The sequence below is a fragment of the Phoenix dactylifera genome, unplaced genomic scaffold, assembly GCF_009389715.1.
Source record: "Phoenix dactylifera cultivar Barhee BC4 unplaced genomic scaffold, palm_55x_up_171113_PBpolish2nd_filt_p 000331F, whole genome shotgun sequence".
Taxonomy (NCBI): domain Eukaryota; kingdom Viridiplantae; phylum Streptophyta; class Magnoliopsida; order Arecales; family Arecaceae; genus Phoenix; species Phoenix dactylifera.
The window spans coordinates 16,071-87,869 of record NW_024067794.1 but is presented as its reverse complement, the minus strand read 5'-3'; the positions used below and the strand labels follow the sequence as shown (position 1 = coordinate 87,869).

The window sequence follows — 71,799 nt, the reverse complement described above, 5'->3', positions numbered from 1 at the left end:
TCGACCTTGGACTCTTTCCACGTCCAACATATTGCCAGATCGGAGAATCTCAGGGCCGACCGGCTATCAAAGCTGGCATCCTCTCGCATGAGCGAGCTTCCCAAAGGGGCAGTCCTGGAATATCTCCAAAAGTCCAGCACGGACGAGACCGAGCGGACCCTCTGCACCGAGCTCGAGCCAAGCTGGATGGATGGACTCATCAGCTATCTGCAAGACGAAACTCTCCCTGCCGATGTACGAGAGACTCGCCGAATCAAGCGCCTCGCCACCCGATACATACTATACGAGGGAAAGCTCTATCGAAAATCCTTCACCTCTCCCCTTCTCAGATGCCTTCGCCCAACGGAAGCTAATTATGCCCTGCGCGAAGTCCACGAAGGAATTTGTGGAAACCATCTGGGAGGACGAGCCTTGGCCCATAAAATTCTGCGCCAAGGGTATTATTGGCCGACACTCCAGAAGGATGCTATGGATTTCGTCAAGAGATGCGACCGGTGCCAAAGGAACGCCAACGTTCAGCGCCGGCCCTCGGCTCTTTTGACTTCTATCAGCTCCCCTTGGCCTTTTGCCCAGTGGGGAATTGACATCCTCGGGCCATTTCCTCTGGCCACCGGGCAAAGGAAGTTCCTGGTCGTCTCCATCGACTACTTCACTAAGTGGGTGGAAGCTGAGCCCCTCGCCCGGATAACCGAACAGAAGATGCGGGATTTCGTTTGGAAGTCCATCATTTGCAGATTCGGGCTTCCCCGCATCCTTATCTCTGACAACGGTCGCCAGTTCGACAACATCCATTTCAGAGAATTCTGCTCCGAGCTTGGCATTGACCACCGCTTCACCTCGGTCGCGCATCCTCAGACAAACGGAGAAACCGAGGTAACAAATCGTACTATTTTGCAGGGTCTCAAAACCAGGCTCGACAAATCCAAAGGACAGTGGGTCGAAGACCTATACAATGTTCTGTGGGCTTACCGGACTACGTTCCGCGTCCCCACCGGCGAGACTCCCTTCAACCTGACATATGGGACGGAGGCCGTCATTCCACTAGAGATTGGGCTCCCCTCTCCAAGAGTCGAGCACCACGATGCTAGCTCTAACTCTTCGCAGCTCAGAGGCAACCTCGACTTGATCGAGGAAACAAGGGAGGTCGCCCGAGTGCGTATGGCGAGGTACCAACAAAAGACAGCTCAGTACTACAACGCCAGGGTCAAAGTCAAATCTTTCAGACCAGGGGACCTTGTCCTAAGAAGAGCTGAAACCTCCCGACCAACTGAGCGAGGGAAGCTGGCCCCGAATTGGGAAGGACCATACCGAATCACGCGCATTCGCCGGCCCGGAGCTTATCAATTGGAGTCTCTAGATGGGACTCCCATTCCGCGGAGCTGGAGCTCTGAAAATCTCCGCGTGTACCACCAGTAGAACCCTAAGGGGTCCCTCATCATTCAACTATTAAATTTCATCTTATGAATTTCACTCTATAAATTTCATTTCACGGTAAACTGATGGATTGCGAACTTATTCCGAGCTCACCAATTTTCTTGATTATCTCATGGCATCAGGTTTATTCTTCCCTAACCGCGGTTGGGATGCCCTGATACCTCGGGACGATGGAGTACCTGCGTGGACTCCCTGAAGATGTCCATGAGTTTATGGTGCGCTCTCCATGGACGAGCTCGGCTCGTGCTCCATCGATTATTGAGTAGCGGTCCTCTCTGACCGGACGAGCTCGGCTCGTGCTCCATCGACTATTGAGTAGCGGTCCTCTGACCGGACGAGCTCGGCTCGTGCTCCATCGATTATTGAGTAGCGGTCCTCTCTGACCGGACGAGCTCGGCTCGTGCTCCATCGACTATTGAGTAGCGGTCCTCTGACCGGACGAGCTCGGCTCGTGCTCCATCGATTATTGAGTAGCGGTCCTCTCTGACCGGACGAGCTCGGCTCGTGCTCCATCGACTATTGAGTAGCGGTCCTCTGACCGGACGAGCTCGGCTCGTGCTCCATCGATTATTGAGTAGCGGTCCTCTGACCGGACGAGCTCGGCTCGTGCTCCTACCCCGACCTCGGCCGGGATGCCCCGATACGTTGGGATGTTGTCTTCATTGGCCAAGCAAGCTCGGCTCATTTTTTACCGGCTTCAGCCAACGAACTCGGCCCGCTATTCCATTTCTGGATTTCTCTGCCGACGTCCTCAAGAAGCGGAGTCCGAGCAGAGAAGCGTCTCCAGTCGCCTCGGCGCACGGACGCATTTTATTTATTGTCGGCATTATTTTATCTATCTATGGATTTCTCTGCCGACGTCCTCGAAGAATGGAGTCCGAGCAGAGAAGCGTCTTCAGTCTCCTTGGCGCCAGGACGCATACGGTATAAGGTACCATTTATTTAATGTCTTTACATTATTTTATTCTTGGACTTTTCTCTGCCGACGTCCCCAAAGAACGGAGTCCGAGCAGAGAAGCGTCTTCAGTCGCCTCGGCGCCAGGACGCATACGGTACAAGGTACCATTTATTTAATGTCTTTACATTATTTTATTCTTGGACTTTTCTCTGCCGACGTCCCCAAAGAACGGAGTCCGAGCAGAGAAGCGTCTTTAGTCGCCTCGGCGCAAGGACGCACACGGTACAAGAATGGAGTCCGAGCAGAGAAGCGTCTTCAGTCGCCTTGGCGCCAGGACGCATACGGTACAAGGTACCATTTATTTAATGTCTTTACATTATTTTATTCTTGGACTTTTCTCTGCCGACGTCCCCAAAGAACGGAGTCCGAGCAGAGAAGCGTCTTCAGTCGCCTCGGCGCCAGGACGCATACGGTACAAGGTACCATTTATTTAATGTCTTTACATTATTTTATTCTTGGACTTTTCTCTGCCGACGTCCCCAAAGAACGGAGTCCGAGCAGAGAAGCGTCTTTAGTCGCCTCGGCGCAAGGACGCACACGGTACATGAAGCGGAGTCCGAGCAGAGAAGCGTCTCCAGTCGCCTCGGCGCACGGACGCATTTTATTTATTGTCGGCATTATTTTATCTATCTATGGATTTCTCTGCCGACGTCCTCGAAGAATGGAGTCCGAGCAGAGAAGCGTCTTCAGTCGCCTCGGCGCCAGGACGCATACGGTACAAGGTACCATTTATTTAATGTCTTTACATTATTTTCGTTTTCGGATCTCTGCCGACGTCCTTGAAGAATGGACTCCGAGCAGAAAGCATTTGCAATCGCCTCGGCGAAAGAATGCTCACGACATCGGCACATTATCATGCTAAGGCTGGTGAGTCCCTGTTACGAGTTGGCAAATATTCAACCAATCTGTGGGGAGAGAATTCGGTCCGACCCCGATAATTCAAGGCTCGGACCCGAAGTTAATTAACTTCGCTAAAGCTAAGTCCTAATGACCGCCCCAGGGCTTGGTCGCATTGGACTAGGCTCGGAAAGACTTTCCGAGCCCGAACCCTTTGGGTGAATGATACTCCAAACAATGGGGCTCGACGAGCCGAACCTAAACCCAAACCCTGTGGCGGGCGAAATTAGAGGCCATAGAGCCCATGTCCTCGGAACTCAAAACGGATCCGAGCTGGAAAACCTACGCTACGTAAACGAGTTTCCAATAAGAAATGCATATTCATTTCAAAAAGGCCCGTAGGCTAAGTACAAAATTCGGGTTTGGCCCTTACAAGAATGGGAGGCCATCCCAACCTTACAAGAAAGAACAAAAATTACACTAAAGGTTCGAGTTCGACCACCTCAGCCTCGGCGGTCCCGGGAGTGGTCGGCTCAGCAGCCGAGACCTCTACAATGGCCTCGGCAATAATAGGAGCGGCCTCGGGGGCGACCTCGGTCGCTTCAGGATCGGCTACGGCCGCCTCAGCTCCCGGACTTTCTGCCTCCGCCTCCGCCCTCCCTGCTCCCGGTTTGAGCAGGTTTACATCGAAATCCGGGAGAAGATGCCGCAACTGGTTGCGGAAATCCCGGAAGCCTTGGATTAACCCGTTCACGCCCTCCTCTGCTAAGAGGTCGCGAAACTCCTCCGACTCACGGAAGAGCTTGACGGCGTCCGGGGCCTGCTCCCGGGCCTCCTTCTCCCGAGCCTCATGGTAGGCGGCCTTCCGCTCCAAAATCTTTATTTCTCTTTCGCGATCCGCGAGCAGAGATTGCACGTCAAGTAGACGGATCTCGAGATCTCGGACCTTTATTCGAGCCTCCCCCACCTCCTGCTCGCGTATAGCGAGCGACGATTCGGCCTCCGTCCGGCGGGCCTCCGTGGCGCGCACTTCGGACCTAGTCAAAGAGTGCGCGCCTTTCTCCTCTTCAAGTTCGGCGACCAGAGTCCGAACCTCGTCTTCGGCCGCCCCTAGCTTCGCTTGAAGCACTTTCTGCTCGGCCTCAGACGCGAGGAACTTTGTTTCGGCCTCCTCGCGCCCCCTTTGATGCCTTCGGGCCCGGTCCCGATAGTCCTGGATGATGTGAATCATCGTCTCGGTCTCGTGGAGGCGCTGCAAGAGGGACATGTAAGAAACAGTTTTAAGCCGAAACACCAATTTGCACAGAGATAAAAGCTGACTTACTCGGATGGAAGAGCAAATAGCGGAGTCCATGAACTCGCCGTAGTTCATGGACCGAATTTTTGCCTGGTCGGCCGGGAGCAGCGCGACCCGAAGAACTTCGCGCGCCACTTGTACATTATCGAGGGCCGAGTCGCCCTCGAAAACAGCCCATCCAGGAGCGTAAGGCACCCGCTCCTGAGGACCCGAAGGACCCGCCAGACCGGCCTCAGCTGGCCGGGGTGCGGCCGACCCCGTTGCTTCTTGGCTATTCCCCGGCTCAAAGCTGGGGAATTGGGGTCGAGTAGACGGCTGACCGGACCGCTGCGTGGTAGAGGTGGGGCGTGCGAGCGCCAGATCTGCTGAGGTCCTCCCTCCCTGGTCGGAATCTGGAGCTTCCCGCCGACCAGGGACTTGCGAGATCGGCACCGGACACAGAGGTGCCATTGTGGCTCCGCCAGAGCCCACGCCCTCTCCCCGACCAGCCTCAGGGCGCACGGGGCGAGAAGCGCGCGCCTCAACGGTTGTGGTCGTCGAGGTCTTCGCCGAGGTCTTTGCTTTCTTCCTCGGCTCGGTCGGTTCTCCTGAGAGTTCAGCCGCCCTCTTTTGGAAGCGGGCGTAAAGGACTTCGCTCTTGGTCACCATTTTTGCGATGTCTGCAAAGATGAGCAAAATTAGAACATTAGAACAATAAGGAAATAAGAAGTTGCTGTAACTATCCTTACCCTGAGGACGTGCCGAGCTCAAGCCCACGTTCACCAGGGCGTCCTCGCTAATGAGGCCGTTCAGCAAAATCCCGTCCCCAAGGTTGCGGGTGGTATCGAAGATCTCCTGCTCACGCGGAGAAAGCTGGGGGAGCCTGTTGATGGATTTAAGTTGGGCCGGCCTCCACCTGGGGTCAAACCCCCAGGCCCGTTCGGAACCCAGGAAGAAGAATTTCTCCTTCCAACCATGAATGGATGAGGGGGCACCATGAAAAAGTGGACGACCCACCCGGAGGGCGATGTAGAGCCACTCCCCGTCTTCCGGGTTCGACTTAAAAATAAAAAGTCGCCGGAAGACGTTGACAGAGGTAGGAATCCCCTGTAGTAAACACAGTGATAGGAAACCCATCACTGCCCTCCAAGCGTTTGGAGTGAGTTGCGCCGGGACCAACTGGCATACCGCCAGCAACTCATTCACAAAGCTGTGAAGAGGAAACCGGAGGCCGGCCCAGAGTGACTCCGAGTGCACTCCGATCCGGCCTACCGGAGGATCGGTTACCCGATCCCTTCGCCTGGCGGGTTCCAAATGGAACCCGTGAAGAGGGAAAAACCACTCTTCGGTCATCTCGACCTCCAGGACACTCATGGTGGATACTACTTCGCTAGGCAAAGAACCCATTACAAGAGAGGGAAATCAAAAAGAAGGGGGACCTGGGAAAGATGCCGGAGAAAAGGGACTTCGGTCTGAGGAAGGCTGGGAGAATAGGAAGCTGGAAGCAGAAGGCAATAGAAAGAGGACAGGGGGCCGGGGGAGAGTTTATATAGACCTCCCCGACGGCCCGGATCAGCGAAGAAAGCGCTGCGTCCTGGTTAGATGATAACACGTGTCGGCCTAAAAGACAGAACGACGCATTTAATTAGGGTTGGCGCTTCGAATGTCGAAGCGCCCCATCGGATCGTGCGGAAAGGCATCCGCAATCGAAGATCGTGCGGCCCCATCATGAGCCCACGACGCGAGGACGCTTCGCAAAAGGTGTCCCAATAATGAGGCTCTTCGGGAAAGAAGAGACGCCGCCTATTAAAGGCTCCTCGAAGCGTTCGATAATTCAAAACGCACAGTAAATCAAAATTTTCGGAATTCGTGATGACCCAATTAAAGCTACTTCCCGCGCTCCAGCTGATAGCCAACTGGAGCTCGGAAGTCGGGGGGTAATGTTAGGGGAAAAATCCCAAGTCATATATCCACAGAGGCGCTCGGCCGAAGAGCGCCGACCGGAAAGCTGCTCGGCCAAGAAGTGCCGACCGGAAAGCCACTCGGCCGAAGAGCGCCGATCGGAAAGCTGCTCGGCCAAGAAGTGCCGACCGGAAAGCCACTCGGCCGAAGAGCGCCGACCGGAAAGCTGCTCGGCCAAAGGATGCCGACCAGGAAGGCGCTCGACTAGAGGGCGTCGACCAGAGCGCGCGCCAAGAGGTGCCCCACCCAAAGCTGCTCGGTTAGAAAGTGCCGACCAAAGACAGCGCCGAGGCGCTCTGCTAGAAGGTGCTCGCCTAAAGGGCGCCAACCAGGAGCACTTGAAGCAACCCCGCCACAGGGCGCCCCATTGGGCGACCAGCTCGGCTCGGCACTCTTGCCGAGCCGATGCCTTAACCAAATGTTCAACCTCCGCCTAAAGTCCAAGGGACTGACAACTCCTACGGCTTGCGACCTGCCACTATCTCCAAGCCATCAAGGCATAAGATCTTCGCAGGTATTCGGCACGACCTGCCATTAATGCATGAGACTCTCTCAAGTCTCCGATGCACTCAGTCATTTAATGAACACGGCCCAAGACGATCTCCGGATCACTGAACCATCAGAGCGCATGGCTCTACCTGACCGCCGGTTCATTCGGTAATAAATGCACTTACCATCCACAGACCCCAGGCCCGCTACGGCCGACGGTTCAACCACTCCAACAGGTCCGATTGACTGTGACAACTCCCTGGTTCCGGTCTGATTCGGCCTTTTTTTTCCACCACGCCATTAATGGGCCAAATCGTGCCCAATTATCACATAACGGGACAAACCTCCTGTCACCTCCCAGGTAACCGAATCCTCCTATAAAAGGGAACCTGGGGGGAAGAGAAAATGGGGACAAAAACGGGAGGAAAAATCCGAAGCTCTCTCTGTCTTCTCCACATACTCTCTTCCCTGCTCTCTCCACATACTTGCCCCCTCTGACTTAGGCATCGGAGGGCCGGCGCCGGAGAGCCCGGCCACCGGCTTTTTTGCAGGACAGGACAGGACTGGACGCACCACTCCTCTTCGGACTTGCACACCCCCCGCGGCGGAGGACGCAGCCGGCCGGCGCACAACCGTCCGCCCCCTGCAGCAGCGGAGCTCCTCCTTCCCCGGCTTCGCGGCGGCCCCCGGGTCCAATTTCCAGCAACAATAATATTTATAACAACATAGAACTTTACTTAAAATGGCTAGTTGGAAAATATTTTTTGGATTCTTAGTTTTGAATAAATATTTAAGATTTTTTTGATAATGAATAATTGATGTAGCACTAAGCATATGTCCGCATGGATCTTCAGCTGGTATAAAGGTTGAAATTGGATCTCATGCTAGTATTTCAGGTCTGGTCATATCATATTTAAATTTTTTAAAATATTAACCTTTCTCCATAGTGCGCATATACTAGCTATAACGTGAAAAAGGGTTAGGAGCGCCTGCAAGCCTTTGTTCTCATTCTCCGTACAGTTGTCCCCATGTGGTGCGTGTCTCGGTTCTCAGCCATTTGATAAATACACGCTTCTTTTTATATGTACTCTTGTCTTTTGTTCGAGATTAATTTTCTGATTGTTTTAATTTTTATTAGTTGATATCCACCTACTTTTCTTTCTGGATTTGTCAAGCCAGCTGGCAGTTGGACCAAATAATCCCGCAGGAAACCTGTCTTTATAGACTTGAGCATTTGGTTCGCAGGAAAAAAAAAAAAAAAAAAAAAAGAGCGAGCATTTAGGAGTCATTTGGTTCCAAGAAAAAAAAAAAAAGTCAACAAAAAAATAATAAAATATTTCTTATTTGATTGGAGTTTTTAAAAAAGAAAGACAAAAAAATTATATTTTAATAAAAATATGATTGCCACGTTTTATCTAAAAGTCTTTTTCATTAGAAACATGGAAAAATTATTTTTCCATGAGTCGAAAATTACTTCATTTTTATTTTTTTTCAAAAAAGTCCTTCAGTATTAAAGAAGCATTAAAGATCCAATTTTTATTAAGAGTATAATAGTAATTACAAATAATTTTTTCAGAAAAGTGGATGGTAAATTAAATATAAGTACTTTGAAAATTTATCACTTTTCTATTGTCAACCAAACATGCCAAAAGTAGTTTTTCAGATATCCTTTTTTCAGAAATCTGCTTCTAAGAAATCTTATTTCTAAGAGAAATAATGCTTTCCGTGAACCAAACGAGCCCTTAGAGTCGGCTTGCCGTCTTTCTCTAGCTCGTTTCTCAAGTAAAAAAATAAAAACAAATTATTATTTTATTTTTATTATTATCATTGCTTTTATCACCATCATTATAATTATTATTAGTATTAGCATTGTGTCGTGGCAATGAAAGATGGATACAAGACATTAATCTTTACTACTACTATTAATTAATATTTTACTACTATTTTTTATTATTTAATATTTTTTATAATATTGTTATAAGATTTAATTTAAAATGGAAAGATATTATTTAAATTTTTAAATTTTGTATAAATATTTAGTGTGACGATTCTTTATAATTATTATATATAATAATAATATTATTAATATTATTTTGTTTTTTTGAATTGGTATAGATATAATTAGCATTAATGTTAGTAGTGTGCTGGTGCTATGTGGGAAATGATGAGGGTAGAAACGAATCGGAGGCTGTTTCTGAGAAGCAAGAGGCCAAGCCTGACGAATTCTGCTGCAGCGGCGTCGGCGGCGGCGGCGGCGGCGGCAACTGTGGCTCAGCTCCATTTGGACCGGTCTCTGATACAAATTGCAACCTCTGATCCTTGTGCGACTTGGGTGGCGGGTGGCCCTCCCGGTCCTCCGTGTTTCCTGCCCTCCCGTCACATCAAATCAAGGGCGGCGTCTCTAGAGAGAGAGAGAGAGCACCCGGTCCTTTCTTGATGTGATCTGATCTGACGGCCCGGATTCTCCTGGTCCATCCTTATCCAATACCTTCAGATCCCGCTGCCTCAGCAGCAGGAGGCAAGACACCGTTGTCGCCGATATTAATATATACATATTAATATATATTATACTTGCTCCGTAGTTGTGTATTCTAATTTTTTTTTTTTTTGGATGCTTTCGGGCCAGTTGGAGCAGGAAACCGCCAATCCCGTAGCTGTTCCCGTTTTGTGTACCCTTGGCAGTTGGTACGGCATGAGAGAGACAAAGCGAAGATCATGTGAGGAGGTTTTTGCTAATTGGTGGATTCATCCCCAATTTTCTAATTGCAAAAGGCATATCTACTACAAAATATATCCACATATTGCATATTTGTGAATGTTAAGAACTCCCTTGTTTTATCATCAGAGGTAGATCCACATCAAAATTTTTGATGAATCAATTTTTTCTTGAGTAGACCTCAAGAATTTGTTGCAGGGCTGGACAATCATGGTTATGGTTATGATTTTGAGTCATCAATTAAAGATTATTCCTTGGTTTGATTCTTAAATGTTTAGCAATCAGGGTTGCTATGTCCTAACGCATGGCAGACATTTTTAACTTTCTAATGAAATTTTGGGAATGCATCTACTGGCCAATCAAAACTAAATCTAAGAATTCAACCACTGAGGCCAATTAAGATGATTGAGACCAATTAATCCCAAAGACCTGCTGTTTTTGTTGGTCAATCAATGAGTCATGCTTGAATTAATCCCAATTAGGTTGAGAGATGGCTTAATATGATAGGAAACTAATGTCAAATTTGATTCGGCTCCCAATCACCCTACCAATAATTTGTTTGCTTGCAATGAATTTGATCCCTACTTTTATCCTACCCCTTTCTCATTTCCGGGCTTTTGTCCAATATTGTTGTTGTTGTTCGCAAGTAGTTTTTTTTTTTGGCTACAACGGATGACTCATACATTTTTAGTGCGAATATATCCAAAAAAACCAAAAAAATAACAAGTCCCGGAGCGCTTTAGGCAGCTCCCTCTTACCAACCCAAAGGGTTCTGGTTAGTCATATACGAGGCCATCCAATTTGCAGCTCTATTCGGTGCACCTCAAAAGACCCGAATATTCAGTATTGTTGTTCACAAGTAGTTCAGTATATCCAACTGATTATAACTGATCCATGAGCTAAACGAGGTGTCCACCTATTTCATTTGCTATGATGGGCCTTGGGCTGCCTTTTACCATGTGATCTGCAATCTTAAGCCTCTCTTATCTACAGTGGCCACTGGGCCAGCTGTGGCGGACTTATGAGGCCCAGGAGCCATTCACCACCCAATGATATTCTGACAAGTCGCAAAGCGGGGCTGCTCGCTCTGTAACAAAGAGACAGCTTCTGTAGAAGGCCTTAAGCAGAACTCTGCGGTTTTTGGGCTGAGAGGAAAGGCAAGGGAATAGGGAGGGGGGGGGGGGGGGGGGGGGGGGGGTGACAAGCAGGCACTGGCTTTGTCTTCTTCTGATCTCAAATAGGGCCTTGTCTTCTTGGTCCAAGGATCCAAATCTTGCAGAGGGCATTCTTGCCACTGGAAGGGTCTCCAAGTCTGGTGCCACTGTGAAATGGAGCCAGAAGAGTGTTGAACTTTTGGTGGTGAGGGTGCAGTGCAGATGCTGGCTTGTCTAGTCCTCTGAATTCTTCATGCCATGGTGATTCCCTCTGACCATGGTGAATTCAGCTCATTTTTATCATTTCCGGCTTTATATGTGGTTTGGTTTCAATCTGGTTAGATTTGGCCCCTTAGGTCAAATTATTGCATTCCTTTTACTTGCTAGTTGATAGGATTTGGACCCATTCTATATGAATTCACTGTTGATCCTATGAACTATAAACCATTATGATCGAGCACAATTTTGATTGGAACTTATGGCAAATTGTGCAGTGGTTTGTGTGTATGACTTACCGGACAGGTCCATAATGAAGGTATAGTGCTATGAGTTCTTGTATCGGATGCGTAAATTTTAGAATTCATTGCATTTGTATGTCCAATAACCGGCATACATGGAGTGTAGAAGATCATATGGTTATAACTGTAGAAGCATTCCGTTCCTAAGGGTGAGGAATGTCTCGATATTGTGGTTACGACCGTATAAGCATTCCATTTTTAAGAGGGATAGAAGAGTTCGAGAGTTATTCTGTTCCAATCCAGTAGACTTAAGTCTTATACAATTCAAGCACTTAAGGTGTAGATGCCTCGCAGACCAGGATTATGGATGGCCAGACGATGGCCATGAGGATGAACAAGGGATTAAGGACAACCTTCGGATTGCCTTCAATGACACAGTTGGTCATGTAAAGGTGCCTCATTTGAGTTATTTACATGTCTCTTGTAGGTACAAGGATGTGGGCCTTTACTTTGGAGGTTGAAGCAGCAAAATCTCATCACTGAAAGTTAATTTCCCTGCATAGATCCCAACCATTTGGCTGTTCAGAACAGCTAAATCCTGTCAAGGGTGCACGAAATTCATCGTAGCGGCTTGTGACAGCCCAATTCCTTTTTCATCTCACATGTAAAGCATTTTCTATAAGTTATCATCCTTTGGCTTTCGTCTTGGTAGGTGTATTATTCTACATTTTTCCAAAAGGACATTCATTCATTTCTTTCTTCCCCATCGACCACTACGACGGAAACGACGCGACAAATCAAGATCCGGAAAGGAGAAGGGCCAGACTCTGACGGCCATGATTAAGGAAGCGCTCGATTACAATACACAGGGGGTTCGTGTACTTTGCTTTGGGGTCACAACAACATGGAGAAAAGGTTATCATATTGTTCATGACTATAATAATTTTGAATGGAAATTAGCACCAATAATTTTCCTCTCTCACAACCTTCCAATCTTAAACCGCTGCTTTTATCCAAAATCTCTCATCCAGCTCCTTATGATTGAGTTATCCATGTGAATTCAGCTAGATTGATGGAATAGTTGCAGGTAGTGTATGTGCGTTCTTCTTCTTCTTCAGTGCCTGATATTCACATCTTTAATATATTTTGGGGTCCATGGTTGCTGACTTCAACTCCATAATCAAATAACTAGTTGTGTTTGGCAACAAGATGAGTAGCACTACACCTTTTTTGGCACATGGCAGGAGAATTGTTCATCATGCACCCATAAAGGAAGCTGCATAGTATTATCCTTTTTCCCCCTTCAACTAAAGTTGGTGACAGCGAAGCTAAAATTGTTGATAATATTCTTCTAATCAGCGCATCTCTTCGATCTCTAGGGATGAAGATGGATTTTGGGGGGGGGGGGGGGGGTTGTTGTGTCCAGGTTATATATTTTATGCAAAAGAATGGTCCACCTTCTTTCAGACATCAATAATTAGATCGCACAATAGCTAAAGAAAGCAAGAGGTTGGAGTGCTTTGGAAAGCTGTGCAAGGTGCGATCCAATGGTTGGCATCACAAAAGAAGACAAATTATTCTTTCGTGCGAAAGATAACCCAAACCCAGATCAGGCTGGTCTAGTGATTAAACCTCGATTCCAGAGGCACGGACTGGACTACGAGCCCTATTTCTTCTTTTCTGAAAGGTAAGCCCAGGTTGGTTTATTTGGGCCATCGGATCACCATGCTGCCTTGGTTAGCTTAGGCCATAGCTAGCTCCACACCATCTTTTATCTAGGTGCAATTTGATTACTCAAAGAGAAGGCAAGGAAGAAGAAGGGGAGAGAACTTGGTCTCTTTTTAAAATTTCATGGTCCACCTAATATGATGATTTTTGAAATATTCAGAATTTTCGGATCAACCCACTCCAAAGCTATTTTTTGTGATAACCGCCCCACTTCCAAGAGAAACGGAGGGGGGAGGGCAATTACACCATCGTGCAGGCGTTCGTAACGCCTGATGGTGGGCGGTTACAACCGTCCGCCTTCCCAGTGATCGAGGCTACAAGAAGCCCCGATCGGCTACCATTTCACCACCCGTTCATCCTCCTCCTCCACTGTTTGTCTCCCTCTCTCACAATCCTCTCCGATTGGCAGGACCCGGTGTTAGACCCACGCCGCCGGAGTAAAGGGCCGCGTTGCCGGAGTAGGAGGCGGACGTTCTTCTTCAAGCAGGTAACGCCCTTACTCATAGTTATTCTTTGTATATCTAGTTTAGAAATTAAATCAAATAAAAAAAAAAGAAGGGGGAAGGAAGATGGCGGCGGGCGCCGGCTGCGATGGCCGCAAGCTGCGTCGGCCGTAAGCCGCGGCGGCCGCAAGGGCGGCCGGTGCCGGGGAGCGCCGCAGGCTGCGGCTCGGGCCCTCCCCAAGCCAGATCTCCCGTCCGCGGGAGAAGAAGAAGGAAAAAAAAAAAACTTACCGGTGGTTGATCCGCAACCGCGGGCGCCGGCCTCGGCCGTGGGCCGCGGGTCGTCGGCCATGGGACGCGGGTCGCCGGCAGCAGGATGCAGACGCGGCCGCAGGCCGCCGATGCACCCCCGAGCGCGACCACGGGCACGGCCGCGGGTGTGGCCGTGGGCGCCGCAGGCCGGCTGCCGGGCGCCATCGGCCGCAGGCCGTTCCTCCCAAGCCTCCCGAGCTCGCCCTCCTCCCTCCACGGGAGAAGAAATGGGAAGAAAGGGGGAAGGAGAAATCGGGAGAAGAGAAGAGGAGGAGAAGAAAAAGAAAGAAAAAAAAAAAAAGGGAGAAGAAGGTTCGGGAAGGAAGAAGGAAGAAGGAAGAAGAAAAAAAAGAAGAAAAGAAGAAAAAAAAAGAAAAAGAAAAGAAAAGAAAAGAAAAAAAAAGAAGTGAGAGACCCTTAACGGGTCCGACCTAACGGGTCTGATCCGGGTACGGATCCGAACCTGTTAGGCCCAAATAAAAAAAAAAAAATGGTTTTAGCCAAATTTGATTAAAACCGAGCCCAGTCAAATTAGGCTAAGTCCGGACGAACCCAAACTATAAATTGGGTTAAATCCGAACCAAATTAAACCCAATTGAGTTGGATCTGAACCTAATTAAGCTGAGTTAGTCTCAGCATACCCAAATTGAATATGAATCAAGCCCAATTCAAAACCAGTTTAACTAAATTGAGACCGAATTGACTTTGGGCTGACCCTGACTCAAGCCTAGATGAGCCACATTGACCCTGGACCAAAATTAAACTTAATTGGACTTGAAATTGAGCCCAATAACATAATCAGAAGACCAAATTGACCCGATAGGGCTAGACCCAATCAGGAACCGAGCCCAATTCTTTAATTAAAGACCCAATTGACCTACGTGAACCCAATCTGGTTCTAAATCGAGGTCAAGGGCTCTAAATTAAATAAATTGGACTTGAGATCTAAGCAAGTAAATTCATGTTATGATAAATTAGAAAATTATGAAATAAATAAAGAATAATGTGACCCCTATGTGATTTATTTAGGTGATCAAGGATTTGTCACCCGGACGTAAGAAATTGGAAAGCATATTGCAGTAAGTAACCTTGGCACTGATCTTAAAGTTTTTAAATTACTGTTTATTCATCATTATGAAAATGTATTGCTTATGATATATTTTCCTCAAAATTAGGATCAAGTATATGATTGCATGTGATACATGAATTTGATTAAAGAGCATCCTTCATGAATATTTGATGATGTATGAGTTATGAAATTATGATTATGTTAAACTGTATGAAAAATGATATTTGAGGCATGTTTATGCATTTTAAATTATATAATGCCATTTATCATTTTCAAACCTATTTATGATGATTATGATTTATGAAAGAAAAAGAATATGATTTATGAACTCTCAGATAGCTATGACCACCTCTAGAAATAGAGGCCAGTCGACACCCTGGAGCTAGCATCCAAAGAATAACAGGCCCTCTGCCAATGGGTTAAAGTTGGTAACGAATAACAGAATTAGTCGACTAAGATTAACAGGCCCTGTCACGGGATTATAGTGACCATAGCAGCACATCCGTCTGAGAGTATGTTTTATAAAGTATGGATAAATGGCAATATTTTTATATGACTTGCATTATCATGATTATGAACTTTTATGGATAGAACATGCATTGCTTTATGACCTGATTTGTGTATATCATCTATAAAATATTTTATTTTAATCACTGCATTGGCATAATTGTACTTGATCCAATAAGATAGTACCTGGTTACTTACTGAGCTGTGTAGCTCATATCTTTTTATCTACTTTTTTCCTATAGATGATTAAGACCACTAGGAGCAGGGAGCTTGATGTTATTCAGGGTTGGGGTAATTGAAAATGTTATGTAATAATCAGATTTTAGAAGCTCTATACTGTTCCAACTTCTTCACTAATGTTATGACATTAGTAAATGAAACTATTTATTTTTATTTTATGTGGCTTCATGTTATTGTGTGCATAAGATAGCAATAGCACGGCCGTGTCATGATCCGGATTTGGGGCGTGACATTTAGTGGTATCAGAGGAATAGGTTTAATAAAGGGTAAAAAAAAGAAAAAAAGAAAAAGAGTTTTAGTAAGGGAAATGGGTAGTTAAGTCCCGTTAAATTAAATTCGGCATATTCAAAATAAAGAAAATTAGTTAATTGAATTATGCTAATATTTTTTTTATATAGGTGAAAATGAGGAACAGAGAGAATGAAGTCTTGGCAAATATTGCAGCTCGGAGGAGAGGAGCAAGAGGGAGAGGAGTTGCCAGGCAGCCAGCCGAGCAAACTCCTAACCCAGCTGCCACCCAGGCCGATTTTGCAGGAGCAAGTCAGGTGATGACTCAGCTCCTTCAGATGCAACAGCAAATGCAGCAACAGATGCAGCAGCAGGTGCAGCAGCAGGTGCATGCCACTGTCCGACCTGCACAGTCCATTGAGTCCTACTATGAGCGATTCCGTAGGCTCAACCCACCTATGTTTGATGGTGGAGCTGACCCTCTGGTTGCTGAGACCTGGATTCGGGAGGTAGAGAAGATGTTCAAAGCCTTGCAATATCCCGAAGAGTAAAGGTCAGATTGGCTATCCCTATGCTGAAGGGGAATGCAGAGTTCTGGTGGACGGCTATTGAAGCTGCACTCGAGGGTGAGGACGAGCTACCGACATGGGAGGAATTCAAGAAGATGTTTTATGACCAGTATTTTCCTGAGTCAGTTAGAATATCTAAAGAAAATGAATTTTTATCTCTGAGGCAGACAGATGATATGACTGTGCTAGAATATGCCAACAAATTTACTAAGCTGGGTCGGTTCTGCCCTCAGATGATAGAGATTGAGAGAAGCAAGGCTAATAGATTTGAGCAAGGCTTGAGGGACGAAATTCAATCCCGGTTGTCAGTTCTAATTTTTACCAGCTACGGAGAGGCCCTGGAGAGAGCATTGAAGGTAGAAGCAGATCTGAAGAAATCAGGGAAGGAAAGAGGTGAGCAGAAAAGGGCCGAGACGTCAAGGAATCTAATGAACCGACCAAGAAACTTTGAAGGCCCTCCTAATAAGAAGAAGAAATTTAAGGCTTGCTATTACTGTGACAAAATGCATTCTGGTCCTTGCTTGAAGAGGATGGGAGCCTGTTTTATATGTGGGCAGCCAGGACACATAGCCAGAGATTGCTCGAAGAAAAAGAAAGTTGAATCTGGACCTTCTAGATCAACTGATCAGATACAGAGAGGAGCTGCACGGGTGTACGCACTGACACGACAGGATGCTAGTGCCAGTGACAGAGTTGTGGCAGGTATGATTCCCATCAACTCTGTTGATGCTTCAGTACTATTTGATTCTGGCGCTACACATTCCTTTATATCCTCCAAGTTCTCTGCATCCTTGCATCTTATGCCTGATAAGTTAGATGAGCCTTTACTTGTTGCTACCCCTCTCAAGAAGACAGTAGTGGTGGATTCTATTCATAAAAACTGCATAATTCAGATACAGGACAGAAAATTTTTGGCTGACTTAGTACTGTTAGACATGTATGATTTTGATGTCATCCTTGGTATGAATTGGCTGTCTGAATATCATGCTCACATTGATTGCTTTGGCAAGAGGGTAGTGTTTCAGATACCTGATGAATAGGAAATCTTCTATCAGGGTGATGCACCCACTAAGAATCCCTCTTTGCACATTATCTCTGCAATGAATGCAAGGAAGGCCCTCAGAAAGGGGTGTCAGGCCTACCTAGCTTGTGTGGTAGACACTACAAAAGAAACAAGGCTAGAGGATATCCCTATTGTGAGAGAGTATCCAGAAGTATTCCCTGATGATCTACCTGGATTACCTCCTGATCGGGAGATTGATTTTCGGATCGATCTCTTACCGGGTGTTGGGCCTATCTCGAAGGCTCCTTATCGGATGGCCCCGGCAGAGCTGAGAGAGTTGAAGGTTCAGCTACAGGAACTTCTAGAGAAGAAATTCATCCGCCCGAGTGTTTCACCATGGGGAGCTCCTGTACTATTTGTCAAGAAGAAGGATGGAAGTATGCGGCTGTGTATTGATTACCGGGAGTTGAACAAGGTGACAATGAAGAACAAATACCCTCTGCCCCGGATTGATGATTTATTTGATCAGCTACAAGGTGCCCAAGTCTTCTCCAAGATAGACCTGCGATCTGGGTATCATCAATTGAAAATCCTAGCAGATGATGTGCCGAAGACTGCATTTCGAACCAGGTATGGGCACTATGAATTTTTAGTTATGCTATTTGGACTAACCAATGCGCCAGCTGCTTTTATGGATCTGATGAACAGGATCTTTAAGCAGTATTTGGATCAGTTTGTTATTGTTTTCATTGATGATATCCTGATCTATTCTAAGAGCAAAGAAGAACATGAAGATCACTTGAGAGTGGTATTACAGATTCTTCAGGAGAATAGATTATATGCCAAACTGAGCAAATGTGATTTCTGGCTGGATAGTATTGCATTTCTTGGTCATGTAATCTCTAAAGAAGGGGTATTAGTGGACCCAAAGAAAATAGAAGAGTGGTGGATTGGCCTCGTCCTACTAATGTCACTGAAATCAGAAGCTTTTTGGGTTTGGCTGGTTATTATAGAAGATTTGTGAAAGGATTCTCTCGGATCGCTACTCCTTTGACTCGTTTGACCCAGAAACGAGCAAAGTTTGTATGGAGTGAAGATTGTGAGCAAAGTTTTCAAGAGCTAAAGCAAAGGCTGGTATTTGCTCCTATTCTTACTTTGCCAACCAGTACTGGAGGTTTCATCATCTATAGTGATGCCTCTAAGAAAGGATTAGGCTGTGTACTAATGCAGAATGATAAAGTATATGCCTCTAGACAGCTGAAGCCATATGAGCAGAACTATCCGACACATGATTTGGAGTTGGCAGCAGTGGTTTTTGCTCTGAAGATTTGGCGACATTATCTATATGGTGAGCCTTGTGAGGTTTTTACTGATCACAAAAGCCTAAAGTATATATTTACTCAGAAGGAATTAAACATGAGGCAAAGAAGATGGCTTGAGCTACTAAAAGATTATGATCTAAGCATCAAATATCATCCAGAAAAGGCTAATGTTGTGGCAGATGCTCTTAGTAGGAAGTCAGCAGTGGGCTCCATATCTTTGCTTACCACTCAGAAGCAGATTTTGAAAGATTTTGATATGATGCAGATTGAGGTGATTACCAAGGGTGCTGGAAGTATGTTGGCTAGTTTGTTGGTGCAACCTACCTTAATAGAAAGAATAAAAGCTGCTCAACAGACAGATGCACGTTTATGTCAGCTTAGAAATGATGTGGAGAGAGGGTTACGACCCGAACTCCGAATACACCCGGATGGTACTCTGCGTTTTGGCAGTAGATTATGTGTGCCCAGGGATGCTGATCTAAAAAGAGAGATTCTGGAGGAAGCTCATCAGTCTCGTTTCTCTATTCATCCCGGCAGCACTAAAATGTATAGAAATTTACGGGAACATTTCTGGTGGAACGGCATGAAGAGAGAGATAGCAGGATTTGTAGCTCGGTGTTTGGTATGTCAGCAAGTAAAAGCTGAGCATCAGAGGCCGGCTGGTTTGCTAGAACCACTAGAGATTCCAGAGTGGAAATGGGAGCACATTACTATGGATTTTGTTACTGGGCTTCCGAGGACAGTAAGAAGGAATGATGCAGTGTGGGTGATTGTTGATCGCCTCACGATGTCAGCTCACTTTTTACCCTTTAGGGTTGGCACTTCACTTGACAGGTTGGCTCAGAGGTATATTGATGATATTGTGCGCTTACATGGGGTACCAGTAAGCATTGTATCTGATCGGGACCCCCGTTTTGTATCTGGATTTTGGAGAAGCTTCCAGACTGCTATGGGCACTGATCTGAGACTCAGCACTGCTTATCACCCTCAGACTGATGGTCAGTCAGAGAGGACGATCCAGACCCTGGAGAATATGCTGCGGACTAGTACTGTTGATCTGGGAGGTTGCTGGGATGATCATATATCACTAGTGGAGTTTGCTTACAATAATAATTATCATTCTAGCATCCAGATGGCACCTTATGAAGCCTTGTATGGAAGAAAATGTCGGTCTCCTCTACATTGGGATGATGTTGGAGAGAAGAAGTTGTTGGGCCCTGAATTAGTTCAGAGTGCTAGGGAGAAGATTCTACTGATCAGGAAAAGGCTCAAGGCAGCTCAAGATAGACAGAAAAGCTGGGCAGATAAGAAAAGAAGAGAAGTGAAATTTCAGGAGGGGGACTTTGTATTCTTAAAAGTTTCACCCTCGAAAGGTGTTACAAGATTTGGAAGACATAGTAAATTGAATCCTTGCTACATTGGACCCTTTGAGATTCTTTCCAGAGTAGGGGAGGTTGCTTACAAACTAGCTTTGCCACCAGATTTATCCAGTGTGCATAATGTCTTTCACGTTTCTCTTCTACGGAGATACATTCCTGATCCCAGCTATATAGTACAGCACGAGCCCCTACAGATTGATAGAGACCTAATTTATAAAGAGTATCCTATACGCATCATTGATCATAAGGAGCAGGTCCTGAGGCGACGTATCATCCCCTATGTGAAAGTTCAGTGGAGCAACCATTCGGAGAGAGAGGCCACATGGGAACTTGAGGAGGATATGCGAGCAAGACATCCGCAACTCTTTGAGAATACAGGTATGTAAATTTCGAGGACGAAATTTTAGTAAGGAGGGGAGAATGTGATAACCGCCCCACTTCCAAGAGAAACGGAGGGGGGGAGGGCATTACACCATCGTGCAGGCGTTCGTAACGCCTGATGGTGGGCGGTTACAACCGTCCGCCTTCCCAGTGATCGAGGCTACAAGAAGCCCCGATCGGCTATCATTTCACCACCCGTTCATCCTCCTCCACTGTTTGTCTCCCTCTCTCACAATCCTCTCCGATTGGCAGGACCCGGTGTTAGACCCACGCCGCCGGAGTAGGAGGCGGACGTTCTTCTTCAAGCAGGTAACGCCCTTACTCATAGTTATTCTTTGTATATCTAGTTTAGAAATTAAATCAAATAAAAAAAAAAGAAGGGGGAAGGAAGATGGCGGCGGGCGCCGGCTGCGATGGCCGCAAGCTGCGTCGGCCGTAAGCCGCGGCAGCCGCAAGGGCGGCCGGTGCCGGGGAGCGCCGCCGGCTGCGGCCCGGGCCCTCCCCGAGCCAGATCTCCCGTCCGCGGGAGAAGAAGAAGGAAAAAAAAAAAACTTACCGGTGGTTGATCCGCAACCGCAGGCGCCGGCCTCGGCCGTGGGCCGCGGGTCGTCGGCCGTGGGACGCGGGTCGCCGGCAGCAGGATGCAGACGCGGCCGCAGGCCGCCGATGCACCCCCGAGCGCGACCACGGGCACGGCCGCGGGTGTGGCCGTGGGCGCCGCAGGCCGGCTGCCGGGCGCCATCGGCCGCAGGCCGTTCCTCCCAAGCCTTCCGAGCTCGCCCTCCTCCCTCCACGGGAGAAGAAATGGGAAGAAAGGGGGAAGGAGAAATCGGGAGAAGAGAAGAGGAGGAGAAGAAAAAGAAAGAAAAAAAAAATGGGAGAAGAAGGTTCGGGAAGGAAGAAGGAAGAAGGAAGAAAAGAAAAAGAAAAAAAGAAGAAAAAGAAAAGAAAAAGAAAAGAAAAGAAAAGAAAGAAAAAAAAGAAGAAGTGAGAGACCCTTAACGGGTCCGACCTAACGGGTCTGATCCGGGTACGGATCCGAACCTGTTAGGCCCAAATAAAAAAAAAAATGGGTTTAGCCAAATTTGATTAAAACCGAGCCCAGTCAGATTAGGCTAAGTCCGGACGAACCCAAACTATAAATTGGGTTAAATCCGAACCAAATTAAACCCAATTGAGTTGGATCTGAACCTAATTAAGCTGAGTTAGTCTCAGCATACCCAAATTGAATATGAATCAAGCCCAATTCAAAACCAGTTTAACTAAATTGAGACCGAATTGACTTTGGGCTGACCCTGACTCAAGCCTAGATGAGCCACATTGACCCTGGACCAAAATTAAACTTAATTGGACTTGAAATTGAGCCTAATAACATAATCAGAAGACCAAATTGACCCGATAGGGCTAGACCCAATCAGGAACCGAGCCCAATTCTTTAATTAAAGACCCAATTGACCTACGTGAACCCAATCTGGTTCTAAATCAAGGTCAAGGGCTCTAAATTAAATAAATTGGACTTGAGATCTAAGCAAGTAAATTCATGTTATGATAAATTAGAAAATTATGAAATAAATAAAGAATAATGTGACCCCTATGTGATTTATTTAGGTGATCAAGGATTTGTCACCAGGACGTAAGAAATTGGAAAGCATATTGCAGTAAGTAACCTTGGCACTGATCTTAAAGTTTTTAAATTACTATTTATTCATCATTATGAAAATGTATTGCTTATGATATATTTTCCTCAAAATTAGGATCAAGTATATGATTGCATGTGATACATGAATTTGATTAAAGAGCATCCTTCATGAATATTTGATGATGTATGAGTTATGAAATTATGATTATGTTAAACTGTATGAAAAATGATATTTGAGGCATGTTTATGCATTTTAAATTATATAATGCCATTTATCATTTTCAAACCTATTTATGATAATTATGATTTATGAAAGAAAAAGAATATGATTTATGAACTCTCAGATAGCTATGACCACCTCTAGAAATAGAGGCCAGTCGACACCCTGGAGCTAGCATCCAAAGAATAACAGGCCCTCTGCCAACGGGTTAAAGTTGGTAACGAATAACAGAATTTGTCGACTAAGATTAACAGGCCCTGTCACGGGATTATAGTGACCATAGCAGCACATCCGTCTGAGAGTATGTTTTATAAAGTATGGATAAATGGCAATATTTTTATATGACTTGCATTATCATGATTATGAACTTTTATGGATAGAACATGCATTGCTTTATGACCTGATTTGTGTATATCATCTATAAAATGTTTTATTTTAATCACTGCATTGGCATAATTGTACTTGATCCAATAAGATAGTACCTGGTTACTTACTGAGCTGTGTAGCTCATACCTTTTTATCTACTTTTTTCCTACAGATGATTAAGACCACTAGGAGCAGGGAGCTTGATGTTATTCAGGGTTGGGGTAATTGAAAATGTTATGTAATAATCAGATTTTAGAAGCTCTGTACTGTTCCAACTTCTTCACTAATGTTATGACATTAGTAAATGAAACTATTTATTTTTATTTTATGTGGCTTCGTGTTATTGTGTGCATAAGATAGCAATAGCACGGCCGTGTCATGATCCGGATTTGGGGCGTGATATTTTTGAGCATTTATGAATATAGATCTAGTATGGCCTGTAATTCTCTAATTTTGCTGATTGTATCGGTCTAACTCATGAATCTAATGAAATTTTCAGTCCAACCATCCAAATAGATCTTAGAAATTTTTGGTTGGTATTGTTATCCATCCCTTGATGCTTCTTTTTGCTTTCTTGTTCTTCGAGAAGACATATTGTCTGAAAACTAGGGAGTTAAAGCTTGGCAACGTCACGTTCAACAAATTGCCACCTCCCTGCATGTCATGAACGCCGAACGACCTTGTTTTCAAAAGTGGGCAGGGTGGTGTCACTGCACATTTTGAAAATGGGTGATATATCTCCAACTAAGCCAAACAAAATAGAAGGCACACTTTGAACCAGCCTAGATTAGGCTTGCAAAAATAACTACAAGGTAGTTAATTGTCACATTAACATTTGCGTGATCGGCACGACTAACTCTGAGCATGTGGAATCCAGTTAAAGCTGCCATGAGACTTGTAATAGAAGGTACATGAGAAATCTTGCACTTAACCAAAAAGTTGGGAATAAGCTTAGATTAGAAATTTTAGGGTTCTCTCGGCATTGCTTTTATTTTTTGTTTTTATTCTTAAAATTCAAGAAGAAAAATGAATCCGACAAAGCAGCATGAGGAACAAAAGCTTTTAGTTTTCCGAAATTGTCATTCAAATCTTTATAGCTTTTAAATGCGGATACATATTGCTTTCAAGAAATAGTAAACATGAAAATAGAGAGTAGCACAAAGTTTTGTCAAAATACTATCTTCATTGTCAATCTTCATGCACTATTTTACGGATTTTTAGAGAAATAAAATAAGTTTTGAAAATGATTTCTCATGGTATTTTATGGTTAGTCCGAGTGTCATGATTCCTCTTAGTTGCTAGTATGAGAAGGAATAGTTGAGGACATGGTGTTTTACTTTTATGACAATCACAATAAAATTTGGAATCGTGGCATTGCTCGAGAGCAAACTAGCCTAGCCTTAAAAAATATCTCAAAGACTTGTCGAGTTGAGTTAACTCGGTGGAGTTACGAGTCGACTTGATGAGTTTTTAAGCTATAAAATATACATATCAAACTTCTACACACAAAAAAAAAAACATATCTTCACATTTATAAAAATATAGAGGTTGTCGTAATTAAGTCATTTGATACAGTCAAATAATTGTAAATGCCATTTGGTATTTCATGATGCATCGAAACTGGGTTAGAATCAAGTTGGGTCAACATAATAACAATCAAGCCAATTAGATCAGTTTTCAAAATTCAAAAACATGCTTGCTCAGCAAAACTTTCTATATAAGTTGACCAAGCTACAACCCAAATCTAAATTCTACTCAATCTAGATCGGTTACCTCCTTGGTGAATGACTCCATTATTGAGTCAAGCCAAACCTTGCCATTTGGCAAACCTACTGATCCAGCCATTCTCCTCAATCAACACTAATTCCCACTTGCTATGACATCCTTGCAATAATGAATTCTTGAAAGCTCATTTATTGGTCTTTCCAGACGCAACTACATGATAAGGCAATTCAAAGGTTAAGAATTATGACATTGTTTTGGATACATTTTTCAGTGCAACCTCCAGTAGGAGTCAATAGTATGAGATCTAAATAAGTAAAAATGCTCCAAAGTGCCGACATACCTGCCTGCTCCACCAAACGATGAGCTGTGGAATGGTGATTACGTTCCAAGAAGTGATAACTCCACCATTTATCCATCTCTCGGCTGTTCTTGTCCTTTTGGTCCTTTTGGTTGAGCCCATTACTTCCTTCCATAATCCCTCCTCATCCACTGCATTCCCATTCCCATATGGGGGCGTGGGGATCTGGAAGACCAAGCTGTCACCATTCGGCCGTTTCTTGGAGCAATTCCCGGCGGGATGCGGTGGGCGGTCCCTCCCATGCGCACTAGTTGGTGATAGACGCTAGCCGCCTTTGTCTCCATCGTCTGAACTAGATTTTGATCTCTAAAAACAAACAAGAAGTCATACTTTGTGGATTAGAAGACCAACGGGTTGTTTTTCTGGAAGGTGGCCTGGGATCGGTTGCTCAACAAGATTGGTGCTCTAAGCGGACGGAGACTGGGCATCTAACCTCAGTGCTCTGGTTGCCAGGTGGATGAGACTGTGGACCACGCTCTGTTTTAGTGTGAGTAAGCTACGAGGATTTAGAGGCTCGTTGATATCCCGCCGGATGTTCGGTGCCATTCGGGCTCCTTCACTCAGGCGCTCATACTATGTGCCACTACCTTTCAGATCCGACATGTGACCATTGTGGAAACTTATACGACTTACAATATCTGGCTGGCTAGGAATACTTGGATTTTTGGACAGAGCAGGTGTATGTTCATCATGGAGTGGGCCCGAGCATAGGCCGTGGAGATCACCCATGCAGGTCCATTGAACGGACCTTTGATAACTCGGAGCATCTGGAGCTCTACATCTGCTCTTATAACGCCACAACAGTATTCTTCACCTGGGAGCCCTCACCCATGTGCTTCCTCAAGGTCAATTTTAACGGATGCGTGCTAGATGATGGTAGGAGGGATGGTGCATGCTTCGTTATCAAAGGCTCGGACTTCAGGATGGTTGTTGTTGGTGGTGCCAAATCTTTGACATTTCTGTTCCAGAGGTGGAGCTGAGGGCACCTTAGGCCGGTCTGTGTCAAGCTTGGCATGTTCTATGGGCCAGCGTAGTCCTGCTCGATGGTGACTCGATGGCGGTGATTGGCTGAATCTAAGGAGCACTAGCGGCATGGTTGGGTGCCACCCCTTGCTCCTGGATATTTGGGCCATGATTGGTGGAGACATCACTTTCCATACCAAGCATATATATAGAGAGGCTAATAGAGCTGCGAATTGGGTGGTCTCGTATGTGGCTGACCACTTTGGAGGCCCTTATGGGTTAGTGAGGGGGAGTTGCCTATAGCACTCTGTGACTTGTTATCTTTTAAATTTTTTGAATGTATTCACACTAGAAGTGTATGAGTCGTCCATTGTAGCAAAAAAAAAAAAAAAACTAATAGATCAGTGTATATCGCTTTTCTAAGCCGATTTGATCTTCCTTTTCGATAAGATTGGCAAAAATTTTGTTCTTTAATGTAAACTAGAATGATTTTGAATCATGTACAATCTTACCTATTATAGTATGTACAATATTAGATATTACAGCTGCCACATATTGTATGTACAATCTTAGATCAACCTCCAAAATTATGGAATCTGATTGTTATATTCAAATTTAATATTTATATTAAATCATAAAAATTTGCCATTGTACCATATTATATTTGGCCCCAAGTATCTTTTCTATAATAATAAAATTTTATTGTTATATTATACTATATCTAGAGGCTCAATTTATATATAAAATATACTAGTGTCGTAAATAGAACAAGTAATTCAAATCTTATTTCTTATAAAAATTTTTCAATGGCATCCGCAGAAACATGCTATTTAGTTTGGAAAGTTTGGACCTTTGGAGGTCTTTCGCTGTAAAAGCTGCTGCATTTTTTTTAATGTGGGACTGGTTTTATTTTTAATTTGATGTCGGCAGAGTACCTTCTTGGTTTTCCGGTGGGCGAGGGAATCTCGGCTGCCATGAGCTATCCCTTTCTTCTTTGATTTGTAGATATTTGTTCCAGTCAACGCTTTAATGCCTCTGTTATGATGCATTTGGAAAGATTGTTTTGACTGAATGACGTCAAATGCTTCAAAGCTGGAAGCTTTATAAGGTTTCAGCCTCCCCTCACACCAGTCTCATCGGATTCCAAGCTGAAAGCTTTTTAAGGTTTCACCCTTCCCTCACACTGATCTCATTGACCTCTATATCTTAGTTTCAGAAAAATGCTTCAAAGCTGAAAGCTTTATAAGGTTTCATCTTCCCTTCACACCAGCCATATCGACCTCTTTATCTTTGTTTCAAAAAAAAAAAAAAAAAATCAAAGCTGAAAGCTTTTTAAGGTTTCATCCTCCCCATACACAAATCACGTCAAGCGATCTTCATCTGTGTTTCGGAAAAATGGCGGTCGGTCAGAATGTTATTGCTTTCTTGCTAGTTCTTCTCTGTATCCTTTCTTTCACACCGGTTGATTCCAAGGCATCAACCTCCGATCCCGAAGCTGAGGCCTTGATGGCCTTCAAGGCTTCCATCTCCGATGACCCACTTGGGGTACTGGCGGATTGGAGTACCGCCACAAATCGCTGCAATTGGTCTGGGATCGCCTGTGACCCCTCGACGGATGCCGTCATCTCCATCACTCTCACTGAGAAGCAACTTAAAGGCACCATATCACCATACCTTGGAAACATCTCCAACCTTCAGCTCCTGGACTTCTCCTCAAATTCTTTCTATGGTCCAGTACCCCCTCAGCTAGGATTGCTGTCGCAGCTCGGTGGGCTGACACTCTACGACAACCATCTCTCTGGTTCGATTCCTCCAGAACTTGGCAGCTTGAAAAATCTTCAGCTGCTGGACTTGGGCTCCAACTTCTTCAATGGAAGCATCCCTGAAAGCATCTGCAACTGCACAGAACTGTCTGCTTTGGCCCTCGATACGAATAATTTGACCGGTGCAATTCCTTCGTGCATCGGCGATCTAGTTCATCTCGAGGTATTCCAAGCTTACATCAATAATTTGGTTGGTCCTTTGCCTCCTTCATTTGGTCAGTTAACAGGTATGAAAACTCTAGACTTGAGTGTCAATCAGTTGTCAGGCACTATACCTCCTGAGATTGGAAACTTTTCTCACTTGATGATACTTCAGCTTTTCCACAATCAGTTTCTTGGGCACATCCCACCAGAATTAGGCCGTTGCACAAACCTCACCCTGTTAAATATCTACAGCAATAGATTTACTGGTAGCATTCCTCCTGAGCTTGGAGAGCTTGTTAAGTTACAGGCATTACGACTATATGATAATAAGCTATCTTCGACCATTCCTCCCTCGCTATCTCGTTGCAAGTCGTTAATTTCTTTGGGTCTTTCTGAGAATGATTTAAATGGTTCGATCCCTTCTGAACTTGGGGCTTTGAGCTCACTTCAGTCACTGACTCTTCATGCGAATAGGTTGACAGGGAAAATTCCTTCATCCCTGATGAACTTGACAAACCTCTCTTATCTGGCTTTGAGTTTGAATTCACTTTCTGGGCCAATTCCTTCGAACTTTGGATCGCTTTATAAGTTGGAGAAGTTGATCATTCTTGGCAATTATTTGAGTGGTCCGATTCCCTCAAGCATCATTAACTGTTCCCATCTGGTAAATGTTAGTATTTCTGCCAACAGACTCACAGGGGGGATACCTCTGGGCTTGGGAAAGTTGCAGAACCTCACATTCTTTTCAGTTGGAGACAACTTACTCTCTGGAACTATTCCTGAAGACCTTTTCAACTGCAGTAGTCTCACTACTCTCAGTTTGGCACACAACAATTTCACTGGATCGCTGAGTTCGGGTATCGGCCGACTCACCAGCTTGACGAGGTTACAGTTGCAGGGCAACTCTCTGTCTGGAACAATTCCATCAGAGATTGGCAATCTTAGCATGTTATATATGTTAGAGCTTAGCAGGAATAATTTTGTTGGTCCAATCCCTTTGGAGCTATCAAAGCTATCACTTTTGCAAGGACTTTCTCTTGGAGAGAATTCTTTTGAAGGTGTAATTCCTCAGCAGGTTTTCAATCTGAAACAACTCACATATCTAGAGTTGCAGCTCAATAGATTTGTCGGTCCAATTTCAGATGCTATCTCAAATCTTCAATTGCTCTCATACTTAGATCTACATGGCAACAAGCTCAATAGTTCCATTCCAAGAGCCATGAAGAGTCTTAAGCGGCTGCTGACATTGGATCTCTCCCACAATCACCTAAGTGGATCTATTCCAGGGGATGCGATAGCAAGCATGACAGGCATGCAGATTTATCTCAATCTGTCGAACAATATGTTGGTGGGTTCTATACCAGATGAGCTTGGGGGTCTGAACATGGTCCAAGCTATCGACATATCAAACAACCACTTATCTGGTAGCATTCCGTTGGCGCTCAAAGGATGCAAGAACCTATACTTGCTCGATCTATCTGTTAATATGCTGTCAGGTCAACTGCCTGCCACCATTTTCCCTGAATTTGACTTGCTTACAAGCTTAAATCTCTCAAACAATGAGTTGGAAGGAGATCTCCCTAGCAACATAGGACATCTGAACCACCTTGCTTCTCTTGATGTTTCTCACAACGAGTTCAGTGGAAGGATTCCAGAGAGCTTAGCTCACCTTGCAAATTTGAGACAGCTTAATCTTTCCTTCGATCAGTTCGAAGGTCCTGTTCCAGAAAATGGCGTATTTAGGAATCTGAAGCTATCTAGTTTGGAAGGAAACCCTGCTCTTTGTGGCTCAAAATTCTTTTCTCCATGCAGTAAGAAAAACCATGGATTTTCTCGTAAGGCACTTGTACTTACTGTCATACTGTCATCTCTTTTTCTGTTATTGCTGTTGGTGTTTGCGTTTCTGATCAGACGCCAACGACGCAATAGAAAGCAAAACCCAGAAGACATCGGATATACGTGTGAACCATTGGTCATCCCGAGCCTGAAAAGATTCACCAAAAGTGAATTAGAGATCGTTACTGATTTCTTCAGAGAAGACAATGTGATTGGCGGTAGCAATTTGAGCACTGTCTATAAAGGCAGGCTGGAAACTGATGGGCAGGTTGTAGCAGTGAAAAAACTGAATTTGGAGCAGTTTCCTGCTGAGTCTGAAAAATGTTTCTTCAGGGAGCTAGTGACCTTGAGCCATCTGAGGCACAAGAATTTGGTTAAAGTTGTGGGTTATGCTTGGGAAACAGGGAAGGTAAAAGCACTAGTCCTGGAGTTCATGGAGAATGGGAACTTGGAGAGCATCATACACAATTCAGCGCATGATCGATCAAGGTGGACGCTGTATGAGAGGCTGCGAGTTTGTATTTCTGTTGCTAATGGTCTTCTTTACTTGCACTCAGGCTATGACTTCCCCATTGTTCACTGCGATCTCAAACCATCGAATATTCTTTTGGATCAAGATTGGGAGGCTCATGTGAGTGATTTTGGTACAGCCCGCATGTTGGGTGTTCATTTGCTGGATGAAAGCAAGCAATCCACATCTTCAGTGTTCCAAGGCACCATTGGCTACATGGCACCAGGTGATGCATCTCTGACCCATTTTTACTCTTCTTAATTACAAAGTTAACTTTTGACTGCTTTAGTACATATTTTGAGTACAGCAATTTTTTAGATCACAACTAGCAGTTGTATATTCTTACTTAGAAAAATGTCAATAAAATTATGTTCTCATGTTGCCAACATCACTGGACATTTACAATCAAAATTAAGAGCATACATCATTATTTGCTTCTTCTACTGAACAATGTGTTCATATTTTTTTGAAGAGTTTGCATACATGAAGAGAATGACGACGAAGGTGGACGTGTTTAGCTTTGGAATAGTTATGATGGAGTTTTTCACCAAGAGAAGGCCAACCGGGATGATCAAAGAGAAGGATGTCTCCCTAACACTGCAGCAGTTTGTGGAAAATGCACTTTCAAGTGGACTTGACAGTGTTCTAGAGATAGTAGACCATGAGATGGAGCTTGTGACAGAAATTGAGGAAGAAAAGGTTGCCATTGTCCTCGAACTGGCCTTATCATGCACCCGCTTCGCAGCAGAAGACCGGCCAGACATGAATGAGGTGCTGTCTTCACTGTTGAAGTTGTCGAAAAATTAGCTAGAGTCTTGCATCTCCATATGTTCAATGATCATGGTGGCCACCAATCAGTCTTCTGCAAGCAAATCATATCAGCACAGTTCTGAGTTGGAATCTTTTTCCTTATCATGTATATATATTTCTTTTATTATGTGGCCTGGTATATTAGCTTTTTTCTTTTTGGATAAATGTGGCAAAGTCCAAGCTGTTCTAAAGGAAATGAATAGCTATATCCTTGTTTTGTTTATCTGTGTTGTTTTTTTTTTCAATGTGCACTATGATGGCTTATGCTCTTTTTTTTCTTTTGCTAAGTTGAGGTCAGGTTTGAGCTTCTTATGTATTATTTGGGGTCCTGGAAAATTATTAAGCTTGCAGTTGCTGCAGTCTCATACTTGCTGGAGTTAATTGCATACTTGTTGCTAGAAAAGAAGGGATATAATCAAAGACATAGAAAGATTTCGTTATTCAGGAAAGTCTCTTGTTAATTACATTCTGTTTACTAGCCATCTCACATAATCATTCAATACATTGTTTTATTACTAGTGCTGGAAAACCCTGGAAGACTCTTGACATGAAAGAAATTTTAAAATGTATGCTCTGTCCATGTGAGTTCTAAATTTTAAAGGTTCATGAGAAAAATAATTGGGTAAACCTGGAGATCTGGTATGTATAATGTTTGTTTAGATTTGTGGGTGTCAAGTCTAGAAACTGTTCTTCCTGCTGTTAAGAATGGTGAAATGGCTTAAGCAAGTTAACATGGAAATAATACAAAGAAATAAAAAAGAATAATTATATAGAAAACAAGAAAAAGGATTAAAAAAGAAAATCATTTATATGATTCTATTACTTTCAGCATTTAGAATTATTAGCACAAAAAATTCAGGAGCATTTCTAATAGGCATATGATGTAATGCGATGCTTCTCATGAGTGGCATGCAGCGATTGCCAAGTTCTTTTTGTCAAATTGTGATCTCAGTAAAATCTTTTTCTTTTCTTTTTTTTTCTTTTTTTTGGAGAAAAAGAGATTTCAATGAACTTGGTGGAGACAATTTATGTTCCATGATAACTGGTGTTTCGCACTTGCAATACATATGGTGGATATTACGAGCGCAAGCATAGTTTATTATAATTTAAGATAAACTTAGCATAGTACTATCATTAATGTAAATCATGTTGGGAAGTATGTGTTGTAAGACAGATATTTTTTTTAAACAAAAATATAATATAGATTCCCCCATTGGGGTTCAAACCTGAAGCTCTTCTAAGTGCAGAGGGATGCGAAAAATTGGGCTAAGCTTGGTTGGCATTGGAAAAGATTCATATACATGAGAAATCTATTTTTTTTTTAGCTTTTAATACAATAGATATCTATGTTGTAAGGACTGAACTTTGATGATCAATCTTAACCCAAAAAATATATTATTTTATCAGTAGTTCTGTAGTTAGGTGAACTACTTTCTTCCGAAGAATGGGGCTAGAAGACCTATGGATGATGAAATAGATTTTAAAATTTATTGATATTCTCTAAAAAACAAGATACTGTCAATAACTGAAACCATTAAAAGAACACCAGTGGAAATGGTTGACTTGTGGGCAAGGATACTTTGACTCCTTTAACTTGTTAAAAGTAGTCATCAAGCCGTGTGGGCCCGGACCATCATCAATTTCATCATCTTATCTGGGACCCGTCAGACTTTGGTCCAAAGTCCAAACCGAGTGGTAACCACCAATCTACCACAGACTACAAAGAGTCAAAGTCCCCCAGCTTATAGACCGCCGCAGTACTGAATCTTATCTTCACGTAAGAGTTGGCGGCCGAAGATGTTACCTTTTTTTGGCTGTTTTCTTCAGTCTTCCCTCCTAATCTCATGGTCCCCCGGCTTTTTCTGTGGCTATCGGGGAAAGCGCTTCTTCTACCCTTAAGTCCGTGCTTACTTCCGGTCTTCGTTTTGTTGGTGTGGTCCTCCTCGTTCGGGACCCGCATCATTTATTTTTTTTTTTAAAAAGAAAGTTTTTGTTTTTCAAAATAGCTTGACCTATTAGTATAGTAACAGTGAAAAACAGAGTAATATAAATGGTAGAAAACAGAAAAAAAAGATGCTATTTTGTCAGATAATTAGATAGTTGATTTTATTTAGATTTGACTGAAATTTTAGTATGTTGTTTCCGGTATTGAGAGCTACAGATTGAACGGTTTGGATCTTTGAAAAACCTTCTCCATTGATTATTTCAACCACCAGCATTTAGTAAAATTCATTCTCTATTTTTTTATTTATTATTAAAATTCGCCTTGGTGATATATGTTTTTGTTGTGGAAGCTAAGATTAAATTTTGTTGATGTTTGTGCAGCCTCTAGTTGAACTAGAGAGAATCTATTGTAATCCTATTATTTTAAATAGTGAAAGTTTTTGGCTGGATTAGGTCCTATAATTTTTTTCTTCACATTGAAAGATTTTTTCTATTAAAAAATTGTATTGCCTCTTGTTTAGGAATTGCTTGATTATTTTGCTTGTTAATTGCTTGAGTAGATAGTAGAGATTATTGTTGCTTGGTGAGTAATATTTTATTGAATTACATAAAGAGAAAAAAAAAAAGTTTGCAGCATCATTATTTCTTAATTATATTTTTCTAACAAGTTCACATCGGGAAAGACATCAAAACTATCTAAACCACAAGGTATAATTTTTATGAGAAATTTGCAGTTTTCTAAGTAGTCTCCATTGCATGCAACTTGGTAAATGCCCAGAGACTTGATTGTGTTGCGATGTATAAGCTTTATTTTACTGCATTTTTGATTTATTTGATCAGGATATTGGTTTGATAAAATTACTAAAAGAAGATTTGAGACTATTGGTGAAACTGGATTTATTTTTTGTGATTTTAGAAATGAAGTTGTTGAATTTCTTAACATGATTATGCAGATTTGGTTTATTGGATTCCTGATTTGTTAACATGAATGCGGGCTATGCTGCCATTTTACGAAGGTAATTCAGATATGTCTAATACTTGTATTCGTTGACATTACTGGAAGGAAATGAAAAATAAATGCTTTAATTTGTTGAACTCGTTGCATTTTAGGGTACATTTTTTATTTGCTTATAGTCAAGAGAAGTTGAAAGGGGATGCCGGCAAGATTGAACATTTTCTAAGGTGCTTAAGGTCAAATGGGAAATTTTAGTTGGAAAGAGAATATTTGGCTGCTGCAGAATTTGTTTGTTGTTTCCATAGATCATGATGGTTTGATGGACACTTTGGGGTTTGACTTATGTCAATAGAACTATTTAAAAGACTTCGATGATGTTATTATTTAGGGCTTGGCTCCTCTCCTTGTATTTGTTGGTAGAAATTGGACACAAATCTGAAAATTGCTTGAAAAATTGTGTTCCAAAATAATATTTTTTTTTCTAGAAACTCGAAAAATCTGCAGATCAGTTATGTTATGTTGTTATGTATTACTTTACTTTAGCTTTGTGGGTGTCTAAGTCTAGAAAGGATTCTTCTTCCTATTGCTAAGCATGGCTAAATGGCTTTTAGCAATATAATATGGAAACAACACAACACTGATTTGAAAACTGAAATGATATTTTTTAGCAATTATGATGTAGGTGATGGATATTGCAACCCCGAGGCTATTTCGAAAGGGAAGTTTCCAAAACATAAAATTAAGTGAAACTTCTAAACATATTTCGAAAAGAAAGTCTCCCTCCCTATATCTCTCTTTTCCTTTCTCTCCTCGCTCTCCCCCTACCTCACCGGTTTTTCTGTCGGTTCATGCTGAAACGGCACCGCACAGTACCCAACCGCACCATACAGCTAGTCTACTAGCATGGGAGCCGGTTTTGGTACTGTGGACCTAGATGCTTTGTTTGTTTGAACAGTTACATTATAATATATGTCAAAGCGAAGAAAGCAAAAAGGTTGAAATAAGTTGTAATCACAATGCGATAGGATGTGCAGAAGCATGCAAAATGAATGGAGTTAAATGGTCTACTTTGTCACAATAAGGTATTAGCTCTTGCAATGCCCTCATTCTCTCATTATTCTATCCCTTCTTCTCTATAAAAGTGGAACAATAGTAAGAAGAATGAGGAAAAATTTAGCATTCAGAAAAAAGGCAAACGATCATATCCTACTTGATCAAATACTCTTGGGGGTTGTGTGCTCTGCAATGAGTCTGTTTGGTGGGGACACCAATGAGCCAGCATCTCTTTGGCTTGACTGCTAGTCCACATTTCTTGAGTCGTCCAGTTTTTTTTTTCTAGTTATTTGAGTCAGTTCTATCAGTGCATGTCAGTCCAATCACCCAATTTGAGTCCAGTCCAAAATTTATGTCAATTCCAGACTTCCAGTTAAATTCAAACCAAGTCCAATTTATATCAAGTCCAAAAGTCCAAGTCTACATATGAAGTTGATTCCTCCCCCCCCCCCCCCCCCCCCCCCCCCCAAAAAAAAAAAAGGAACTGGTCATCTTCCCAACCGGTTCCTTCTCAAAACAACCATCAGCTCCCCTGTTTTTTTCCAAAGCAGCCAAGGCAATCTTCCCACACAACCGGTTCCAAGGAGGCTTCTTCAAGGCATTTCAAGCTCCAAGTCTTCTCCCCAGGTGGCTCTTCCCAACATTTCAAAGTCAGCCACGTCTTCATTAAAATCCCATCACAAGATGTGCAACCGGTTTCTTCCCAAGGTATTCTTCCCACAGGTGGGCCTTCCCAACATTTCAAAGCATTGATTCCTCCCCACAGTCGGCTCTTCCCAGCCACTTCTTCTTTGAAATCCCAATCGAGGAAGCCAGCAGCCGTTTTCTCCTTTTCAAGGCATCCACCAGTTCTCCATCAGCAAGTTCTCCACTTCCTCAAAGTCTCCATCGTGGCTCACCTCCTCCCGAAGCAACAAACCAGCTGAAGGAAGTTTCCTGATCTTCTTCCTTTCCGATGCCATCCTGCGATCTCTTGGAAACTGCCCACAGGTCCACCTATTCCCAAAGATTTCCAAGGTTCCAACACCAAAGAACTCCCAAGCAAGATGATTCCAAGGGTGTTCTTCCCCAAGGCATTGCTTCCCCAGCAAACCGGTTCCTGGTACAAGAAAAAAAAAAAGCCAAGCTCCATGGTCGGTTTCCACTCGACTACTCCCCTTTCCGAGGCACTTCCGGCAAGTCACCCATCCCCATCGAGTTCTCCCATACAACGCTGCCAACTGTGCTTTGAAAACCAAAGAGTAATCTAGGAATTGAATCCCGAATGAATGCTGGAAAAATCAAGAATGAGTCCTTGTAATGCCTATAAAAAGGGCTTGATATTATGAATGAAGTACAGAAGCTGTTTTGACAAATTGCCTGAGAGAGTTTGGTTTCCAAACCCAAGAAGCTACCTTCCTTCCCTCTCTAAAATCTTCTAAGTGAACGCGGCCTCCCCTGACTTCCGCGATTTCCTCCAGCGCAGGCGGCGCTCATCATCCGGCTCCCCGTTCTCTCTTCCGGACTCCTTCCCGATCCGATGATTCGTCGTCCGGATTATTTATCCTTTAAATAGATTATCCTTTTTTTTCCTTACATCCTACCACCTCAATTAACCCAGATCTTCTATTTCAGATCCTGTCGGTTTCCTCCATCCGTCTCGACGAAGGACGACCCGTCAACGAACCAGGACCCTGGACTTGCCTCCCTCTTTCAGGACCTTTCTCAAGCATCGTGTCCGTGTAATCCTTCCACCAAAATTCCGAGTAAGTCGTTATTGGGTTCAGTTTAAGTTCCCAAATTTTTATGCTTAACACAGGAAATTAAAAGTAGATCAACGTGCCCTAATCACGTGTTGATTTCCTAATCAACACCGATCGTTCTTTTTAAAATTATTAAAGGAACTGATCAATCGTCGGTAGTTTTTTTCAGTCAATTCAATTTTAATATAATCATCTGATAGGTGTTAGATTTGAGTTTGCTAATAGTTTATGAATTGGATTGCTGAAATCTAATAAAAAAAATAAATTAGATCGCACGCATTGATCCTGTTCCGCATCACTGTTGATCACCTTTTCTCTACCTGTGACTTCCTTGGAGTTCTTCATCCCCAATTGAGTTTTGAATATCTCTGCTTAAATTGGAGAATGAAGAATTTTTTAAAATCTGCACAACTCATCATCTTGATGTTGCTCTCTACCATCACTTGGGTTTGTTGGAGAGAAAGAAACTCTAGGATCTTTTTCATAAGCATGCTTCTATTGCCTCAGTTGCTTGAGAAGGTATCACTTTATTCAATGAATGGTCAAATTTGTGTAATAATACTCTTCTGGCAGAATTCGGAAAAGTGTGGATTAAAAATAAGGATATCAGAACAAAGCTCTCAGATGTTTGATGGTGCACATGTTCCCTAATTTTTTCAAAATGAGAGACAGTTCAATTGGCATATGTAGCTGTTTTTCTTTTTCTAATCTTATCAGAAATTTTGCCTATTCAGATCTACATGGTTTTCTTCTGGATTGTTGCTGCTTTGATTCTGAGAATGACAACAGAAATGCATGGATCTTCTGCTGGTTTTGCTTCTTATAATTCAATCTGTGGCAGCTTTGATCGAGTAGGGGAAGAACCAAAGTTTACCATCTCGGGTACCGGTCCACACTAGCACAATATCGGTATGGTATGGTACGGAGTTTTTTTTTTTGCATACCAAGTATCGGTACGCTACTTGTACCGGATACTAATATCGAATCGATATGGTATGGTATGCTTTGTACCATCGATTCGGGCTGGTACGGCATACTACGGGAAGAACTATTAAGCCTTGCAACTCACCAAATGCACCTTTGAAGTTGACATCTTTGTTTCATCTTAATCCAGCTACATTTCTGATTCAGCCTCTTGAATCCTTTCTTGATTGAAGTTCCCTGATCCTTTTAGAGCAGCCTTCATGGCCCTCTTTGTACATATCTGCTGTAAATAATTTTTGGTTCTCTGATAAAAGCTGGGTGGTCATGGTGTATTTACCTTCCTTTTCCATCAAAAAACAAAAGACCAAATCCTTCTCTCTCTGCAAGATTATGGACTTCAGCAGCTCCGCTCCTGTGGACAGATGTGGGCTGCTGAACTGGCTTGTTCGCCTGAACTGATTCAAAAGACAGCCTTCTGATGTGTTGCAATATCAACATAATCAAAGAACTATTATTGTTTTATGTGTAACACCGAGGAAGATTCACCTATCTCTAATTCAATGCCATTTCCGGATCCTTTCTCCCTCATTTGGTCTTTCAGTGAACCCAAATCAGACTTCACTGGCCTCAAGAAGTGTGAAAAGTCTGTGACTCCATTTTCCAAACATGAAGTCTTCTTGGTATAACTAATAGAATGTGCTTTAGGAGGAGGTGTCACATCTGCTTGGTAGTGAAGATTAGTCAGCTCAGAATTAGACTCTGTCACCATATTGCTTTCACTGATGGGTCCAGATTTCATGTGTTCTGAAGTTTCTATCCTGAAACACTTGATCATCTTATTGGTGTCTTTTGCAAGCAAACTCAACTTATTGGTATCAACTGCATCTGTTTTCACCATATCATGGAAGCCGAAGCACAACTCTTCCTCCAAAGAGTCATCTAGAGGGTACAGTAACCTTGATGCTTGTTATCAAGATTTACATTGCTCAAATTTCCACCACTTTTATCTCTGCAATTTCAGTTGATTGAAAAATTAGCTATCAAACAACAACCAAACACCTCAAGAAAATAAAAAACATATTTAATAATAAATTTTGGTGCATGTAGATGATATCTAACTCAAAAGAATTAGCATTAATCATATTAACATTTAATCTTAAATATACAATAAATAGAAAAAATGCAATAACAAAATTCTACACATCTGAGATTTGGGCAACCACTATATGCATCTAGTTTAGTTTGATAGCTCAAATAAATAATATTTATACATCTTAGTTAATCTATAAAAAATAATTTGTAATATTTTGAGCTAATTCAAGCCAAGCTCGAGTAAGCTAGTCTAACTTAGCTAATTTTTTAATCAAGCAAGACAAACTTAAACCAGCTTGCAAGCAAGTTGCTCATTTGCCGACCCTACCTTTATTTATGGCTTTGAGAAGAAAACATTCTTCTGTTTTTATCCCTAACATATCCTCATCGACCACTTTCTCAACATACCTTTATTCTACAACCAAAAATTCATCTAAGAAAAATACAACCAAAATAAACAGATACATATTGTGCTTATCTTCTAATTGAAATTCTTGAACAATCAACTTCAATTGAAAGTTCCACTAATCTCGCATGTAATCATGTGACGAAAGCAGGCCTATAATGTTTTTTTTTTTCTTTTTATTGGAATAAGAGGTAAGATCCCAAAAATATTTTTTCAAGCATAGTTACATTCCATCACATCAGCTTGAACCAATAAGGCTGGGCTCTGATTGGGTAATTTCAAAGAAAACTTTCAACTTGTGCTTAAATTGTCATACATGTCGATCATGCCATTACTTATCCTCATGTCATCACCTTCCTTTCATGCATCACACTAGTGCTTGTAACCCTAATGATGGGAGACATTGTTATATGTTGGAGAGCAAAAAGTTTTTACATGAATTCTGTTGTTACTTGTATTTGATGTTTTGCCACCATTTGTTATGCTTTCTTGGTACTAATTCAATGTACAAGTGCTCATCTACAAGTGTCATGAACCATGTTCTCCTTTAGTCTTAAGTAGAGCATGCTTATATATATCTTGCGGATTTGTCAAAAAAAAGGAGGTAAGATCATGTAATCCCGCCACATGCAAGCAAGCAAAACCTAGCAGATACAGAGATTTCTTCCTCTTGCATTTTATCTGGAAGAAGGAAGAAAAACCCACAACACATGCTTTGAAGTGATGGTTTGGAGTTTGGACAACTTTGGAGGCGGAAAAATATGTTGGTATAATTCACTAGTGTCTACTTTAAACCCAATAAATTAAATTCCTGGCTTAGCTTCTAGGGCAATCAATACCAATTTCTTAATCAACTTATTTTTATTTTTTATTTTTTGCTAAAGCGGGCGAGTCATACTACACAAGTATGGATACACCCAATAAAGTTAGCAAACAAAGTGTCACGGTGCGTTCTAGGCAGCTTCTCCTTCCAGGTCTACACGGTACCACCAGAATGGTAGGCCATGTAAGCAGCTATCCAATCCGTGGCTCCGTTAGCCTCTCTGAATGCATACTTAGCCTGGAAGGCCTTCCCATCCCTACCCATCGCCAAGATGTCTCGAATCAAGGGTGGTCCCTCTGTGGTAGATATGTAGGAAATTAATTCCTTTTTTTTGCTAAATGTAGGAAATTAATTCTACTAATACTTTTGACGCCTGCGTTGTTCCAGCGCCAAAAACCACCTTAGTCCCACATCGGGAGTGGAGAAACCAGCAACGGGCGACCGCTGGTACAAGAGGAGGTGGCGGTGGAACGTTGAGGCATACTTACCTGGACGGGGTCAATGGGCGATCAATGAGGCCCATGACCTAGGCCCGCGGCCCACATTGCACTTGGCGGGAGCGCTGGTCTACCATCTCTCCAAGTGGGAGAGTGGACGTCATGATTTGTGGCAGCGCGGGTACGCGTTCGCGCGGCCCCTCTCAATTTCAAGCCTTAAAACGGTTGGTTTGCCTGCTTTTTTTTCCGGAATCAAACTTCCATGTTTGGATTGCGGTTTTAAAGAATATCATTTACCATAACATAGATTGGAGGAGTTTCTGAAGATTCTCAGAATTGCAAACATGGAAATGAAAGTCATGATAGTGATAAAAAAACAATGCATAAAAAACATAGCAAAAGAAGATTAAGAGGGAGAAATTTAGTTGATGAAAAAAGGCTAAAATTCTCAAACCAAAAATGCAAGTATAAATATAGTTTTTATAAGTTAATATATATAGATTTAGGAATCAAGCACCAAATCTTTTTTCCTTCAATTTTTGATATAAAAAAATACTAATACACTATCAAAATTCTCCATAATTAGAAGCTGAAAATACTAATAAACTATCTAAGCAAGTGCCCGGTGGATTGTTGTTAATCTGTTGCAACTCCTTGCTCTATCTTTATTAGAAATTGGGATGCTAATTTATCCTACCCTATCGGGCATTTGATTCATCTGACCCTAAGGGCCTGCTTGGATATTCTTAGGATCGAGTTAAAAATTCTGTAGGAATCGGATCTGGTGGCCAATTTATCTTGTATTTCTTAAGAGCCTGTCCAAATCCATTTCAGATCTTGGAGCCTGTCTATATCTCTGTAGAAATATTTTTGATCTAGAGCCATGCTTAAATGGACGACACAATTTACGAATGTCATAGGATTTTTAGCCAAATCTTGTAGGGATACTCAAATTGGCCCTAACAGGGTGGGGTTTACACAACCCCCAATATATTTGGGGCAAGTACGATAATGATAAATCCAGCTCCAAACCCAATTAGATATAGATAACTCTTCACAAATCTTCTTTCCAAGGTTTAAAAAATCTATTTATGTGCAAAAGAAATAAAAAAATAATAGCTTTACTCGATCCAATGTGTCCAACCCACCTAGTCTAACTCTGCCCGCTCCGTCGTGTCCTGAGATAGCAAGGAGCAGGTATGGGTAATAGCCTACTTGAATCCATTGCCAATCTCTATTTACGGCCTAATCATCATGAGCTTAGGCTTCAAATACACGCTAATCTCTAAGTTGGGTCATCAAGTTATGAACTCAATGGGCCCAGCTTGACCCAACTCCCATATTAATCGAACTCCAGGGAAGTAGTGCGGAAGAGGGGCTCCCGGCCTGGCCATGGCGAATTCGGACCCCGATAAGCTTATGATCAAAGGCGATAAACTGTAATTTTTTTCAACTGTTTTCTTCTCTATCATCTCTTTCAAACTCCTCCATTCTTCTTTTGGATTCTCTTCACGATTTATTTTCCAGTTTATTTTGGAATTTTTTCGCTCAAAAAGATTCGTTTGAATATGTTGTCGATCAAGTTGTAGATCTTATGTCGTTCTTTTTCCAATATGTTATTATCGAAGAATTTCATATATTTCTATACGATTCGAGCAATTTCCGTTGATTGGATGAGATTGAAGAATGTCTGATACCCAAAAGTTTTTCTTGGCTGACTTGATTGCTGCAATACTAAATCCAAAACTTACCCGTGGGTTCGAACTTAAAGCGTGGAGGTGGACTTATAATCTGAACAAAACCCTTGTTGTTCCTATGCCTTATATAGATCGTTTCTTGGAACCTTTTGAGATTTTAATGAGATATGTATCGAATGGGGAAACGGTGAATTCGGTCCCTGGGAGCTTGCGTTTCGAGCTCTCTTTGATCGATTGACCCCCTGGATCGATAAAGATTGAGGTCAGAGCCAATTTGTTCTTTGCAATAGAGGTGCTCAAATACTTCCTTCTGTAGGTGAGCCATTAATGGATTGCTCGGATGGTTGGCATTGTAATCATGGCATGCATGCAACAGAAATTGGCAGTCTGCTTTGCTATGTTAGCATATCAGTCGTCCAATTAATGCATGGGCGTGTTTACGTTTTCAAATTTTGTGATTTTTAGCTACTATTGCGGTGCCAGATTGGGTTTTCTTTGAATCTGTTAAAGGCCTGTTTGGATGTATGGACAATAATTACCAAGAGATAAAAGAATCATGGGAATCGAGTGATGCAACAAAAAGATCTTTTGTTTAAGTTTTACTTTGGTTTATTGTTATAACTGATCTTTGGATGATTATAGGATATTTGTTCAAAGAAAAGTCATAATAACCATACTAAATATTTAAATTAAAAAAAGAAATACTTAGTTTTCTTTGAATCTCTTTGATAAGTTGACCCTTGGTTTGATACAGATGGAGGTCAGATCCAATTTATTCCTTGCAATCAAGGTACACAAATATATTCTTCTAAAAGCAGCCATTGATGGATGACTGGATGGTCGGCATTGTAATCATGTCATGGATGTGATATAAATTAGCAGTTACTGTGCTTTGATAGCACATCTATCCTCCAATTAATACATTGTTGTGTGTAATATTTGAAATTTTATGATATCTTACTAGTATTTTAGTGCCAGGTTGGGTTTTCTTTGAGTCTGTTAAATAGTATGGACTATGGCTTGGATGGTTGGCATTGTAATCATCTCATGGATGCAATAGAAATTGACAGTCTACTGTGTTATGATAGCACATCAACCTCCAATTAGATTTGAAATCTTATGATGTCTCGCTACCATTTTACTGCTGGGTTAGGTTTTTCTTGTATCTGTTAAATAGTATGTTTTGGGTGTAATATACCTTTGAAATTTGGACCATGAGTTAAAAAAAAAGAATCTGAAGATGCACCAGGTTTAAGATTTTTAAAAAAATCTGATGGATACTTATACATCTTCCAGGTTTAATATTTGAAGAAACAATTCTTAAATTTGTTTATTACTATTAGGATGCTTTTTAGTTGCATTTATAATAAGCATTTATTGAAAATTATTTAAAGCATTCTAAGTTGTTCAGGGAATGGTCCTGTATGCTCTCATTTGAAATGTCCCTAATATGTTAATGTCTAGTTGTAAAGTAGCCTTTGGAAAATCTCAAAATAACCTTTCTCAGTTTGAAATGTAATCAGTGATGTACTAAATTTAATCAGAGATCTATAGGGATTTTTGCTCTTGCTATGTTGATGGATGATGATGCTTCTTTGAGGTGGAGAGCTACTGACTAGAACATTGCATCATTTGCATTATTATATATTTGATGTCTGATGCCATGGGAAAAATTCAACTAGTTAATTTTCTCTTGTCAGATTGAGGATGGAAAATTGGTATCTTTGGGGGTTTGGAATTTTTGAGGACACAAGTGCTCTGATGCCATGGGAAAAATTCAACTAGTTAATATTCTCTTGTCAGGTTGAGGATGGAGAATTGGTATCTTTTGGGGTTTGGGATTTTTAAGGACATAAGTGCTAATCCTCCAATGCAGTTTTATATTATTTTTAAGCATCGATTGCATCCACTGGGGACTCTTTTGAGGAAAAAAGTGATCTGCAGATACTATTTTGTTGATTGGTATAGGGTTTGTAGAAGCAGAAGATTAAGACATGTTCTTGCTATTGGAAATGGGGCAAGAATGATGTATCCATTTATTTTTTATATAATATCTTGAGAAAATTTTGGAAACTGATGAACTTTTGCGCAATTATTGGAAACTCCAACTGAGAGAATGTGATACACCGCAGTTCAAATAAACATGGTTCAGAATCTGGTGGTTTATCCTACATCTGAAAACGTGGGTCCTTTGGAAGAAGCAAAAATATGTAAAGACACATATTTGTTTGCGTGGTCCTATCATTATTAAGTGATGACATATTTAACTTCTCAGCTGAGGAGAGTGTCTTAGATGAGAGGTGTAAAGCTATTTTGTCATTTTGTGTTGAATACCAGACTTTATGTTCTTAGCAATTTGTACGGGTAAAGTTTGTACTTTTTTGCCCCTTTTATGCCACCCTTTTGTTTGTTAGTCTCTGAGGCCCCTGCTTGCTTCTACCCCACGGCTGGGCAGTTGCCCTTTTCATGTTGCATAAGATATTGTCCTTGATATGCTTTTCTTTGTTACTAATATAACACTTTCCCTTATCTGCATTCCCTCAAGAAATCAAGATTTGTTGTCTAGCTGATACAATTCCATGTTTTTAGACTTTTTATTAAGTATTCATGTCAGAAGTCTTAGTTTGTTATCTTGAATTAGTATAAATACAAAAACCAGTTGACCAGATATTTAAGGATATATTTTTGAAGTTCCTAACTGAATGAGCATTCATCCTTTTGTTTTAGTGCCCTGAACCACCAATAGTTGATGTCTTGAGGTAATCATATTGATCTTTATCTATGTTTTCCGACCAATTGATGCTTGAACAATTGAATTTGTTTAATAACCAGTTTATTTGGTCATGGAAAAGTGTATTGCTTTCAGTTTTTTCTCAAATATGATATGGGAGATTGCTTAAAATTCTAGATAATCCACCCTGTTCACCCATTTGTATCAAAGTATCGGTAATTTAGGGGTTTGTCATGATGGAAGTAGAAACCTATGTGATCCTGCAACATTTGTATCCATATTGGCAATTGAAATCTTTTGCAAGTGCTTTCAAATGGGTTGTGTTGATACTCCAAGAAGAGCCCAGAGGCTGGTTGAGGCCTGAATGTGCATTTGGGTTCTGAAATTACCAGCAGATTGGGTAAGGTTCTTATAGTTATTACAGAAGGTTGTTAATCAGAAATTGAAACAGCCTTTTTGGAAGACAAGAGGACATAGCAACATCCTTTTGCAGAAGGGTTCAGTATCTTGCTACTATTATTATTCTTTTATCTTCATGTATACCCAAGGATTGAAATGTTATAATGCTTGTGTGGATTGATTACAATATGATGGAGGGAGAGCTAAAATAACCAGATGTTAATATTTTTTCATATAAAATAATAGATGTTTGTTTATCGATGTTTTCTCAGCTGAATAAAAAAGAGAAATTCCTGTTACAGAAGATGGCGAGAAATGTTAGTAGTTTTTCTCATTATATCATTATTTTTTTCCTTTTGTAGAACAAAACTCAGTTTTACCAGATGGAGTGCAGACTGGAAGACTGCTACCTCGTTGTACGAGCAAGCTGGTCAGCTACTAATATTTGTTTCTTTCTTCCATACACAATCTACGCTCCTGTCTCTTACATATTAATTCTTTTATCTGTGTTAAAGCTATTGCCTACAGGTTCAGGAAAGACAATGAGAAAGCAAAAGCAGCATTTGAGAAGGCTTCCAAAGGACAAGAAATTATTTCATCGTATCCTCCCTTGCTATGATTACATCATATTCTCCTTAACTTTTCATTATTCATACTTGCCATTTGTATGTTCTGCAAGAGATGGCAACTGTACCCTTGACAATCTTGATAGGCCTTGGGATGCTGCCAAGCATATGGAGTCCGCTGCAGCTCTGGCGAAGGAACTTGGCCACTGGAATGAAGTTTCTGATCACTACAGAAGGGCATCTGAATTATATATTGAATGTGGAAGATCACAGCCTGCTTCAGATGCCGTTGCAAAGGCTGCTAGGTAGAGAGAAGCATTCTGGCATTTCTGTGTTGCCAAATTAATCAAGTAGCTGGAATGTATTTAAGGGGCTAAAGTTTTGTTTATGTCATTGTATGCTCAGTGCTTTGGAAGAAGTGGTCCCTGATGAAGCTGTTCGGTTGTATACTGATGCTTGTGTAATTTTAGAAGAGGATGGAAAGGAGCATATGGCTTTTGATTTATATCGTGCTGTGACGAGTATTCATGTTAAACTTGGAAGGTAAGAATATTCACATATTGACATCATGCTGAATTATGTGAATTTGGAAGCTTTCTTGATACATGTTTTTCTTGAACATTGTGTGCTTGAACAAATATTTCCTTCACAAGTTTGTCCTAGTGTGTCAGCATGTAACCTGTCATTGGTATCGAATGGTAAATCATAACACATACACAGAAAACTTATCCCAGTTGTGGTTCTCTCCATCTATTTCTGCATTTTGCTGTTATTTTGAGTGGGAGTTTGTGCCTTTTTCTTCCCATCCATGTAGAAGACATAGCATTAGATCATTTTTGTAGACTGTGTTACATATATTTGAGTTGTGAAGGATTCTGTGCAGTTACTTGCTAAGATTTCTACATTAGGTCATTATCTATATAACAGCCAGTCTTTTTTTAGGTATGGACCATTTTGTTAATTATCGTACCCTCTGTTGCAATCATTAACTAGGGTACTGCCTGTCTGCGCTGTAGGGTACGCAATGTGCCAGTAAGGTACAACAAGGGATGAGGGTGCCATCAAGTGCAGTTGATAAATTCATTGGGGTCGGCACCAATGACCTCGGTTTTCATGTCCTTCCCTCACCTGATTCAACTGTGTTTGCTGTCCTAGTTCTTAGAAAAGATACAAGCATGGGACAGGGTAAGACATTCCTGTAGCATGAGTGCTGGCACAGACTGATAGGAACTGGCATAGGCTCATTATGTTTTCCATAAGCACGGCAATTGAATGGCATGGGAATGTGTTCTGATACTTTAAACCGTAATCAAAATCCACATTTCAGAAAGTGAACCATGAAAAATTTCCGCTGTGTCTTTTGACGTCAATCTGCATGCCCTCTTCAAATGATCTTCGAAAGTCTAGTTCATGCAACAGTAGAATCACTATCATTCATAAGCTTTGTTTATATGGTCATTGTTCATTTCTATCACTGAGTATTCACTTCACATGATATCCGTGTCTTTTTTCCAGAAATATTATGATCATTTTGCGGTTATATAATGAGCTTCCTGAAATTATTTGACAAGCAAGCATAATCTGTAAGCAGATCATGTCACCTGTAAACAGAACTTCAATAGCTTGAAAAGAGAAATACATGTAAAAGATCTTGCACTTCTTAATAAAATTCACCAATTACATAAAAGAAAGAAGTGAAATTATATGAAAACAAAACATATAATTAAATCCATAGCAAGACTGATTTAAGGGCACTATAACTCTTGGAAGAAAATTTTCCTCTCAATCTTAAGAACAAGCATCTGTTCCATTAATTTGAATTTGGCATAATCTAATGCAAAAATAGTAGTATAACTTGTGTTTTATTTGCTTAAACCTATTTGTTATTTGAAAAAGTCATTAGAAATATACAGCAAGGGAGTTTATTAATTTTAATGTCATCAACTTGGCACTTTCTTTGATTATAAATTTGAGAATACTTGGGAAATATTTAGTAAGTTTTGTTACCAGGCCTGTCACTTTTGATCAAAATTTTGCATGCTAAATATCAAGTTCCAGTAGTATGCACCTTCGGTATACAGGCTTGCCGAAGGTGTTCCAATCCAAGCTTAAGTTGTTCATGATTGTGCCATTTTTGGTAAATACAGGCATCCTATTAGTGTTGCCTATGCTGAAATGTCAAGTTCCAGTATGCACCTTCTAAAGTACATTTTATTGCTTTTTACTTTTTAGCTGAAAAGTTATTAGTATAACTTTAAAAGCAGAAATTACTCTTGCATAATAATGCTCAATTTAAATGTATGATTTCTGTGCCATTGCACTGAATTATATTGATGCAGCCACTTAATGGGAAATCATTTAGGCTGCATATCAGCATCACAACTGAAACTGATTAGAGTCTTAAATATTTTTAGGTAATATCTGGGGATCATATATATATATATATATATATATATATTGAATTCTAAATTCTTTTGGTTTAGTTGATTTGAAAAGATATATTTTGATCTTTTACTTTCCCTTCTTTAAAGAGAATTGGGAGAGACTTGAGAAACTCAACATAAACTTTATATATGTATTTTAGGGATCTTTTCTATTAAGTCCTATGTTCCTGTATTCTATAAAAAGGAAACACTAGTAACTGTGAAAATGTCATTTTGAATTGGAATAACGTTATTATTTGAGGTTTGTTTTTTTCCTACTTATATCTCCTATCCCTTGCTTATATCTTCTTCTTGTCCTCAATCAACTTTTTCCTTGTGTTTTAATTTGATCTATTATGCTATATATATGTTCTCTATTCCCTAAATCCTTATGGTAACATGGGATGCCTCAAATCCTAGAACTCCTGTAATCTCTCCATTTCCTTAATCTTTTGATATGTTAAAATCGGTCCTCCATCAAGTTTAAGGTAGTGGACCATCAAAAACACTTGTGGCCGAATAATGCACTTTAGTAGCTTGTCCCGTTGATTGTACTTTTGCCTATCAGTTGGAGATTGCATCAAGGATTCTTAGCAGCCATATACTGAAACAAATGTTTTATACTTTTGTATTATTTTTGAATATAGAAATTGCTTAATTTTTAAATCATTGAGGTCATCACCTAAATCCACAAAATCGAAAGTTCAAAACATACAGAAAGCCTCTTTCTTACCACTGGCAAATTTAAAAGATATGCTGGTTATTAATGTAGTAAAGGCACAATAAGAAGGGTTGTTGATGTATGAATGTAGTCTTTTGATGCAATAACAGCCAAAGACTTTGATTTTAAAGACTGAGCTTGGTGGACTGTTGTGTGATCTTCCATATCCATCAAATTGGGTTCCTTTTCGGATTAGCAGTGGCCCTATGGATAGTACCACTTCCTACAAAGAGGTTAAAAGATGCCTGCTGCACTCTGGCCAAGCTGCACAGGTGTCTAATTAATGAAAATATTTATATATAAAGGCCAATGTCTGAGAAAGTATATTGCAAATCTTGAAAAGTTACTTTATATGTCATTTGATCTCTGTCATTCTTTGCAGGTATACAGATGCGGCAACAGTTCTTTTAAGATGGGGTGTAGCTGCTGATAAGTGCAATGCTGTCAACAGTCAGTGCAAGGTGCTTCTTGCATCATATAACTTCCATTTGCATGAATGCAGTTATAAACAGTGAATTTTGATAAACTATTATTGCGTTCTTCTGAGAAATGAAAAATATCTGCTGAAGAAATTCCTTATATTTTTAGCAAGGAATTGCATTTTATTTGCGATTATTTGTAATTACATAGCATTTGCCAATTTCTAATGGAAAGTGCTAGCTGGTAAAAAATGTCAGAGCAAATTGCCAATGGCTCAGAAAGCAACCTAATCTTATAGATTCACTGAATTTAACCGTCTGTATCATAACTATTTTACTGTGCGGATTGAGCATGTTTCTATACCTAGATGGGTATTTGTCCTTGTGCCTTAGGGACCATTGCCTTTTTTCTAATAGTCAATTCTGCAATGCTAGATTTCTGTCTTATTATGATTTTTCTGAATAATTATACTTGAAATCGGTAGTGTATGTTCTTATGTTCGTGAATGCAATGAAAATAATTATTTGCCAATTTTGAACATAAATGCAGCAAAAATATTGAACAAAAACTCATGATGGAAAAATTTTAAATTTTTAGCATGTTTTTTTCCATCTGAAATCTAAATAATATGCCGCAAATTTCAAAATTGTGAAATGTATAAAATATGTTAGCATGTTTTGATAGTTATTTTCAAAGTAGGACTATTCTCGATATAGTAAAACAAATTATACTGCACTTAGATAATGCTGCCTCATGCAATTATTGCCCCGGCAAATTATTTTGAACCTTGTTACTTGTCATAACTCTTTTTTTAAGAACTAGGATGAGAGAAATTCCGGCCGAAATTCGGGTGAAGGCAGGATGTGAAAAATCTTTTGTGCCAACCCACAAAGACTTCATCAACTCCACAAGTTGACATCCTCACTTTTGACTTGACTTGGACTTATTTATTGAAATGTTAAATCCATGGATTGAAGTATTGTGATGTACCAGTAAGGTATTGGTACTGGTATTTTCCTAGGTACCATACCATTCTAGACATGTAAGGTATGGGTTTGAAAACCAGAATTGAAAGTTAAAACCTTGTAACAACTGTTCCTATGGCTAAGCTGCATAGAGCATGGGAAGGTGACTTATGCCACTAGGACCCTAGGGGTATCCTGCATTGTGCTTGAGGAGGCGGTCAAGTGGCTGTTAAACACGGCATTCAATAATAGTGGTGCTCACCAAGATATGCTGAACCGGCCCGTACCGGTCGGATCAGCCCATACCGAACTGGTACCGGCGCCGGTTCAGCCCATACCGAACTGGTACCGGCGTCGACCGGTTAGGTTCGGCCGCAGAAAATTGTTGCGGCTTCTACGGGGCCGGAACCGACCGGTACAAGGCCGAACTGGACGGAACTATACCGATTCCGTTCGATTCGGCCAGGACTCGGTGTGAAACGGCACCGAGTTTGGTTTTCACAGCGCTGCGCACTGTGGCTGTGGCATTAAATGCCAAAGCCGAGCGTGCGCGCGGCGGGCCATCAGTCCGGTACCGGTTCGGCAATTCTTGGTGCTTATCCCCTTGTCCAGGACTGTTGGTGGATCGTGGCCTCTCTACATTCTTTTGATGTGACACATATTTATAGGGAGGCAAACAATGCAGCCGATTGGGTGGCAACTTGTATGGCCGACCACCTTGGAGTTACTCTGTGGGATTCCAACTTTGTTGCTCCTCAACTTTTGGAAATTTTGTCCTCAGACTCTCGTAGATATATTTATACAAGAAATGTATAGTATATCCGATCCACTTTAAAAAAAAACTTAAAAACCTTATAGACCTATTGCCAAATTGTAAAACCTCTTGCATGCTTTTAGCATGTCTAGTCATGGAAAAACAAGCATTAGGAATAATTTAATCATGCATGCTGTCGAATTGCATAAACTCAAAAGACCCACATCTCACATTAAAATTGTGCCATCTCATTCATGAGTATTAATGTATTATATGTGAAGCTAGATCAAAAGAATCACATGGTCTAATTCAAGATAATATAGCATTGCTCCATGTGATATTTGGTTTGATAATTATATCATTCATTTTCTTTCTTTTGAGTAGAAGAGTAGGCAATAGGCTACATGGCAGGAGGTGGTGTCCCAAATACCCTTAACCACAGACCGTTGTGAAGGCAGGATTTTAGTTGATGCCTCTAGTATAACAACCAAGAGTATCTAATGACTTGGATAATTCTTGTTATCTAGGACATGATTCTAGCTTGTGCAGGGAAGCAAAATATAGCTCCATAAGATTATGCATTAATGAAACTATAGATTGCATAGGCCATATTTGTCCCTCATTATGGTTATTGAAATTCCAAGACTCAAATCCTTCGGTGCACTATATAGTAAAAATATTTTACATGAAGTTTGGCTCTGGTCTTGGGTCCACTAACAAAGGCCTCATCCGTAAACATATCACAAAATTTTGATGGTGATTGGTGAAAATTCTAGGTTTCTCCTTGTTGAATGTCAATAAAACAGCCATAGATTTTGTGGTCACCTATTTGTTCCTTGTCACCATTGAGTGGTAATACTAGTCCTCCACTGCCTTCACCATGATCCTACAAACCTTCTTGCTATTGCAACCCGCTTTGATTCTCCTACACATCATGAAAACCATTGTGCATAACCATCATTTCATCCATCTCTTTACTTCATCCATCTCTTTCCTACCACATTCTCACCATCTCAACAATGATCTTATTCTTAATATCATCCTCTTGAACAAAAATAGGTGGTCCTAGCAACCTCTTTGACTGAAAGTGGCCAGGAAAATATTTCAATTCAGGGACTATGTTTAACTTACGGTTGGGATTTGAATTTAAAAGGAGTGTACAGTTACAGATCGTGAGAGGGGAGATAGAGGTGGCACTGTTGAGAGGTGTTGTTATTCTTAGTTCTTGGGAATAGAGAATGACATCACAACAAGAATAAGAGATTCATGATGGTAAGATGATCGTGGAAGAAGATGAAAATCAGGAGAAAGAAGCCTCCCCAGTTCATATGAGATGTTGAGGCACGTACAGAGCATGGATGAAGCTAGAGGTGGGCAACGGGCCGTGCCGGGCCGGCCCGGCCCAGGCCCCCCGGGCCCAAAAACTAAACGGGCCGTGCCTGGCACGGCCCGTCCAGCACGGAAGGCCAGCCCGGCCCGGCCCCAGGCCCCTCTATTGGTGGGCCGGGCCGGGCACGGCACGCCACGGGCCGTGCCTGGCACGGCCCGTAACGGGCGCAAACGGGCCGTGCCAGGCACGGCCCGCAACGTCTCCAAACGGGCCGTGCCTGGCACGGCCCGTAACGGCTCCAGACGGGCCGTGCCAGGCACGGCCCGTCTGGAGAGGGGGGAGGAAAATAGCCGTTTCCAACGGCTATTTTCATGAAAATGACCCTTTTACCCCTCCCAACAGTCCAATAGCGGCTGAATTGAGGGGTATTTTGGGAATTTTTTTTTTGAGCTTCTATAAATAGCCCATTCCTCCCTCATTCTCACCACACCAAACCTCTCATTCTCTCCTTCTCTACTGCTATTATTTCTCTCTTCTAAAGTGCTCTTCTAGCAATTTAATTTTTAGTTTGTTCAAGTGCTACACAAGAGGAGGTTCCTGTTGAGAAGAGAAGGTCGCTTCTGTTGAGAGCACAAGAGGAAGCTTGGAATCTCGGCTCTGCCTCTGCCCTCCGACCCTCTACTCAATTCCTCCTTGCGGTTAGTTTTTATTTTTTGAATTAATCATAGATATGTCATCTTTTGAGGAAAGTCAGTTTGGCATTCCTGTTTCTGAGGGAGAAGAAACTAATCCCCAACCCCCTGTTCCTAGTTCCTCTAGAACTGGTGAACCGAGTGAAGGTCAAACCTCTTCTCGTAAGAGGACTAGTACTGTATGGAATGAATTTGATAGAGTTATGGTTGAGGGAGTCTGGAAAGCTAAATGTAAAAAATGTGCCAAACTTTATAGTTGTAGTAGTAGTAGAGGAACAGGGCATTTAAAAAGACATCAAGAGAGTCATAGGATCCATGATTCTCATGCTCAAACTCAAAGTACCCTTAATATACAAGGGGGATTACTTGTAGGTAATTTTGCATATAATCATGAAAATCAAAGAAAAGCACTTGTAAAATGGATAGTTAAGGATGAATTACCTTTTAGTTTATGTGAATCTTTTAATTTTGAAGAATATGTTCAATTAAACCTACAACCTGCTTACAAAAGAACTAGTAGGCGTACATTTAGAAGAGTAGCTATGACCAAATTTTTAGCAATGAAACAAAATTTAATTGAAACACTTTCTACTTTAAATGTAAAAATTTCATTAACTTCTGATATTTGGTCAGCATCTGTAGGTAGTAATTGTTTTATTGCCATTACTGCTCATTATATTGATAATGATTGGCAATTAAATAAACGTATTCTTGCTTTTCGTGCTTTTGATTTTCCACATTCTGGGCAACAAATTTCAAATATAATTTATCAAACTGCATGTTCATATAATATTAATGATAAAATTATGTCTATTACTTTTGATAATGCATCTAATAATAATTCTGCTGTTGTATTATTAAAAGACTCATTGCATCCCATATTAGATGGAAATTTACTGCATATTAGATGTGCATGTCATATCTTAAATCTTTCTGTTCAAGCTGGCATGGGCATGATTCAAGATGTGATTTCAAAAATTAGAAATGCAGTTTCTTTTATTCATGCTTCTAGATCAAGACTTCAAGAATTTAAGGAATTATGCATAAATCATGGTAAACGTTTTAAAAAATTTAAACTTGATGTAATTACTCGTTGGAACTCCACATATAGCATGATACATGATGCATACCCATATAAAAATTTATTAAGTGCATATATTAATGATTGTGGATTAGGATTTACATTGACTGAAACTGATTGGAATAAAGGAAAAATTTTGGAAGATTTTTTGCTTAGTTTTTATAATGCTACCAATGTTCTTTCTGGTATTTATTACCCTACTTCATGTTCATTTTTACAACAAGCATATATAATTAGTCAAAAATTTGCAGAACATAGATATGATGATGTTTTAATGCCTATTATTGACCTAATGGAATCTAAATGGAATGAGTATTGGGACAGGATATGTCCTATGCATAACTTAACTGCTGTATTTGATCCTAGAGTTAAATTAAATGGCGTGCTAATTTTGCTTGATGCATACTCTGAAAATATGAATCAAGATGCTGAATCTGCTAAAGATGAGGTAAAAAAACTTCTTTATGATATTTATGCTATATATGATGAAAAAATTCGTGGATCTAGAACACAAATACAAACCTCTATTTCTCCTTCTAGTAGTTCTCGTTCGTCATCTATTTTTTCATTCATTGCACAGAGAAGACACACACATGCTTCAAGTTCCTCTTCATCTTCTTCATCTTTAAGTAGTGAACTAGAATTTTATTTACGAAATGATCTTCATTCTGCATATGATGAAAATCAAATAGAGAATCTAGATGTATTATCTTGGTGGAAGAGTGTTAGAAATCAATATCCTGTTATGTCTGCAATTGCACGCGATATTTTAGCTGTGCCGATGTCCACGGTAGCATCGGAATCCGCTTTTAGTGCAGGTCGGCGTGTTCTTGACGAAAAGAGAAGTAGGATGACGGGCGAAACGGTGGAGATGCTTCTCTGCTTCAAGGATTGGCTGGATGCTGAGGCAAGACTTCAAGATAAAGGTGGACATAATACAACATCCTCTGATGATGATGATACAAACACTACTGAAGACTGAAGACTGAAGACTGAAGAGTGAATACTGATTCACTGAATCACTGATGATTAGTAAGATTTCTTAATTTTTTATAATTGTACATTTTTATTGTATTCTGGAGGTCAGACCAAGGTCCAAACCTCGGCCCTTTCTTAGTTTCTTATTGTATTCTAGAGGTCAGACCAAGGTCCAAACCTCCCTTCATGTACCATTTTGATTTAAATTAATAAACTGGTAGGGGTCTATGCCAAACCCCCCACCATTAAGGTGGCTTTATATTCATAAATCATAAATTCTTAGTGTTCAATATTTATTAATTTATTAAAAAAATTTATGAATCATTAATTTTTATCGGGCCGAGCCGGGCCCAGGCCCGGACCGTGCCAGGCCCGCGTGCCAGCCCGGCCCAGGCCCTTATGGGCCGTGCCGTGCTGGCCCGCGGGCCGTGCCGTGCTTGGCCCGCGGGCCTAGACCGGGCCGTGCCGGCCCAGGCCCGAAGCGGGCCGTGCCAGGCACGGCCCGCTGGCCAGGACCCTCTAGCCCAGCACGGCCCTCTCAAAGGGGCCGTGCCAGGCACGGCCCGCTTCGTGCCGTGCCGTGCCGGGCCGTGGGCGGCCCGGCCCAGTGCCCATCTCTAGATGAAGCCTTCATTTTTATATTTTGTCAGTTTCCCCATCACAGGAGCGGGACATTCACATGTTAATTAAAAATTTAATTCCTACTAGGTGTGAGAAGCATGGTCTTTTCTTCCCTTTTGTGCATTTTTATTACTTTGTGAAAGTTACTTGTGATCTTTTTAAAGTTTTACTTTAGCAAGAGAAGGTGGAAGGTGTGTCAGCTGAATTTGGGAGTTAGGGAGTTCCTTGAGAAACTCACATGGCAAGAAGATTGGAGGGTAGGATTGGCTGAGTGGAGAACCCCTCTAGTTTTGGTGTATTTTGGACTTCTTTCAGAATCCAATAAAAGATTATAGTTATCCTTAGGTTAGCTTTGTCCTTGAGAATCCCACTTGGGCAAGGAGATTAGAGAGGAGAATTGGCTGAGCAGGGATTCTTTGGTCTATTTTAGGAATACAATGAAGGAATGTAGTTTTCACTTGGAAGACATATTGGCACTTTTATATTAGTTTAGGGATATGAAATTAGTCTATCTCTCCCCCCTCCCCCTTTTTTTGGCTAGAAAGGGCATAACCCTAAGTAGTTTTCCTGAACTTCTCTGAGCACTAAAATTGAACTATAACCAGAGCTGCTAACTCACATAGTGGAGTAGGAAAGCTAGGACTCTAAACTCTGAAAACAGTATCAAAATGTCCATGTTTCAAGAACCAATAAGGAGTCTAATTGGCATCATGTTACACGTGAAATATCAATAAAATCAAAGGACTGCAATAATAAGCAAGCATCATGAAGAAGAGGCGGCTCTGGCTATGACCATCAGCTTGACAGTAGAGTTTGAGGGCATTTATTACCGCCATGGAATAGGATATGGATGTATTTGATTCATAGGATTAGAGAGAGTCTTATAAATAGGTATTTTTCTTGTTGTTTCAATAAAATGGTATCTTTTTGTTTATTCAGCATTGATGTTATCAAAAATGGCTGCTTAAGTGGTCCCTTTGATCGGTGTACCGCTTGGCTTCAGTCTTGCCAAAGGCACATCTAAGACATGCTTAGGTGCAAGGAGCAGGAGAAACCCAACTCAAGCACCTGGCCTAGCTCCAGGCGAAGCCCATTTGCTTAGGTGCAAAATGGTGTGCCTTTTTTGTGCTTTGAGAAAAGTCCAGGCATAGAAAAAGCATGCCTCATCATTTTTGAATCTCAGTCACTTGACTGCTCGGCCGCTTAATCATATTGATCAGCCAAAAGGGGAAAGTTAAAGAAGGGGGAGGGTGGATTAGGGATCTGAAGCCCTGATTGAGAGGACTCTATGTCCTCCACCAATGGATCTACGGCTCCAACTAGTTTTTCCATTGTCTAGTAAGTCCTCTCCCCTCCTCCTCCTTTGCTGCTCGCTGCCAATGATACTGCTGCTGTTGGTGCTCCTTCTCCTGCTCCTCTTCTTTTCATCTCTCTTCCTCCTTTGCTGCTGCCCTGCTGCCGGTAGTCCTCCTGCGCCTTTTCTTCTTCTTTTCTTCTCTCTTCCTTTTCTCCTCCTCCTCCTCCTCGTCCTCTTCCTACTCTGCAACCATGCTGCTGGTGCTGCTGTTAGTGCTCCTCCTCCTCCTTTTCTTCACTTTCTTCTTTATCTTCTGTTTTTCATCTTCTCTGCTGCTAGTCCTCTTCTTATGCTCTTTTCCCCTGTCTACTTCTTGGCAGTTGCTGATATGATATGGCAAACAGGGGACCCCATCCCTTTCTTCTTCCAAACAGAGGATTCAGTCCATTCTTACATGCCATGACCTTCTTACGTGTATGAATTTGAAGTCTAATTCTTCTACTATGTGCATTTATGTTTATAAATTGATGTCATGGCAAACAGGGGAGCTGGTCCCTTTCTTCTTCCAAACAGAGGATTCAGTCCCTTCTTATGTGCCATGACCTTCTTATGTGTATGAAGTCTAATTCTTCTACTGTTTGTATTTATGTTTATAAATTGATATCTCATAGTTAAATATGTTAATTATCATTTACCATTATTAGTTGTGTACATTTATATTTTTACTTCACTTTGTCAGGGCTCTTGCCTTGGGCCTAGGCTCCAAGAGACCTTAGCACATTAGTGCGCCTTGAGCCTTTGACAACTTTGCTTGGCCCCTTGAGCAATACCTGCTTAAGTGCTAAGTGTCCGTTTAGTTTAAGTGGCCGTCTTACCTGCTTAAAAGCTCAAATCACAATCTAGTGAATGAACTAAAATGCTTGGTGTCCATTGCTGAACATGTTTTATTACTATTGTTTTTATCAAAATACAGCATCTAGTATTCTAGCTGAAATGATATGGATTTTAGGTTAGCTTTCATCTATTTCTGCTTGAAACTTTGGAAGCAACTAAGATGTATCTTGATAGATTGAATGCAATAATATCTAAATTAAGAAGAGAGGAAAGTAATATTTTATCCTATATCCATGAACCTTGGCCTTCTTCTCATGGTAAGCAACCATTCATCACGTGATCAATGAAAACATTTGCTGCCAATTGGTCTTATATCCTGTATGCAACTACCTTAACCTTTTCTACCCTCCAATTAGTCAACTATATCATGTGCATCCTTACCCTCCCTCTCTTCATTTCTCTTTCTTGTAAATCCGCATTTCAACTTCAAGTTCGTTTTTTTTAGTTGTTTGAGGATCAATAATCCATCCAAACCACGGTTTTTCCTCCCAATATTGTCACTAATATATGTTGTACCTTCAAGAACATGACATCTTTATTGATAATAAGAGATGAGGTATAATTGGATATCTTCAAGTAGGTGTGTTGAATAATAACTGATCACAAAGTCTTTTAGGTGGTTGGTTGGAATAATGATTAACTATATATGTTGTGTTGTCCTGGAAGGTTTAGAAATTTCTACAATAAGTCATGTTTATTAATATCTGAATACTGGAATTGTTTTATGTAAACATTGCCCACTTTGTCCACTGATCTTGACTTCTTGTTCAAATTTTATGTTTTTAATTTTTGATAATTTCGATTGGTTGTCTTTATGTAGGCTTATCTGAGTGCTATCATAGTTTACCTTTATGCACATGATTTCCAGCAAGCTCAGAAGTGTTACAATGATTGTTCCCAGTGAGTTTCTAATGTAAATGTCTTTTATCAGTTTTTGTTTCTTTTTCTATTTTATGTTACCACTCATTGATTGTTCATTGTTGTATTTGTAAGTTTTTGCATTACTGAAACTGAATCTTAACTGAGACATCTTTTCAGAATTGAAACATTTCTTAATAGCGATCAGAACCGTTGTGCCAGCAAACTGTTATCTGCTTATGAGGAAGGTGACACTGAAGAAATCAAACGTGTTGCTAAGTCAAGCACCATTTCAAATCTTGATCATGTGGTAATTTATCTTAGTCATTTTCTAATACTAACACTATTTGATTACCAACATTAGCTTGTCATCAGACAAAAGCATAGTAGATCTTATGGTAATTGTATGATATGTGCTGTTTATCATGAAATGCTTTTAGCCTTTTAGTCAACATCAGGACATATTTATGCTGATATGCAAGCAGAATCTTTAGTATACTGGTAGTCATAAACTGTCCCCTGATTCATGTAAAAGATCACTTCATAATGTCATATGGCTAAGATTTCCTATCTTAGAATTCATCATTCGTCTATTTCCTAGTGTTTTAACACAAGCAGTTAGAGCCTTATAGGAGAAGGACATGGATACCTACAGGTATTATCCCAATTTGTAGTATGTACTGTAGGAAGAGTAGGGGAAGACCTAAAGTAACATGGAGAAATTGTGCAGAAGGATATGAAAAACTTCGAAATAACATCGAGGGAAATCCAAAATAGGATTTCTTGATGGATGAGTACTTATAACACTTACACCAAATATTGGGACAAGGCTTGATTGTTATGGTTATCGTTATTAACATGGCAATGGTGTGATCAGTTGTAGAAGACATGTGCAGATGCATAAATTTCTTTAAACAACTACAACTTTGGATACTTCTTTTTATCACTTTTCTGAAAAAATAAAAAAAATACAACTAAGTTACTGGCTATCTGTATGAGAATTTGAGTAAATCATGAAAGATTTCTACTCATTATCAGACCTCTAAACAAACTATTTTCTTAAGTTAGGGAGAAATCCTTTCAGATGTAGATGATCCATGTTGATGACTGAGATGTGGAGGAACTATAGTATTTCCTGGTAGAAACATTTCGTGATGTACATCTGAAAGTTAGTCTCATCAAGTTTGTTGGGTCCTACCATAGACCTCATTTTTAAGAGAACAAAAAAAATTGGCATAGCAAAATGGTTGTTATTTGTATTATGAAGAACATAGCATGCCAATCATATTCAAGCTACTTTCAACCTCTTGCATGCATCTTTTATGATGCTCTGGTTCATGTTGGGATTTGGAAAAAAGAACATCTGTTCAATGAAACCATGTACAGGATAAAATTTTTCTGTATATCAATGAGTCAGTCTATGAAGGGTTAGTGTACAGAATTTTTCTCCCAACCTCTTGTATGGTAGATATTGACTTTATCATTGGTAGATGTCCTATGAAGTGGATGATATGTTTCACACTGAATATTTCTCTTGACATAGTAAAAGTGAGTTACCAGCTTCCTATAGCTGGCCTCCTAGATTTGTTCATATTAAGTACATTTGTAGGATTCTTTCTTCGGGCCGTTCTTTTGGTGTTGGTATATTTAGCAGGCCATTATAAGCATTAGCTTTGGCAGCATTTTCTGTTTCCTCAGTTCTAGGTTCTAATTTGTTATTCGTTAGATCTCTCTGATGTCTTTTGAATGCTCCATGCCTGCCAATGAGCAACCACCAAATATGCACAGTAAGCCCTTTTTACTGAATCTGTTTTGTCAAATTTTTCTCATCATGATGAAAAATTCTGTTAGTTTAAAAGTGTCACAGAATGGTGGAAATCCCCATTTAATGATCTACTCAATCACTTTCTGTAACTGATGCTTTATTTTAGAAAACATATTTTGAGAGTGAAGAAATTTAGTCAACCTCATTAGTTTGGATAATGTGCACAAGAAACTTGACCATATCTTTATGCACATTCAATAGTGGAGATCTCAAAGAAAGGTGTTTGCTGGACAAGAGACAGAAGCACCTCTTTGAATATGGAGATGTAAACAAAATGCAAGGACAACCATTTTTAGATAATCCAAGAAAGATCTGGAGATGCTAATAAAATTGAGGGATACTTTTAACCCTATGCATGAGAGATGATCACTTTTTGGAATGGTTTTTAGCTTGGCATGTAGCTTAGCATGAAACTTCCAAGCATTTGGATGTTATCCTCTCATCTGGATGAAAACCATGGAGGACCATGAAGGTGGTAGTAATAGAATAGGATCATCTGGAAAGTATGTTTATTTGTTTATGAGCTACTAACAAAGCATCTTCAACTTAAAAATATGAATGAGACATGCATGTGTAGTCCCATCCTCCTCTGAAGCTTTTTCCTAGCTGCGTTTTTCTGACCACGTCAGGGATGCTCCAGGGTTTTCAACCTCCTTGTGATAATGGAATTCTTGTGCTCACTGGATGTATTTTTTCTTTTTCCACAAAAACGGATATCTTGGTGGAATCCTTATCCCACCATGCATTTGTAATGTGTAATGTAGGCAAATGATGATAATCTTCTTTTACATTAGGAGAAGCTTGATATTTTGAACATTTGGGGCTTTTCTTGGATCTTGGTTACCTTCTTGAATCTTTGTGAATTGATGTATAAATATTTTGATATGGTGGTGGTGTCAGTACTTATTTTGGTAAGACACTAATTTAGCTCCAAAAGCCACCTTGAGGCATATGTAGAGCAGAATAGAATGTTTTTGATGATAGAACCCTACCTATCAGAGACTTATTGGTAAGATTAATAATGAAAGAGCTTCATTTTGCTATGGCATGAGGATGATGTAAATGTCCTTTGCAGTTTGCACTGAAATGGTAGATTGAGGACTATCAACCATGTGACCTACAAAGCTAGATTTATGGTCACCCTTGGTGGTTGCTCCTTGGGGTACCTGATCTCATATGACAAAGGTGGCCTTCAATGTGGATGAAACATTTCGGAAGCAAGGGCCGTGATGTCATGTTGGGATACAACCACAGCGTAAAATATAGTGCACATGCATTATGTCCATGTTACAGGAAGACTTCCTGAGGCAGAAAGCCATGGAAAGTATGTGGCTAGGTCCATACTACGTAATAGGGTATAGTATGCGTTTTACAACTATACGAGAGAAACTTCTGCAATAGGTGCAAGCATTGCTAGAGAAGGCATGCAGAGTGATGGTTTGTTCTTATGCCCCTTTGTGCATTGAGCCATACAATGGAAAAGAGATAAAAGGAAAGAGGGACAAAGAAATTGTAGAATTGCTTGTACAGGTCACTTTTTGTTTTCATCACTGTGGTGACTATTAATTTGATCAACTAGCTTGTTCCCAGCATCTATTTCCGAGGCACGATTATAATTTATACTGAAAGTCATCTTTGTATTGGGGCCTCCTTTCTGGTGAATTTGCTGTCCAGATGCAGATTAATAAAGCACAGATACTTAGGTCCCATTGATGTAAATGACATCATAAGCTTAGAAGATCCGTGTGGATTTTCATGGTAAAACTCCGACTACGAATGTCAGGAAGTTCATTTGAGATGCTAAAATGACATCAGAAACGAGATGCTAAAATGACAGGGATATTGAGTGGAATTTTCTTTGCCTGCACTCAGACATTCTTGCCACACTTTTCTGCCAGATTCTTCTCTGATTTCAATTAGGTTTTAATTAGCTTATTCATATATGAGATGATGCAAAAAATCTGTTTTTTTCTCCCTCATCTGCTCTTTGACTAATGCAATTGCAGTCATTGCCAGCATATATGTACAACACATTGCATAGAAGAGCTGCATGATGACCTCCCCACTGTATAAGTGAAGAAGTAGATTAGATGCTTCAAATAGTTGGCAATGAGAATTTAGCAGAAGAGCCATGTGCAGGTGCTTCTGTATTCGCCCCTAAACCTACCTCGCTGTGAGTTATGTGGGTGAGAGTGAAGCCTGACTTGGATGAAATTTCAACCAAAATGATTGGCCAATTGAGTGAACATGATAATCCTTCACATAGATTCTGCTCTTTCTAAGATGTTCCTGGGTGAAGATTTGTCAAATCAATCTTCATAGAAAGATTCCTGGAAGAGGTTGATTGGATGACTTTGTCATGGCATATCCTTTCCAGCTTCCAAGCTAATTGATTAGTGAATATCATGGTTAGAATGATGAGGAGTGGCCCCATTGGTCCATTTAGACTAGCAAGTAGCGCTTCTTTCCTTGGAGAAGAGCTGGATATTTCTGTCATCCAAGCATGAAAGGAGGGAGGGAGGAGGGGAGAACCCAATAAGCAAGTCTGAACTTGGATGATTACAGGATCTTGGTTTAATACCTCTTAAGTTACTTTGGTTAACGGTTGTTTGTATGCCTAAATTTTATTCCATCTCCCGCTGAGCTTGTAGTGGAGTTCAGTGTATATGTCTGTGTTGACATATGTGTGATTTTATTTTGCCCGACAGTCGATGATATCTACATTAGAGTTGATTTATCATTTTCTGTGATTTCAACTCTGATTTTTAGCTCAAGGAATTCTGTTTCAATGCTTGCAGATAATCAGGCTTGCGAGGAAATTGCCAACAGGGGATTTGAAGGAGCTGAAGGGAGACGAGGCCAAGGAAGAAGAACCTCTAGATGAGAATGACCTCACTTGACCGATCTTAATTGGTTTGAGAAGTGCAAATCAAAATCGAATCCTTCGGTGCACAAAGTGTTTTTGTGGAGTTGTTGTTGAGGCCCAGTGGTGATACACATGTAAAAGCAGTTGCTTACCAATCTGATAGCCTGTCATGTAAAATTTACACTCCTTAAGTCTGCTATTGGACATTGCTGTTGTAACTTTAAAATCAATATCACATGAGCTTGTAAATGTCATGATTTGAAGTGGTTGTGTTGCGTCTCTTCCTTTGATGTGTTTGCTAGGTGTTACTAATGCCAACACCAAGGCTCTTTAATGCAGACCATTTTCCAAGTAAAAGACTCCCTTGAGAGTTGTTCCAGATGCGGTATCAGTTTGAGATGTCTGCAAGAAATCGACATATATGATCAAGTAATCATGCAGATATGCCTGGCTACTCAAAATTCCTTTGTTAAATTTGTTTTGGTACTTTGACTGATAACCGTGGCATTGCCTTTCTGTCAACGGTATTGTTGTTGTGGCTGTTGGCATTAGCTGTGCTTGTAGAGCATCTGGTGCAGAGTTTCCAAGTCAGAATAGCTTACTCTGTTGTTCCTTTCATACTGTAACAGATCTAACACTATATCTTTCAGCATATCAAGGGAAAACAAATGTTACATTTTATGTTCCAGCTGCCATCATGAGTCCTATGGGAATGGACTAATCATTAACTTGGGATTTCGAAGTTTAGGGAGAGTCTCCAAGTCAGAATGGATGACTGCTCTGTTATTCCTTTCACGTTAGGTGTCAAATCTAACGCCGTATCTTTCAGAACTTTTGAAGTTTCAGAAAACATATTGCAGATAAACCACCTGGAGGGGGCAGGCAAGTCGCATCTGAGATGGATACTAAAGCTAATACCTTCGACTGTCACATGAGCAATATATTTTACAGTAATTTGGTTGAGGGAATTATATATCAACATGGTCAAATTATTCGAAGAAGAGGATTGTAAATTTAGATATCATTTATATGGTCTAAAAGTGTATAAATTACAAAATATGTTTGCGAAGTTGTCCTAAATCAGTAGTTTTAATACCATGTTTTGTGCTTTTGGAATTGATTGAGGCATCAACGGGTACTTAATGTATACATGCAAGTATACATGCATAAAATTCTCTACTGATACCCTACGTGTGTTATATCTAAGAACCTTATATGCGCATGCATGTATTGGAGCACTTCGATCTTTATAATTCATATGCTCTTATTTTGCAATTCACACTACAGAAAAATGGATACATTTATGAATGGAAAAAATCTGTCGGCACATGCTGAAAAACCATCGGCCCTAGTCAAAAGAGTTGTACCGACAGTTGATGTACTCGTAGGTATAGATGCTGTAGCTGTAGGTTTTTATCTATGGATTGCTGTCCATTGGTATAAGTTTGTGTCATTTACTTACGGTTTGTTTTTCTGCAGATAAAAGCATTTTCTACAGTTTATTTTCTATAACTAAAATTTTTACCTACAACTCTAATTCCGCAGCTAAAAACATTAGCTACGTTCCTTTTTTTTTTTTTGGTGTAGGCAAAGCTTTCCATACGGTTTATTTCCATAGGTAAAATATTTTAACCATATTCTTCATATCTTTTACCTACAGATAAAACCGTAGGTATAGATTTTTTTTTTCTTTTTAATTCAAGTTTTTATCCATTAAACGATTCTCCAGTAAGTAATATGATTTTATCCATTAACAGATTCAATTATGGATACAAATTTTGGCGTCCAGATTGACATTAAACATTTGATTGAAACACGAGATCGAACTGAGAGGATACCTTCTGTTCGCTGTCTTATCGGAATGGAGCTTATTCGCGGGGCTCGCACACCACTATATATATATTTGCTCCCTTTCTCTTCCCCCCTGCGTAACAGGATAAGAGAATGCTTCCACCATGAACGCAAGCGACCTCAACATCCTCATTTTCGCAACGTCCTTTTTTTTCATATGTTGCTTTCTCGCTTCCAAACGCAATTTAGCCATGAGCGCTACCATAATATCTCTAGAATTCCTATTCTACTTTCTTTTTCAACACCTCCAAAGCCACTGCAAGCTACATAGCTTCAAACATAGCAGGGCTATGATTGATACTTTCACAAAGCAGCCTAAACTATGGTATTTATACGCACAATAAACACAGGTCTTATTATCATAATTTTATTACATACTAGCAAGCAACGTAGGTCTTACATAGCCATCTCGGACTGCTGAGTGCTGACTACTGGACAGCTAAACTCAGCTTTTATTTCCATAACTTTATTACATAATACAGCAGCAAGCAGCAGAGATTTCACGTACATAGCCTAATAGAGATACAGTCCACTGACTTCCGGACAGATGAATAGTTTCATGATTACTTACCCAAGTGCACGGTTATCTAGGCACGACTACCCGCGTTGCTGCCAAAAGTGAAGCTTCCACTGTTGTTACTGTTGGTATTGTTGCTACTGTTGCTATTGTTGTTGCTCCCAATTGTGTTGCCACTAGCATTGATTGTGTTGCCACCAGTATTGGATGGCTGAGGTGCAGGATTGCAGGGCTTGTACGGTTTGTTTTGCCCTTGAGGGCGGTTGTCCGTCAGGCAGCCGACAACTCCTCGAGCAACTCCATGTATGACTCCATCCAGACCGCTCAAGGGGTTGATCGCGTCTACTACTTTGTGCGCCTCATCGAACTTCTGCTCGATAGTATCTCTTATATAATCCTTGCTCGTCATGGTCTCGAGTGCTTGCTGGTCTCTCCTGCTTCCACTGACGAAGGTGATCAGGGCTATTTATAGGCTCGATGGGAGCGGATTCAAATGGTTCTCAAATCCGTTGTCTACCTCAACGATATTGACTGGTATTCACTTGAGCAATCCGACACTGACTTAAAACCGCCTACCTTTAAAAGCAAAGCAGAGGTACAGACTTCCATTTTAGGAATGAAATATAAATAAAGACCTGCAGGTTTGTTAGGCTGGGACTTAATGGTACTGACTGAATATTTATTGCTTCGAAATGAACGGAACTCATCGTCATATCCATGCAAACCACGGGTACAGATACATGAAAGGAATGGCAAATAAGCAAAGACCAGGGTTCACGGCATTCGCGCCTAATGACACAGACTAAAATTTACTCCAAAAAAATGACACAGACTCTTCAATCCACGCAAAACACATGTACATCATAAGATGTATATAATATTTTGCTAACTTCTAGACATATCATCTTGAATTACAGTTGTAGCTTAACTTAAGCTAAACTAAATTCAGTTGATAGTTAATCTGTTAATCAGTTATTTTTTCTGTTATTTGTTATCTATTCAGTTGGGGATTGTTTGTATATATAGTTACAGTTTGTAAGAAGTGAGATATAATAAGGAAAAGAAGTTCAGTAGCCAGTTTTGAGCTGCTCTTTTTTTTTTTTTTTGCTAAAGCCGGTGTTTCATACTATACGGGTACGAATACACCTAAAAGAGTTTGCATACAAAATATCCCGGAATGCACCAGGCAAATCATCCTCACCAACCCATAGGGTGCCGCCTGAGTGACTCGCAATATACGCCGCCGCCCAGTCCGCCGCCCCGTTGGCCTCACGATATATATGCACAGCTCGAAAGAGTACCCCCTTCCTCACCATCAACCATATGTCCCGGAGCAAAGGATGAACTCCCCTATCGCTGTGAGGGCCCTTCCGGACCCAGCTGATCACAGTGGCTGAGTCTCCCTCCAAGAGGATGGAACTCGCCCGAAGTACAAATCGCGCATACCGCAAACCCATCCAAGCCACACGCAGCTCTGCCCCTGGGATCGAGATGTCAAAGATCTGACAGCCTCCTGCTACCACCGTGCTGGAATCCGGACCCCTGATGACAAACCCGGCTCCTCTCCTCCTACATCCATCCTGGACCGAGCCATCAAAATTGACCTTGAAGAAGCTCGGGGGTGGGGGCTCCCAGGTGAAAAACACCACATGAGGAGCTGCCGAAGCAGAATGGGGGCCCCAGGTGTCCCGAGCTGTCAAAGGTCCATAGTCCGTATCTGCATGAAAGAACTCTGCTGCATGTGCCCGTGCCCGCTCCATCACAAACTGCGGGGACAGGCTGATATCGCCAAAAATTCGGCCGTTCCTAGCCATCCATACCTGATAAGCTATGCATGATGCTCTAAGAGCCGCAAAACGCATCTGTGGGGAGCTAGACCAACTCCGAACCTCCTCCAGGAAGCAATCCCTCCGGCTCCACAAATGGACCACCCCACAAATACAACTAAAGCATCCAAATCCGATAGCAAGCCTGAGCTCAGAAGGCCGAGCTCATGCAGCCGAGCTCAGAAGGCCGAGCTCAGAAGGTCGAGCTCATGCAAGCCGAGCTCATGCAGTCGAGCTCAGAAGACCGAGCTCATGCAGGCCAAGCTCATGCAGCCGAGCTCAGAAGGTCGAGCTCATACAGGCCGAGCTCAGAAGGCCGAGCTCATGCAGGCCAAGCTAATGCAGCCGAGCTCAGAAGACCGAGCTCATGCAGGCCGAGCCTAGAAGACCGAGCTCATGCAGGCCGAGCCTAAAAGACCGAGCTCATGCAGGCCGAGCCCAGAAGGCCGAGCTCGTCGTCCACGCACTGCGGCCATGCCCTGCAGCAGTCTCACCGCACCATGCTTTGCTTGCCGGCCACGCCACGACATATCAACTAGGGACCATACGCTGCTACGACTGTCAACCATTAAATGCGCACGATCTCCACGGACCTCCAGCTTACTCAAAACCTCAGGTCATCCACGGCAACTCGCCGACTCACTCAACTTCGTCTAGTCACCCACGGCAACTCATTAATTCACACGATCATGCCCAATCATGACGGTAACTCATTAAATTCACCTGGTCACATCATAGGTAACTCTGGCACCCCTCCTATAAAAGGGGAACTTCTTCCCCTGGGGAGGGGGCTAATTGCTGGCTGTGACTTCTACATACAAATTATCTCCTTTCTCCACAAAAGCCGGCCACTGACTTAAGCATCGGAGGGCCGGCGCCGGAAACCCCGGCCACTGACTTTTTGCAGGTCCTCCAGAGGATGTAGCTCGCTGAGGTACCGCTCACCCCAGAGCTCCCCCTTCTCAGCAAAAGTGGTCACCCCCGGATCCAATTTCCAGCAACAGTTGGCGCTAGGGGAAGGTGAGTCGTGGCCATGAAGCTAAGGAGTAAGAAAGCCTCTAACGCCTTCCGGCATCGCGTACCAAGTTCTGGACACTCAATCCAGAATCCATCACCAAGGCCTCCGGCGGATCCAGTCCCCCAAGTTCAATCAGAGCAGTTCAACCTGCTTGTTCAACAAGTCCAAGCACTCATTGCGGTCGTTCAAGGCCTACAGCAAGTAGAAGACCAACCTCTACTCCCTCCTCATGAGCATGAGTCCTCAGGATGCCACTCGCGATGTCATTTTTCTGTAGAGCGTCGCCACCACCGAAGCTCCCACCGAGCTCGAACCCCAAGCCGGGAGGGCTTGTTGTGCATCTATTATCCTGAGAGCTCGTGCCGAAGCCTGACGCCTCGAGTACGGAGCACCTGTTTGAGGCGGGGTCTGCCCCATGCCAAACTGCAACAGGAGCCCCACCCGAGGTCGGCAGAAAAGTCGAGGACTTGGAGCGGCAGATACAAATGCTTCAAAACCGAGGCCCGAAGCGAGACGCTGACCTTGACTTTACAACATAGTCTCCATTCCGTCAATGGATCATGGATGAGTCAATCCCCAGAGGTTCAAGATGCCACAGATTGAGCCATATGATGGCTCACTCGATCCTCTGGATCATTTGGAGAGCTACAAGGCCCTTATGACACTCCAAGGAGCCACAGACGCTCTACTCTGCAAAGCCTTCCAGCGACTCTCAGCAAGACAGCTCGTCTTTGATTCTCCGGACTAAAGCCTAGCTCGATTCTCTCCTTTGAACAGCTGGGCAGGCAGCTCGCCACCCATTTTGCCGCTAGCCAGCGTCAGACCTCAGACTCCCTCTTCGTCATCAAGCAGAAGGAGGGAGAATCCTTAAAAGACTACATCAGTCGCTTTACCTCGGCCACATGGGAGATTCGCAATCTCGACCAGTCAATCGCCATGTCGGCATTGAAGACTAGAGCTCGGTCCTACAAATTTCTCTTCTCCATCGAGAAGAGCTTCCCCGCTGACTTTGTTGAAATGTTGGCTTGAGCTTGCAAGTACGCCAAGGCTGAGGAAGCCATGGCCTCTCGGTGGGAGGCAGCCGAACAACCTGCCAAGTTGCAGAAGACGCACCACGAGGAGCGCTCCCAACCAAGCAGCAGATCCCCCTGGCATGAGAAAGAGCCTCCTTGGCCCAAGAGCCTAGCTCACTCGGGGTCTCCCCTCCAAAAGTTTTAGACATACACTCCCCTCACATCCACCCGAGTAGAGATCCTCATGGAGATTGAGGGTCAGGGCTACCTCCGACCTCCATTGAGGATGCGACCGACAGAGTCGTGGAAGCACTCGAGAAAGTACTGCCACTTCCACCGAGATCGCGGCCATAATATGGAGGGTTGCTACGAGTTCCGTGATGAGATCGAGGCACTTGTCCACCGAGGTCGGTTGAGTTGTTTTGTCTGTGATCATGCCTACAGGAGAGAGCCTGAGGAACAAAGCTAGTGTAGCGTGAGGAGTGGGATGACAACTGACCTCTCGCGGGCATCAACAATATCATCAGAGGGCGGGCGAGTAGAGGCGCCTGAAGCATCGAGCTCGGAAGAAGGAGATTCCTCAAAGCATCCGTGCACTGTGAAAGTCATCTCCTTTTCCGATGAAGACCAAAAGGGTGTTGAGCCCTCTTTATGACAACGCTGTAGCTATTTCCTTCATCAATGCAAGGCTTTAAAAAGGATTTTAGTACATAATGAAAGCTCGGCTGACGCCTTATTTTGTAATGCCTTTCAAAGGATGAGCGCTCCTCTAGCTAGATTCACAGGAGATTTCACCCCAAGAAAATACTATGAAGTTAAATCCTCTCATGGTCCAGAAAGCCGAGCTCATGCAATCGAGCTCATGCAGGCCGAGCTCATGCAGGACGAGCTCAGAAGACCGAACTCATGCAGTCGAGCTCAGAAGACCGAGCTAATGCAGGCCAAGCTCAGAAGACCGAGCTCATGCAAGTCGAGCTCATGCAGGCCAAGCTCAGAAGGCCGAGCTCATGCAGGACGAATTCAGAAAATCGAGCTCCAAAGGCCAACCTCAGAAGGCCGGTGTTGAGCCAAGTCCTGAGGGACTTCGAAGCTCGAGAGCCATCAAAATATCTCCAAAAAGTACAGGACGCCGCTTTGGCTTCAAATAATTTTAATATTTTACCTATTTACAGGTTGGAGAATCCAAAAAACAACCTACGGGTATCTCTATCTCCAAAGTCGCCCCGCACCGAATAAGGGCGCACGATCACCAACGGATGAAGTCTGTCTCCTGTATGTGTCTCCAATGATGCCCCGACCAAGCTCGGGACGCCATTTCGACGTCCTTCGACGACATTCGACGCCCTTCGACGACATTTGACGTCCTTAGATGATATTCGACGCCATTTGACGACATTCGACGATACTTCGACGATATTCGACGCCTTTCGATGACATTCGACGCCCTTCGACGACATTCGACGCCACTTCGACGACATTCGACGATAGTTCGACGACATTCGACGCCCTTCGACGACATTCGATGCCACTTCGACGATATTCGACGCCTTTCAACGCCATTCGACGCCTCCTTTCAACGCCATTCGACGCCTCCTACGATAACATGCCCTGATCTGAGTGGGGGCACCCTGTTGAGTCGACCACAAGCCAAAGAAGGCTGCTGAAGTCGATCTCAGAGCAAAGTCGCTTAGCTCGGCTTGGTTAGCTTCGACTGCACGAGAGGTACACCCTACTTAGCACATATATCTCCATAGACATTTGGCTATATTACAGGACGATCGACGACTGGACTACTTCCTTCGCCCAAGCCAAAAAGCAGCTCGAACTCGAAAGTCGGGGGATAGTATTGGGGAAAAAATGGACCACCCCACAAATACAACTAAAGCACTCAAATCCGACAGCAAGCTGATAAGTGCTAAATAATGCATAAATTAATATCTTATTCATAGCACTTATCATTATTTTAATTCACATATTTTGTAAATTCAACTAAAAAAATATATTACCTTCACCAGTGCATTTTAATGAATTATCAAAGGTAATTCAAGTTTGATTTGATTATTTATTGATTAAGTTTAATGCATGCAGGTCAAGTCAAACTCAATTGGGTAAAGCCTAAACGGACACTATATCATTTCACAATTTTATATTTTCCAGAGTCGACTCCAAGAGTTCTTTTCCAAAATTCAGTGCTTTTCAAAATTCACCTAAATTTCTTCC

General features: G+C 41.8%; 2 protein-coding genes, 1 long non-coding RNA gene and 1 other non-coding gene across 8 annotated transcripts; 3 read left to right on the top strand and 1 right to left on the bottom strand.

Annotated features, from left to right (window-relative positions):
• Positions 1 to 13,098: 13,098 nt before the first annotated feature.
• Positions 13,099 to 14,060, bottom strand: LOC120105633. 2 transcript variants are annotated; one of them, XR_005507975.1, is made up of 2 exons: positions 13,747 to 14,060; positions 13,099 to 13,489 (listed from the first exon to the last, which is right to left on the bottom strand). It is a non-coding gene; the product is annotated as an uncharacterized LOC120105633 (long non-coding RNA). The 2 variants fall into 2 exon arrangements; XR_005507974.1 differs by having other exon boundaries at positions 13,099 to 13,486.
• Positions 14,061 to 26,822: 12,762 nt separating this feature from the next.
• Positions 26,823 to 31,213, top strand: LOC103697992 (LRR receptor-like serine/threonine-protein kinase FLS2). The gene is made up of 2 exons (XM_008779939.4): positions 26,823 to 30,276; positions 30,523 to 31,213. The coding sequence occupies exons 1-2, from the start codon at positions 27,132 to 27,134 to the stop codon at positions 30,855 to 30,857; spliced, it is 3,480 nt and encodes a 1,159-aa protein (XP_008778161.2). The 5' UTR covers positions 26,823 to 27,131; the 3' UTR covers positions 30,858 to 31,213.
• Positions 31,214 to 40,279: 9,066 nt separating this feature from the next.
• On the top strand, positions 40,280 to 40,440 carry LOC113462016. The gene has a single exon (XR_003384263.2). It is a non-coding gene; the product is annotated as a U1 spliceosomal RNA (small nuclear RNA).
• Positions 40,441 to 41,537: 1,097 nt separating this feature from the next.
• On the top strand, positions 41,538 to 63,629 carry LOC103697993 (gamma-soluble NSF attachment protein-like). 4 transcript variants are annotated; one of them, XM_039118255.1, is made up of 10 exons: positions 41,567 to 41,675; positions 42,688 to 42,723; positions 45,426 to 45,493; positions 45,579 to 45,663; positions 45,776 to 45,934; positions 46,035 to 46,172; positions 49,156 to 49,234; positions 58,626 to 58,705; positions 58,844 to 58,973; positions 63,287 to 63,629. In XM_039118255.1, the coding sequence occupies exons 1-10, from the start codon at positions 41,629 to 41,631 to the stop codon at positions 63,386 to 63,388; spliced, it is 924 nt and encodes a 307-aa protein (XP_038974183.1). In that variant the 5' UTR covers positions 41,567 to 41,628; the 3' UTR covers positions 63,389 to 63,629. The 4 variants fall into 4 exon arrangements, with proteins under 4 accessions (XP_038974187.1, XP_038974185.1, XP_038974183.1 ...); XM_039118258.1 differs by having other exon boundaries at positions 41,607 to 41,675; positions 45,592 to 45,663; XM_039118259.1 differs by lacking the exon at positions 42,688 to 42,723 and having other exon boundaries at positions 41,538 to 41,675; positions 45,592 to 45,663.
• The last annotated feature ends 8,170 nt before the right edge of the window (positions 63,630 to 71,799 follow it).

Bases quoted from the DNA above. Each gene is read 5' to 3' on its own strand.
- LOC103697993 (XM_039118255.1), top strand. From the start codon at position 41,629: ATGGCGAATTCGGACCCCGATAAGCTTATGATCAAAGGCGATAAACT. The intron at 45,935-46,034 runs GTAGAGAGAAGC...TTGTATGCTCAG, and splicing joins GCCGTTGCAAAGGCTGCTAG to TGCTTTGGAAGAAGTGGTCC. The intron at 49,235-58,625 runs GTGCTTCTTGCA...GTCTTTATGTAG, and splicing joins CTGTCAACAGTCAGTGCAAG to GCTTATCTGAGTGCTATCAT.
- LOC103697992 (XM_008779939.4), top strand. From the start codon at position 27,132: ATGGCGGTCGGTCAGAATGTTATTGCTTTCTTGCTAGTTCTTCTCTGT. The intron at 30,277-30,522 runs GTGATGCATCTC...ATTTTTTTGAAG, and splicing joins CATTGGCTACATGGCACCAG to AGTTTGCATACATGAAGAGA.